Genomic DNA, 57,512 nt, shown 5'->3' on the forward strand with positions numbered 1-57,512 from the left:
TCCAAAATTATTTAAAGAAAAAGTGAAGGAGACAAGATAAGGCGACGCCACGTGTCGGTGGACTTGTGCGACGTGAGCCACAAGATTCCAGCCTTTCTCGAATTTTCCATGACTTCTTAAAAATAATAAAACAAAGCGGTCTGATGTGGCAACATCTCTGCTTTCTTCTTTCTTCTCAAAAGCCCGAGTTTTTCATATAAGTTCTTCTTCGTTCCTCGTCTCTGACTCTACCCTTTTTCTCTCTGTCGCTCTCTCGTTTCTGGTGTCTTCGCCTTTTTATACTCTTCTTCTGGTCTTCTCTCTCTCTCTCTCTCTCTCTACCTCTGTCTCTGTTATCTGCCGAATCGTAGGCTTTGATTCTCGTTTGCTGGCGACATTTGCAGAGATGGAGGTTATACGGTTCGTTGCAGGGCCATTCATTAGCTTCTTCTAGTGCCTCTGTATCGAACTAACTTAATTTCATATCTTCTTTGCTTTTCGATCCCTTTTACGGGGGTGTCCGTCTTGTGAGCTCTGTTCTCGTTGTACTGTTGGTGTATCTTGTAACCGTAATTGGAAATTCGTTTCTTTTGTTTTTTTCAAATATATATTTTCTTCACCGGCTCCTCTTCATTTCTCTGTTGAAGAAAGAAGATTGTTTTTTGGATTTTTTCCCGTTGCAACAAGAAAGTGGTAATCTGGTTGTGGTTGGATTGATTCCTGAAGTGGAACGAAAGGCGCCTGGATTGATCTCGGTTGTTGACGGATCATTCATTTCTAGGGTTTCTACGGACTTTTGCAGTGAAGGAGTTAGATTGGAAGGGAGAAATAGTTGATTCAAGATTCATTCTTTGCATTATGAAGGGAGGGATGATCTTCTGCTCTGTGTTAGATGAATTGGAGAATGCAAAACAGTTTATACTCTCGTAGATCTTCGGTGAATCTGTTTCTGTAGGTGGATAAGTTTGATTCCATTTTCTCAGTCGTACTTCTAAGAAGAAGTTGAAGAGGAATTGGAGTTGTAGGGACGGAAGGGTCCCAATTTAGTTTGAAGGAAAGGGAATTTAATTTGTGTATTTTGGAGGTGGAGCTTTTGATTCGAGTTTTGCTTCCTTAGAAGCCACTGAAGAAGGGTTATAGAAGTGGAATCCTCAGACACTAGATCTGCTTCTGTGGAACGCAAGGGAGATTTCTGAGTATTGAAGTAGCTAAAGAGTTCTTTAACTATGGTCGACCAGGTATGCAATCATATTACACTCTTTCCCTAGCACCATTTTAATGAAAATTTGGGATGTTTACATGAATTTACATACTTATGATGTCAACAAATCCTTAATCGGGTAAGGAATCCGTTTGTCAATTAATTGATTAATTTTGAAGTGCTACTTCTCCTTTGTGAATGATTGCTACTTGCTGAGGTTGCATCAATACATGTATTGAGGTAGTTGTGTGAATGGGCTTAATTTGATATTCATTGAGTATATAATTATCAACATTTTATTGCAATTGATTGTTCTGTATGCTGATTTTGATAAGAATAGTAAGCTGACCTATCAGAGGGAAATAAAAAAAAAATTTAACATTGACTGAAGATATTCATCTCTGAAGACGGATTTACCAGTTTAAGTGACTCTGCCGGAGTTGTGTTTGGTTTTTTCATGGTTGTTTTTGGCTCTCTGCGCTAAGTAGAGTACTTTGTGACTAATGGTGATCAGGCATTTCTAATTTCATTGTTGTTCTTGCTTTGGATTTAGGATAGTAGCGGAGGCACATGTACCCATGCTGGTAACATCCATGGCAATCCTGTTTGTTTGGATGTTGGCTCACGATCTGTAACTGGAGTCCAACTGACGGAGATGTATCCCTCTGGAGATGAATATGCACCCAAGGTTCCATTCTATCTGTAAATTTGAAAGCCAGCTTCCATTGAAAGAATAACCCAACTGAAACTTCTTTTGCTTTACTCTTTTTTGGATGCTTATTGTCCTTTGTTCTGTTAATAGGTGAGAAAACCTTACACAATCACAAAACAACGAGAAAGATGGACAGAGGAGGAGCATAAGAAGTTCCTGGAAGCCTTAAAGTTGTATGGTCGTGCTTGGCGTCGGATTGAAGGTTAGCATGAGTGAAGTTACAGATTCCTGAAACAATTTTCATCTTAACTTCTTTATAGCCAATATCTTGAAAGTACTCTGTTTTTATGCAGAACATGTGGGCACAAAGACTGCTGTTCAGATTCGAAGCCATGCTCAGAAGTTTTTCTCTAAGGTTCTAATCTCAGTACCTGGGATGCTCTTTTTGTTCTAATCTCAGTACCTATTTTCTACCATTATATATACATAAGATAGTTAAAGTAAGTTTGTTAATTTATAACAGAAAGCCGTGTAAACGTTCTTCTGAGGGTTTTTGGCTCAAAAGTTAATGTGTGTTGCTCATCTTTTCTGCCTCTTCTTGGTTCAGGTGGTCCGGGAGTCAAATGGCAGCAATGCAAGCACTGTGAAGCCACTTGAGATCCCTCCTCCCCGGCCAAAACGGAAACCAATGCACCCTTATCCCCGTAAACGAGTTGTTTCAGTCAAGAAGGGGAAGTCAGTTCCAGAGCAACAAGAAAGGTCCCCATCCCCAAATTTATCAGTTTCAGAACAAGCAAACCAATCTCCAACATCAGTCTTGTCTGCATTTGGGTCAGATACAGGAGGGTCGTCAGCTTCAAGTTCACCGGGTGGTAGTCGTTCACCAGTTTCATCCGCTGCTGGTGCTAATACTATCAATTTGTTACTTACTGAACAAGGGAATGGACTCGTATCATCCACTTCATTGGCAGAAGCTGAAAATGGATCTTCTCCATCTATCCTGGTTGCTGCTGCTCCAATTCTACAAGACCAATCTTCCATGGTACCATCTAAACCATTGTTCTTTGTCTATGTAACCTTCCAACAACAATCTATAAAAATCTGGATCCTGATTGGATTACCACTGTGTTTATTTCCCCATCAGAGCCAGAAGAATGTTGACTTGGGACCCAAAGAAAGTACATGTGCCAAAGAAGATTCAACCTCAGAGGCACCCACAATGAGTCTTAAGCTGTTTGGAATAACTGTGTTAGTTACCGATTCCCACAAGCCAGGTTCTTCAAATGTTGAAACTCGCAAGTCATTGCCCTCCGAAAACTGTCAGGAGAACCTTGACAGCAATGAGGAAAAGCCTGTGCAGACGTCACAGTTGAATGCAATGCAGACAGAACTTTCCTTGGAGACAAACAAGAACCTTCGGATTCCTTGGGCCTGTGGAACTCTACCAGTGTTCTACCATATGCAATTGCAGAAAGAAAGCCTGCACCCAGTAGAAGCCGCTTCTGCTGCTGCACTGCCTCGGTGGTCATCATATGGAGATCTACCATTCCCTTTTCTTCTTCTCCAGAATCCAAACTCAATTCATACACCACCACATACCTGTCTGGAAGGAGATTCAGAAGACAAGAATATTCACAAAGAAGGATCTTGGACTGGTTCAAACACAGCATCGGTGAATGATGTTGGTTTAGGGGACAGGAATGGGGATGTTGTCGATTCCCAAAGTAGAGAAAAAGAGCTGGGCATGTTTTTCCGGTTGAAACCGAGTGAAACATCAGCCTTCCCTGAGCCAAAAGGTAGCCCCAGTAAGTGCACAAAGGGGTTTGTACCGTTTAAAAGATGTATAGCAGAAAGAGATGCCCACTCGGCAATATCAATTGGGGAAGAACGGGAGGGACAGAAAATCCGGCTATGCTTGTAGCCATCCAGTCGGATAATCTCCCAGTAACCCACATTTCCCTTTATTTTTTTTTTTTTTGCAGAGATGTTTGTTCTTTTAACAATTCGGGAGCTGATTCAGGCAGGTGTTAACCATGATCTGGGGTGGTGTCAGCAGTTGGATAAAGTGAGAAATGAGATGGATAGGAAGGCCCAAGCATCCATCTCTGCACCCTTATAAAATAGTTGTTCTATTCATTTCCCTTCAACTGTTCAAAGATCTTTCCTTCCATAGAGTCCCTTCCTCTAAATGTGCAAATCTTCTTCCTTAATTCTTAGCAACAGCCTCTGTAATCCACAAATAACTCTTTTTTGTTTTTGGGTAATAGTGCGTTTTGTGTAGTGCAAATGTTTAGATACTTGAAAATTCCTTTATATATATATTGGTCAAGTTCAATTTTCACTCTATAGTTTTGTCAAAAATTGATTCCTCTATGTTCAACATTTTAGGTGTGTTTGGCAAAGCATGTGAAAAATAGTGGTTGGAAGATGGATAGCGTATAGCAATTGTGAAGAGCAATTCAGGATTTCCAGTTGGGACTTTGGGAGCCCCCATGTGAGTTTAGTTAGGTGAAAGACAAAAGAACTGAAGGACCACTATTGCAAATTAATTTCTGGTTGATGATGACAATAACAGGATTCGACCCACATGTTACACCATTAATGGGGGCTGACTGATTTGGAATGTTTGTTGTTGATGGGCATTCCTGGTGGGGAACTCTTGAATTGGAAATTCATGGCAGCAATGAGAGACAGAAGCTGTAAATCTGAAGGATTCGGTAACTCAGTCTTAACATGGAATGAGACAACCTTGGATAAGAATGCATTTAGGCTGCTGGGAAGGAGAACAAGGGTGCCGATCTTAGGTGAAGTTGGTGAGGAAATATTTCGAGCACATGCCGTGCCGAGTTCGGGTATACCAAACAAGTTCTGATCCAGATTAAAACCAACAAAAATAAAAATAAAAATAGTAAACCTGAGATATCCAACATTTAGTATTGAGCAAACAAGTTGGTTCATCTGAGGGATTACCAGATCTGGGCAAGCAACCGAGTGTGCAAGTCTTAGCAAATTTTTTGAGTTAGATTTCAGATATCATGAAGCATTGAAGCCCTTTCTTTTCTCTCTCTAGGGTCTCGATCGATAGAATGGACTTGAGATGAGCTATTTATAACAGCACGAGCCGTGGGGCTTGAATGGTTCACCACCAGATCTTTCTTTGATTGAGGGTTCCATAGATGGTTCAACACGAGGTGTCCCCGCCCATCCTCATGCGGGTAGCTGATCCGGATTTTGGGTTCGGAGTGTTGGATGACGTACTCAGTGAGCCAACAGTCGCTATCGTCGTTACCTCAAAAAAATACGAAATAGTCATTCTCTTCTCACGTGGTGTCGGGCCCTAAATGACTCTAAATGCCACCCTGGTTCAGGGCTTCTAACCACAAATGCCCAATGGTTGACAAAATGTCATATTTTAGTTTTAGGGAAAATGATGTAAACACTACCATGCACACACTCGCTTTCCTCCCTACCTATGTGGGCCCCATATTGGAATTGTGAGGCATTTCTTCCCGTGTGCCCATTGGCTTGGTATGAGAATGCCAATACAAGCAAATGGTGTGTAAATTCCTTCACCCTATGTTTACTTATGAAATAAAAACTTTGCAAACAAAAAAAGGTATACGATCATTCTTGGGAGAGGATACCTTGATAACATTGTTCATATATGCTAGGACTGAGTTTTCCTTCAGTCATTAACTGAGACCTTCGATCAGTGCCCATAGGAGATCCTGCAAGATAGGGGGCATACACATACACTCGACCATTCGTAAATAGAGGGGCAGATTTTTATGGCCATCGATGGGGGCAGTGATCCCTCACCATGTGGTGAAGGAAAACTTCTTCCTCTATCCTATACATATCATTTGGAAATGCAGTTTTGAACCCCACTCTACCGCTTCCCTGATTAGTTTAAGTTTCTGCTGTATGGATGACCCATCAACTATCATCAGTTGCAGAATACTTTGGCCGAACCGTTTATGTTAGGGATCTCAAAAGAGAGAGATTAGGACAAACCCTGCCTAGTTTGTTGCGGTCTATAATTATCAGCAAGTGAATGTTATAGCATTCCTCTTTTTTTTTTTTCTTTTTTTTTGGGGTGGTGGGGGTGGGGGTGGACGGGGGATTTGAGGATTCTATATCATTTGGAGGTTTGGAGCAGGGATCATCTCATCAGGCTGGGTTGTACAGATAAAAAAAAAAACTCTTAAATTTATCTCACCAAATTCGAATGGTCCTCATCAATAAACAGGGTTGTTGTACAGAAAAAAAACTCAATCTCTTAAGCATGTAGACTTCTGGCTTGTCATAGAGTTCACGAGAAATATTGATAAAAAAAAGGTATTGTCAAAAGTCTAGACAGTTTTCTAGTACTCTTGAATAACTTCACATCTCATTGTACTAGCTGTAGAAAATGAAACAACAATCTTTTGTTCGTCCTGTTAATTAGAAATTAATGATAGTATTAGGATGGATGACCTCCTCGGAAGTCCTCATGTTGCACCCTTTTTCATTTTCCCAGCAAAAAGGAAACAATCAATGGTGAAGCATGATAATCTAGAGAACACTAACCAAGGAGGATAATGATAGTACCTGAGCTGATGACATGACAAAGATGGGTGTCATTTCAATGTTCATACTCAAGACATACGCGAGAAAACAGCTACACCAAGCTGCTCAATATTGTCTAGGAGTTTGCTTTTGGCGCAGCTCTGATCTTGGCTTTGCAACTTCCACAAATATGACTCTGCCATCCAGAAACTATACAGAAAAGCCCAGCATTTGGTTAGTGTCCCCAAGTCATGGGAACTTCCATTTATGGGAGAGATCTGAGCTAATACTACTGAAGATTGTTATGAGACAAATCTAAACAGCACACATGATTATCCTGAGGCATTTTGCCTATTGATTGCAAATCTCATGGCTCAACAACTTATTTATAATGATTCAATCAGAGAGCAGCAGGGGAGTGCATAGCCAAATTAGATAAAAGGAACCACTTATGGAAGCTCATTACATTCTATGTGATAATACGCCTATTTTGTATCACAAGTTCCATCAAATGGGAAAGTTAAGCTACCTAAATAAATTCCTTTTCCACATTATGTTCATTGCCCCTAGTGTAAATGACCTTTTAGTCGTAAATGATTGGGCAGTTTCAGATCCCCCGGAAGTTCATCCACCAAATCCCTAAACCTTCAACATAGCTCATTAGATCTGTAACAGCAGAGAAACCAATAACCAGTCCTTACAAGGCTTGAAGAAGAGAAGAAGAGAAGAAGAGAAGGAGAAAAAGAGAGAGCAATTGAAGAAGAAGAAGAACACAATAGATCACGATAGGATTCAGTATCTCCTATCGTGATCAATCCCCAATACTTATATTATTAGAAGATAGACTCTTAGTAAGAAACCTACTAAGAGTATAAGACTAATTACAAGGAAAGTACATAACTTAAACATAAAAGCCAACTAAACAACTTAACAAACACCACAATAGGGACACTCCCCCTATCGTGGTCAATGCCAACTAAACAGAATAAAGTACCGCTGGGTCTGACAGAGCCTACTATGGCCAGCCATGAAGATGGACGTGCACAATGAGAAGCTGTCTAAGAATGATCAAAACTCGAGGACAAGTTTATTTCTCAAGATGGGGAGAGTTGATGTAGATCGAAGCATGAAGAAGACCAAAAGGGGGGGGGAGTTACTGTTCACGTGAACAGTATTTGGGGCTGATATGGACAGCTGACTTAGAGGAGTTGATTTTAGGTGTTATTTTTATTATTAGACACTTATTTAGTTTCCTATTTGAGTTGTAATCCTAATTAGGAATCCTAGTTAGACTCAAGTTTCTATTTTAAGGGAGATTTTATTCGTAGAAGTTGTCTTAGGTTTTATTATAAATAAGTATGTGGCTGAGCAGAAAAGGGACAGAGATTGAAGAAAAAACTAAAAAGAGTTATGGTTGAAGTTGTGAGATGCGGCAATGGTGAGAGACCGTCGGTGAGAAGCCTTGGGTGAGAGGATGATGGGCTGAGATAGCTGATCCTATTCCCCCTTCTATATCCCTTTGTTCTTCTTTTCCTTATCCTTTATGTTCTCATTAGTCCTTCATATGTAAACAAAATAATAGCAATAAAAAAAAGAGTTTCAGTTATTTAATTTTGTTCCTTTTATTGTATTGATCTTGATGCAATCGATCTCCCACTGGTTTCCCTGGTTCGAGGTCAACTTTGCATTAGTTTTGAGTTTTCAAATTCAGTTCAACATTACACAGTTGCTTCCTTTATCTCAGATCTGTTCACAAAATTGATCATTGTACATGCTTGCATCTGAGATCCATAATCTGGATTTTCAAATTGCATTAAGTACTTCATCGACAAACCCTAGCCACAAGGAGGGTTCTTTTTTTTTTTTTTTCTGGGGGGGAGGGGTGGTGGATATAAAAGAAGGATGGTTCTTTACGATCAAATTTTGTGAGCAGAGCAGGAGTATGGGAAAGCACTGGAGTGCCAAATTTCAAAAGGTTCATCATTTTGGCACGTAGTTGGAACGACAGCACACATAAATCCTAAATACTTTTAAGTATCCTCTACCTAAAGGATGGTATCAATTGTAAATAGTTCTACTATTACAAATGTCTGGAAAGAAGGGGGGTAAATGCGTAATGCAATAAACAGTCCCAAATTAGAACTAGATTTGTAGAAACTCAGGATCACCAGAACAGAGTAGAAATAATAATTTAAGGACAGCAGACTGACCTGATTCATAGTAGCACTAGGAAAACAGGGCATGGTTGTAAACTTGTAGTAGCTGAGATTTCAACAATATTAGTCAGGATTGTACAGTAGATGCAAGAGAGTATAACCCAAAACTAGTATATGCAATAACCAGTCCCAAGCTAAAAACTAGAGACTGTTTGCAACATAGAATCTCCGAATTATAGAACAAGTAAAAACTAACAGAGAACTAATTGGGCGGAATATAACTAGAACCAGAGATTTCAGAATAGAAAAATTAACAGAGGGCTAATCAAATATAAGACCGAGTGGATCATTTAGGGAGGTCTACTTGCCAGAAAATTTTGATAATTTTTAGAGAACAGATCAGGACTTAACTAAAGAATCCTTGTGTAACCAAGATTCTAGTCCAGACACTAGAAAACTCAGAATTTGAAGACCAGAATTGAAATTTAACAGCTGAATATTAGAAGGAAAAAAAAAATCTAATATAAAGATCAAATATGGAATTTCAGGCCAAACAGATCAGTAAGGAATCAGATATACCAATATAGTGTTAGTTGAAAACTAGAAGCCAACACAAAATAATGGAAGAAGAAGATATGATTAGGAATCCACCTTAGCCTTAGCGCTGGTGGAAATCTATCCATTACCCCAGGAATCCACAAGGTAGATAAAAGAAAACCTTCTTTGCTAAAATAATTCAAACTCGTATGCTTGAATGGCTGGTTATGTAGATATATAAAGACTCTCAAAATCGGAATCCTAAATGACTAGAAATAGCCTAAACCAAATAGTAGTCAAACCAGCTACTTAATTGACCTATAAAAAGACTTGAGACAACTCCTATTCTAACTAGGACTTCAACTTAAACTACAGAATAAAATAAGTTCCGTATTCTTAACTGCTACCTTTATTTTAGGTCCATTCAAAGGCCCAAAATGTATAAAACCCATCCCAAGGTTTATTTCTACTAAAATAAGCCCACTTTTCTGAAGTATCTGCATCGGCAGGGAGTAACCTATAAACCATTAAAACTTTGACCTGGGGTGGGGAAGAATAAGTGAAGCCAAGAGATTCTAAAAGTGAACCTCAGAGGCAAGTGCTTAATGCAGTTGAAACCCACTCCGACCAATTCTTCATCAGGTTTCCGACTGTCTGCAAGGCAACCTCAGATGAAAGATTCAAATTTTTCTCATGCACAATAATCTTGACTTGGAATAGCAAGAAGAAATCCTACTGCAACTTTACTCTCAATGTCAGCATTTAGCATGAGAGGAAAACTATAATCCCCTACTAGGACTAAGATAGCCAAATACCTCAGATCGTTTTTCCTATCATCCCACTTCCCAATATTAAAATAAAAATAACTTCAGAAAATGGCAATTCAAAATGCCCCTAAGGAGTTCCCTTTGCTAATAAACTTTTTCCAGATAAGAAATTAGACAATTGTACATTTAGTTATATGAATACAGGAGCAGGTATCCAAAACTGACAAGGCCTGAGGTGTTGGGCAATACGAACCACTAAAGAACATTCAGGATTTTAGATGTTTATATAGATTTTTTATAACTTTTAATTATCTCATAAAAACAATTCTATAATGGTTAATCTAGTAAACCATAATTTTAGAGAGGTGGGGGGAGGAGGATGTAACCTCATGTCTTGATGCCAACCATAGTTGTCAAGGCGGCAAAGTGACCCAAGGCGCTGGAGGGGTGGCTAAGTGCTTAGGCGTCACCTAGGTGACCAAGGCGCCCCAAAGTGTTATTTTTTATTTCCCCCTTTTCTAACATTATTTAGTATGCTACAACATTTTAGTATACTACAATATATACCTTATATCATCAAAAATCACCATTAAGCCACATTAAATCACATCAAGTCATAAAAAAATCAATATTAAGCTACATCCAGTCAACATAGAACTAGAAGACAACAGAATTGAAGAAGCAAGCTATTGGAGGTTTGAAACAATCAAACATACATTTGGTTTATATTAGTCTCACATTTGGTTTATACTGTTCTTAGAAAATATGATCTTATCTATAAGTAATTAAATTGTTCTCGACTTAGAGAAATGTTTTTGTTCTATACGAAGTTTGACTAGTCAGATAATTTTACTTCTACATGAGACTTTTAGTATTAGGTAGATCATAAAACCAGCTTTCCAACAAATCCAAAATTGCTTAAATCTGATTTATATTGAAGAAATTATGCTCTGGTCAAACCTTATTTGGTATGCGCGAATGCTATCAAAATCGCTCTGAATGAGAACATTTTTTTAGATATCAAAAAAATTGAATATTTTACCGCACTTTTGGTTTTTAGCAATGTTTTACCATATTAAGATTTATAGAATTTTTAGATTTGATAAAAATCCTAGCATTAGAAAGTTGAAAATTTTACTTTTCGTCGAAAATCCAGATTTTGTTCTTGAACAGGGGGTTGACTTTTTATCCTTTTGGAATTTGATTTTTTTACTATTTTTATTAGATTCAAATAAGGAGGTATTTGCTTATTTATGAATAATATCTTAAGTAAATGAAATACCAAATATAAAACATTTACTTAAATGATATTTGGCATAAATAAGGGCCAATACCGGGTTCGATACCAATAAAAACCAGTGCAAGGCACCTTGCACTAAGGCGGAGATCGCCTAGGCCCCAACAAAACCGCCTGGAAGCCTTGGCAAAGCCTATGTAAAGCCTTGGCAAAGCCTATGTAAAGCCTTGGCAAAGCCTAGACGCCGCCTTGACAACTATGATGCCAACTAATGCAAACATACAAATAGCCAACCATAATGCCCACTAATTCAACCATAGAAGAAATCTTGGTTTCATGATATGTATCATGTATATCAAACTGAATGCTACAGTTAATTTTCAAGTACCTACCTTTCCATGCATCCCCTCAATAGCTTTATTAGATTCCTCCTTGGTTGCATAACGAAGGAAAGCAAAGCCTCTTGGTCTATTTGCTATTCTATCCATCACAAGTTTGACTGTAAACAAACAGATTATATGTTTAATTTACATTAAGAGTTTTAATGAAAGATAAGAAACAAAATTTAAGAATTACTGGGAGGTTTATGCCTAACTAAAGGTTATTCAAGAAAAAAGCAGTTGTATGTCAACATAGATATCATTGTTCTAACCTTCAACAAGATTACCAAAGTTCTGAAAAGCATTTCGCAAGCTCTCCTCAGTGGTTCGGAATGAAAGTCCTGCATTGATGCCATAATTTGTACCATGGGAAAAATACTTGCTGAGTAACCAAGAAAAAGGTGTTTAACAACTTAGGCGAACTACATATGTGAATTTCCTTTCATAAGCATTCTGAAAAAATAAAGATTTAAAAGGGAAAGAAAACCAATGAGATTTGTGGCTGTAGACGAAATGGAATGTGAACAAATCACAAGGTCACGTCAATTTTGGAACCCCACAAGTCTTACCAGTTCCCACTTTCAAAAAACAAAAAAAAGTAGAAGTCATTGGAGAAGGGACACCCTCTCTCCCAAGTACCTTTCCATATTTTGAAGGACTAAGATAAAGTCAGTGATTCACCCAAAAAAATGATAAAGTCGGTGACATGCTGTCTGGATACGCAGTTGATAGGTCTTATTGTATCCGAGGTATTCAACTATGCCAAAGAGGCAAAAGGCAAAAGGCAAAGTAAGAACTTATTAATTTTCAATTATTTATGCTCCCTGTGGAATTATCCACATGATTTTAGAATCACAATTTTATGTGACGTACAGATAAATACCGACAAAATGCATACATACTAACTATATATGCATATCTGCATAGACTTTTCAGAACTAGATAATAGCATAAAATCATTGTTTAACCTCATTTATGTATCTACGCCAGCACTTGTGTATTTTTAGAGCCAATAATGATTCTACACAGTAATTTTCCCAGCTAGGTTGCCCTGGAAGCTCTCTTTTAGAACTGAAACCACTTGAATCAAATAGAGGCCCTAGCTCTCTTACAACTTGACATTTTGTTTCTTTTTTAATGTTCTCTTCCTAACCGTCGAAAAGAAGGAAGATCATCCTGCTCCAACTAAATAGGCTCGTAATAAGACAGAAACTCAAGGAGATTAGTTGATAGTATCTCATTCAGTTACCATCTCTTTAAAAATAACGGGAAAATACAGCTATATACAACCATATGCTAAATCCTTAGTATCTTTGACCTATGGACGAGTTACACTCATATGCACAATTAACAACTAGAGCATACCTCCATGATCCTTCATCTTCTATGGTAAGTATCTTTTGTGAAGGTTATACTCACACTTCTGAAAGTGCCATCGACAAAAGGTATAAATGGGCGTTTTTATGTTAGAGGTATTATGTATTCCTATATTATAGGCAATAAGAATTTGGTGGAAGTCCTAAAAAAAGACTTGCCTGATTCAGCTGATCAAATGAATCTGTGGCACAAGATAGTCACACGCCAACATTCAGGATCATGGCAGGGTCCTCCTTACATGTCAGTGGTTGCTACCAATTACTCATACAATCAAGGTCATTTCCATGAAACATAAATTACCTAGAAGAGACTTTTCAGTATATGAACCTCAAGTTACCCTAGGAGTGGGAATGGAATAATCAAGTCGTTATTGATATTTTCTTAATTGGGAGTGTCAGTAGACCATGCTGCTGATTGCCCTCCCTACCACTGTTGTCCAATGAAACAGAAATTATCTTTGGAGACTCAAAGCCAAGGAAACTAAAATCCAAGGAAGTATGTGCAATGGGGTTATCGGATTGCTCATACAGACACTATTGATACAAGACTCACTGCCCTTAAGATGGCACGTTTTGAGAAATGCATCTGTTTCCTTTCCCCACAATCACCACTCCGAACAAGAACAAATAGAATGGGAGGAGACAGATACCTCAATAGCAGTAGTGAGGAATAAAAAGGAGAGCAAATGGGTTTACATGTTTGTATGACGCTCTGTAATATTAAAGAGAAACCATTCTAAAAAGGGAAAGAGAATACCACATCTTTGCAGATCAAAGGGGGAGAAATTGAAGGGGAGAGGGCGAGGGGGGAGGAGGGGAACCGGAGAAAGCAGATTCCAAAGGACCAAACCAACCACCACCCTCCCCCCCCCCCCCTACCCCAAGAAAAAACATCAATGAACAGCCTAAACCTACATGGCATACTGAATTCATGCAATGGTTATTGACTGTTGAAGTGATAAATGCTGTTGCCATTCGAAATTGAATAAGCTACAAGTTCAAATGACCCACATTAGAAGAATTAGGTAACCCTATCAATCTCCACCGGGAGCAATTCTATTTCCTCAAGAATCCAAGCTACACAAACGCGCCGGCGAGAGATACAGTTTATGTGCAATAAGTAACATACCCAGTTGAATACTGAACCAAACTGCGAGAAATGAAAGAAGAAAACGAGGATAGAAAGAAACAGAAAGAGGTCACAGGGTTTTCATAAACTTCATTCTACAGACAGAAAGAAACCAGAAAATTAAAGTTTAAAAGAGAATTAGAAAGGAAAATAAAAACGCCCTATTGAAGAGAGAAGAATCTAACCACTAACATAGAGCTTGGTGGAGCTTCTTGTACTACTCTCCGAGGAAGAAGGGAGACAACCCACAACAGCACAGCCATGGCGGTGATTCAATTGAGTTGCAGAAAGAGGTGAAGCGAATTGCAAGCAAGACAAAGACAATGTATGAGAAGGAAGGTTGTTGCAGGGATGAATTAAGGAAGAACTCTTCAGTCTCTGCCTCCATAGATCTCTCGGAGTTGGAGATGAAGCACAAAGAGCAACTGTCAGAGAAATCGCTGCCATTTTCTATCCAAATCCAATCATTGTAGTTTGTAGATATTTGGGGTTAGGATATACTGCACCAATCACATCCGTCCAATACGAGCTTTTACCTTTCCTTGGGCCTATGATGGGCCTTGATTTAGGCCCACTTTTGTTTATTATATCCGCATACGTAAAATGAACACGAACCGGTTGCATGGCTAACGTGGTTCCTGCTCTTGGATACAAAGTAATGCCTTTATACATGAAAAAGCCTTTCAGCTAGCTCCTAGTGAAATAAAAAAATCATATCCAATCCAATGTCTCTATGTACACTTTCATTGGCTACCACATTGATGCAAGAGCTACACAACCTATTATTCATGATTTATCTCTATAAGTTGAAATTAATATTGGTTTCTAGGTGGCTTAAATATTTGTCATGGGACAATTCAGATGAGCCCACATTTTATGTATAAGTAGACCCAAAATTTGAACTCATATGTCAATTTTAGCCTAGATGGACCGAGGGGGTGTTATAGAGTGGCGAAAGAGAGTTGAGAATTTTAAAATTAGAAAGTGAGAAGTAATGGTCAGAGTAGGCATTCGTAACATAAATGTGTTCATCAACACGTTCATGAACTTACATGGGATGCCGTAGGAATTTAATTGAATTTAAGTATGAAATTTGACAAGTGATGAATTCAAAACAATTCCTCTTTATCCAACTATGAAAATTGTCACACCATCTATCGACGTGGGAAAAAAATATTTGACCTGGAAGCTTTAAATGGGACACCATGCAAAAACCTTTTGCCTTTATTTTTAATGGACTCAATATTTCATGCATTTTACAATCTTTTGGTTTCTCTCTATCTCTCAAGTGTAGAAAGTGATAGTGATTCTTTGACATACTTGATGAAGCCAGAGACCCTTCTCTTATACCACAATGTGGTAACCCCATTTCTTCCATCAGAGACACAATATTTCTTGCATTTAGAGAGTCTTTTGGCTTCTCTCTATATCTCATGTGTAGAGAGTGACAGTGATTGCACGGAAAATACCTAACTTCATGGTTTCAGAAGCAGTCAAGGGAAACGTTACCGTGCCCATGCCAAGGGAGGGGATGCCTCGGCCTGTAGAACCCAAGTATACCTCTGGAATGCTTCCCATCTCTTCTGCTCCGTGCTGCTCTGTCATAACAACCTTAAGAGATCACCATTACAATTAAAAGAGTAAGAGGTCATGAGGTCAACTCTCCTTGAAGTTTGGATCAAATACCCACATGGGGACTTGTGGGGACAGATCTGGACCTCCATGGGGGTGGCTTCTACAAATCAGAGATGGGTCCCACACCCCATGTGTGGTAACACTCTCCTTATACTTATCCATCAAAAGTATTTAACTATTTATATACATAGCATTATCCCAAAAAAGAAATCATGACATTCATGTAGGCATGGTTTTAGTGCATGGTATTGGGTATCGGTCAAGTCAAAAACTGATATGGTATCGGTAAGATTTGGTCTTCAATCAAATTTGCTTCTGACATCATTATCCTAACCCCTTTTGAACGCCCCCTCCCATTTTATTGTAGTACTCCCTTTTAAATTCCCTCTATTTTAAGGATTTTTTGTAATTATTCCACTTACAACGCCCAAAACTGCACACAGGCATTGGAAGAAACCATCTTCCGTACGAAATATGTTTTTCATATGTAATCATGCATGGTTACAGTGATTACCATTCCCATCCGTGCATATAAAACAAGGGACAATTATGATTGTACTATACAAAATTTTTAGTTTACCATTTATATCTCTATAGAACAAAGAAGAACTTTTTTTTTGGGTGAAAATAGAACAAAGAAGTTCACCCTTGTTATAGGAAGGAGGGGAAATTTTATATGTTGAGTGGCTCAAATAACCAATCGTGGTTACACAAAATACAATTACCCTTTTATTAATGAAATCACAATCTTTAGTTATGGGATCCGGCTCCTCTCCAGGGAGCTCAGCGCCCAGGTGAATCCTCCTCTCTAAGTCCTACCTTTAAAAAAAAAAAAGAAAAAAAGAATCCTCTTCTCTAAGCATCCCCAAACAGTTGAGACCAATTTTTCCTCTCTCAGGTCATCCCCCAAAAAAGAAATTCATTATCTATATAGGGGGATCATGGTCATTGAGATTAAAGGTTAATCAATCCATCTGGTAAGAGTTTCGATTTAGAGTAGCTATTTTCTGGATTAATTTGACTTATAAGTCAAGATCCCACTGTTGGCTCAAAAGCACAATTGACTTCAAGAAAAAGCATCACTGTTGTAAGAGTGGCTCTTTTGTGAGAGAGATAAGCCTAAATTTGGTGTCACTTAACCCCTATTCATGATCAACTGGCAATCTGGCATAACCAATCAAACATATATAAGGTTTCACTCCACAAACTTTGCCATTAATTGTATCCTTTCTGTTCTGGCTTTGTCCATGCTTCATTCCGAATACTACTCATTATCCACTAATAGTAGTGGAAGTGGAAGTAGCTTCAAAGTAAGCTAATTGTTGTAATTCAAATACATGAAGATGTGGGCTTATAGATGAGAGCTTATGATGGGCCACTTATTTCTGGCCTAGTTAGGAAAAAACCTTCATATAAAAATAAGGATAACAGATGGGTCAGTTTGATTGGTTGAGCTAGGGTGTCTTAGGTTATATCTCTTTCTTGTACCTACCCAATTATTAAATGGGCAGGGGTAGACATGCCTAAGCCCAGCCCATTTGCAATTGAGAGCCTTATGACTCAAAACCAGCCCATTAGCCTGGTTTTCATTTATTCGGCTTTTTCACTTGTAATTCTTATGTTCAATCTATTTTGGTTCCCATCTTGGGTTTGAACCATTTTAAGTCTCTAAAATTTAAAGTTTAATATTATTAGAATGAAACTTTGGTATAATGAAAGTTTAGTGGCATATACATAATCTCTAGTTGGGAAGGGGTTTGCTGTCAGGCTGTGTGGCCAGCAAGGGTCAATGGGAGCATGTGCACGGCATCCAAGGGGAGGGGTGGTGATCATTTTGCTACCCATGTGAGAGGGTGTAGGGAGAGCTGTCGAGGCAGCATTTTTCCACCCTTTTTTGTTACTTTGAGTCCTATTTATGTGATGCTTGAACTTAACCTATGAGGGTGGATTTAAAATCCTCACATAACATGGATCACGCATGTATGACAAATGGGGAAGCGCCTCTTGGCATGGTCTTGGCTGCGAGACGCAATAGAGCGCTTGCCTAAGTCCAAGGAAGAGGTCGTTTGTTTCTCTTACCCCCATCAGATGCTTGACATCTCGTTATTCCTCCCCTCCCCCCCCCCCTACACTTCGCTAACCCTCTTGGGCTGCCATCCTAGTGGCCTATGGGCCCTTGACAGGATAGACAAAAAAAAATTATGAAAAATGGCAAGTGGTGACAAAATCATTTGTCACGTATGATTGTGACATTCAAAAAGTTCACATGTGAGTTCCATATGGCCTCTTCTAATATTATAAGCGCCTTCCCGTTCAATCGTAGTAATGTCAATGATAAGCGTTTATTCCGTCCATGAGCCTAAAGCCCACCAAAACTTCGACCCCAGCCCATGTTTTGTTATCTAACGGTTTTGCTAGTTGCCGATTTCGATACCTGCCGATATCTTATTGATGACATGGTAAGACCGTAGGACAAGAGGTAAAATAGTCAAAAATCCTCTGTTGGGAAATAGGGGCAAATTTATCTGATATGAACTATCCATGCCAATATCATATCGATATTGCAAGTGACCGATACCCAATCCGTGTACACGAAAGTCCCAGTTGCCCAACTGCTCCAAAATTTCCGTTTGGGAATATATGTGTACGATTCACAGCCGTTTAAATAAAATATTCTTACAAAATAGATTTCATCTGAACGCCTATGAGTTGTTCACATCACGTACAGTCACGTACGTAAACATTCCCTGCACTCGTAGTAAAGTATTAAATAAAGGAAAAGCAACTAAAGCAACTGAACCTTCTCCGACTTTCACTGATTAAAAAAACTTACCTGCTTCGGTGGCTCCCCCACAATGTGGAAATCAATCGAAGCTTCCTTCTTCGTTGCTTCCCCCTCCCAGTTTCTATCTCTACTGAGTTACAGAATTGAAAGTTCTAACTCTATAAGCAACTAAGAGTGTGTTTGGAAGAGAGAACTAAAGCAAACCAAAAATGCCGTTAAGGGTCATCCAGGCACTAACATTTTTGTTCTTTGCAACATCAACCACCACAGCCCACGACTATTCTTCAGCCTCAGCAACACCAGCGATTTCGGAATGGAGATCAGCACAGGCGACCTACTACGCTTCATTGGATCCTCGAGACACAGTGGGGGGTGCGTGCGGGTACGGCGATTTGATGAAGCGAGGTTACGGCATGGCCACCGTGGGTCTGAGCAGTGTTCTCTTCGAGAAGGGTCAGATCTGTGGTGCTTGTTTCGAGCTCAGATGTGTTGATGATCTCAAGTATTGCATCCCTGGGACCTCCATCATCGTCACGGTCACTAATTTCTGTGCTCCCAACTATGGCCTTGAGGCCGATGGTGGTGGCCATTGCAACCCTCCCAATCGCCATTTCGTTCTACCGATTGAGGCTTTCGAGAAGATCGCCATTTGGAAGGCCTCGAACATGCCCGTTCAGTATCGTAGGTGAGGTTACTTTCATTGCTTAGTCTCTGTTCTTCTTTTGCTAACTTGCGCCTGGGATTGTGTTCTCTCTAGGTGCTATTTGTTGTTTGTGCTGTTTGCTCTGTTCCTGTCTCTGGGTGCTTTAGTTGTGGTAACTTGCGCTGGGAGAAAGGGGTGTCCGTAAACCGTAGGGTCGTTATCCTACGTGTCTTTTTTTTTTTGGTCTTGTTAGAGTTTCCACTTTGGTGTCGTTGTTTGCGGATTCGCCTTCTCTGCAGCAGCTCAGGTCTCCATTGCATGTGCACCATGCTCAGATGTGCTTCATCCATCCTCGTGGCCGAATTAACCATGTCAATTCGAACCATCAAGTGAAAGATGTGCAGCTGGAGGTGCGCTGCAGAGGAGTTGCGGTGGATGTTTCTATTTGGCCTGAAATGGATTGATGGATGGGTTGTCAGTTGTCACTATAGAGTGCTCGCTTGTTTGATCAGATCGGTCCTAAAAAACCCTAGAATCAGCCATCAAATATGAAAACTCAGCGATTCAAAGACTTGTAGACGGGAACCGGGATTGGTTGGGGATTGGTTGATTCGACCAATGTGATTCCGTTTTTTGAAATGGTAGTAGAGATGGATACATCTGATCTTGTATCATCTGGAAACAGTCTTTGCGAAAGTAGGGGTAAGGCTGAATACATTCTGACCCTCCCCACACTCCGCAGTGATGGGAGCCTCCTGCACTGGATACGCCCTTTTTTTGTATCATTTGGTTCATTTCTTTAGCCATTGCCAAAAGCCCTGTTCTGCATCCAATCCAGTTACACAGTTTTTGAAAGGTTGGGAAGAGTGTGGAGTAGGATTAGAGCCCATTTCCTCATGCACTCCTTGCTTTTCTCCTTTTGATTCTTTTTTTGGAAGGTAATGTATTTTTAACTACTGTGTCATTTTCTGATCTATTTGGTAACTAGCTAACAATGTTGGTGTTACCAAACAGTGGCAAAAAGCACTAATCCTCTCCTCGACTGGTGAGACAAAGTGTGGGGGAGTTATGTCTTTCTGTTTTACAAAGTGTAAGAAAGTTGAGAAAAGGTGGTGAATTATATTCCTCTCACATGGTGTAATCTAGCTTTATTACCAAGCATTCCTTCAAAGTTGGTCAAGAAAGTCCTTTCCAGGTTATTGCTCCAGGATGTTTCAATCCTTTCCAGAAAACATGAGGCTTTGGGCCCAAGAAAATGGCCAAAGGTGCCTTAAGTTCTCCTCTTTTTGGGTTAAGCCCACAGTGTTTGATTCCCCGCCTTTCTGTTGCAACTGGATCTCTGTGGTGGTGTGGCCACCTTTTTATGCATCCACAATCATCAATACTTGAAAGGCATCTTAAGGATGTTTTGTAAATTAAGTATTGGATATGCACTTATGGAAACACCCTTAAGATGCTTCTTGGTGCTTTATGTTGCTGCACTAAAGGGTCCTCAGACTATCTTTTTTCCCTAGCATTGAAGGTTAAGTTTGTATAATGGGATTGTGGTCCATCAATTGTGGTAATTTGTTGTTCATACTTAACTCAAGAATCATCTATAGGTACTCAACACTCGCCACCTATAGTATGCTCTGCTACAATGTTGTTCTGTTATTATCTGGCCTTTTGGATATTGCATTTGATCATTTATTTTATGAGTTTTCTCAAGTGTCGCCTACTCTCTTAACATCGCGGGTTTGGTTGGAGCAGGATCAAATGCAGAAAGGAAGGAGGAATGCGATTTACAATTGATGGCTCTGGTTATTTCTACTCGGTCTTGATCAGCAATGTTGCAGGTGCTGGAGATGTAGTGGCTGTGAAGATCAAAGGATCAAAAACAGGGTGGCTGCAGATGGGGAGGAATTGGGGCCAAATTTGGCACATAAATGCTGATCTCAAGAATCAACCCCTCTCATTCGAGGTTTCAGCAAGTGATGGTGCCACAGTTACATCTTACAATGTTGCACCCAAGGACTGGAATATTGGACAGACCTTTGAAGGGAAACAATTCCAGTGATAGGAACACTTACAACAAATGCAAAAGCAGCACAAAGATAGTTAGGAAACCATTCCACTCATTTTGTGTTCTCTTAAAGAGAGGAAGGAGGGAGGGGGGTTTGATTACTGATGCAAATGGTGATTCTGCATCGAGGTTTCAGTCTTTTGACACAGATCATCAGGAAAGATTGGTAGTTTTGAGTCAGTCTTGAGGGAAAAGCAACAAGGGGGTATTTGCCTAGGGTTGAGCGTTGGGTGGAAGGGCTTAGCAATGCCATGGAAGTGAATTTTGGGGTAAAAATCAATTATAAGTTTTGATGGTAGCTCATAATCTAGATGTTGGCAGTGGAAGGAAATTCTTTTTGTATTGTTGATACGGGTGAAAGATCCCCACACCGACAGTGTGGGGATGCTTTTCCATTCCCTCTCCCATCCTGACCATGTGAGCTTTTGTTTACAAAACTGTTTCAACACCGTGATTGGTGTGGCATGAAAAATTCCCACCACTGTCGGTTTGGGAAACCTCTCCCTATTTATACATTTCATAATCTTGGAAATAAGAAATGCTTTGCAGAGTTTAATTTTTTTTTTTTTTTTTTTAATATATATCAGAGCACACACGGTATAGATGAAGGGTAAAATTGTCAAAATACACTATGGTATCAGTATCTTTGAGAGAAAAACCATCCTATATGTTTGATATGTATCGATACCCATATTGATAACCATGACTAGAACCATGCAAAATTTTCTAATGAACTAGTTTACTCCACATTGAAGTCCTAAGTGTGAACTCACATAGCAAAGCATAATTGCCCATGCAAACTGAGCAGTTCCACCACAATATGATTTTCTTCTCAAAAAGCAGATAAGGTCCTTCAAATTGCTTTCCACAATCATGGACTCTGCTGAGGTTGACCACCACCAGAAAATCCAGACAGATTGATGAAGCTTCTTCAGAATACAGTGGTGATCTGGGACATCCTTGAGGCTACCTCCATCAAGAACCAATTCATTATGAGAACACCATATGCACCAACAGAGGATGGATCTCAACCTGGCCACCAGAAGATAAGCCAATCCTAGAAGGAAGCAAAGTGAAGATGCTCAACCCTAAATGATAGTGGTGACAAGTCAATTTGATACAATGCTTAATTAACATGACAAGCAAATGTATTACCAAATCTTTGCAGAACTTTCTCACCAAGCAGACCTGAAGAGAAAGCATCTGATAACCCCAGATGTCCATTTTCTAGATTTCTGCCGGAACATTTGATTGTAGTTCAATGCCTTAAAAACATTCAAGTTGCAAATTGATTAGAGAATAGAGAACAAATCCTTCTTGACTCAAAAGAAAAGGAGGGACACTGAAATAAATAATCACTGTTCCTAAGGTTTTTATTTTTTAGTTGTTAATGCCCATCCATATGGTTTAGTCATTCACAGAAGACTGATCTGCACATTCGAAGTTAGAATATATTCACACAGACTTGTAGGGGAGAGAGGGGGGGGGATCTCACACAAAAAAGCACACACTCACAGTGGAGCAACCATACAATATTCTCTATTCAATCTGTTCTCACGTTGGTTACAATACAAGTATTTAAAGGGAAAAATAACAACACTCCTCTTCTAACTACAAAACTGAAATAATTTGCAACTCAAACTCTATCAAACTCCAACGTATGCAACTCAAAACAAATAAAAGACTTAAATAAATAATTACTAAATAAATAAACTAATTCCAACCCTTGTTAGACCAAAAACCATTGGACCAGTTCTGTCTGGGTTTGGGTCTGCAAAGCCTATCATGCTGGTCCAACCAGTCAAGGGATACTACATCAACCCCCCCGCGGTCAAAGCTTAAACTACACCCCAGTTACCCAAATGTATATTGCAAGCAATTCAAATAAAGGCTGCCAGAATAGACTATATGACATACTTTTCACATTCAACAAGAGAATTGAGAAAGAGAACTACTTGTTTCTAGTGAACAAAGTACCACCATATAAAGCAGAAGAAACAAACAAATCCATGCATCTACAATTCTAGTAATTGCAAAACAAAAATGAGCATGCCCGTTTCCTTTGCACTCAGCTGCCACTTCTCCAAAAAGCCAAGCAAGGAAACTGTGACAGCAGAGATTCCATTATCACTGCAGGAGTTGTTTTATTATCTGTTAGTTGCTCCTTTGTTCCTGCTTGAATTTCAGAATCCCGCCAGAATTTCATAACATGAAGGGTCTCTTCCTCAGTTGATCTCTGAACAACAATTCGGGAAGCATAGCCTTTCTCTCTCATTATATGGCATATTTGAGAGGGGTTATTAGCAGCTAGTGTGACCATGTACAACCAGCCCTTTTTCGACAAAAGTGCGTCCACAATGGGAAGGATTCTGTCAATGACACTCCTCCCATTCTCACCACCTGCCCAAGCAGAAGCAATCCCATTACGACCCACTTCGTCTTCTGGTGTTGGAACATAAGGTGGGTTCACAACCATCACGTCCACCATACTTCCCAATCGTCTCTCCAACCCAGATACAATATCGGTCAATACAACATCTGCATGGACCTCGTGTGCCTCCAATGTTTCACTAGTCACTTTCACTGCATGTGGGTTCATATCAGTTGCAAAGTAACTGACACCAGCACCCTCCTGCCCAAGCATGATAGCTAGTGATGTGATCACATAACCACTACCGCAACCTAATTCCATACACAACATTGGCCTATGCTCTAACAGGTTTGTTCTGTCAGCTAGTAGTGCATCAACCAATGCAAACGAATCATCACAGGGTTCATAAACCTCAGGATGGGAGCTCACAAGTCGGATCTGGGCACTTCTGGCAGACATTTTGTATGGGACCTGCAGAGATGACAAGGTTCAAGTTACCTTGGATGAAACATGTGAAGACAAAGTAAAAGGAGGAGTTAAAAGGGCTTGTGAGACGAATGGTATTCATAATTTGGAACCTCAATGAAGAAATAGGTCGTGGTTGCTACCATGACAAAACAGCAAAGTACCACTGTTCCGAAACAATTTGTACACATGGGAGCCAACTTGGCAGGTCAAAAAATATCCATGTGTTTTTCAGTCATCCTCTTTACTTGTGTCAAGTTAATCTCTAAAGCCTTATGTGATATGGCAAAACAGAATCCCTTCTTCAAGGAAAATCATAATAATCAAGGGAACCTGTTCATACAAAAAAAAACTGCAATACAAGGGGGCGCATGGAGCTGATTGACAAGGAAACTGAAAATGTAGCTAATCCAAGGGGTCACATGATTTTGATGGTCTGGATATACAACACGAGCACTCCTCATAACAAAAGGACCCATTAATAAAGGCTGCAAAGCCCACACCATTATCACAGGAAACCTCGTAAAGAAATGCAAAATTCAAGCTTTAATAACTGAACTAAGCATAAAACTTTGCTATCCTATGCAAAGGAAAATAAATTGACATAAAAACCAAAGCAATCTAAGAAATTCTCAGCCTTATATCTTACTGATTTACTCTTCCATTGGTCCTCTTTTGTTCTAAAGGAGGGCAGGGATGGTTTTAGAGCATCAGCTTCTATCTGGGGTTCCATGTCAGTTCCCCCACGAAAGTAGAACCTGAACCAAATTTTGGGAGGAATAAATCAGCAGAATCAAACAATGGAAAATGGATGCATAAGGAAGAATTCAACACACATCAGTAGGGTGGAATAACGTGAATTCCTTCAATGAAGATGCACAAATGCAGCAATGCTTCAGAAAATAGGGAAAAAAGAAAAGGAGGAACCACATTAACTATACTCAACTCAGCTCAGCCTTTTCCAAACTAAAAGTAACCAGCATTCAACCTATGTAAAAAAGGAAATGGACAACTAAAATCGATATCATGGATAAAAAATGCTCCAAGTCATCCAATTTTCTATTAAGTGTACGGAAGTTCACAGATTATACCAACTAAGCAAGGCTGCAATTCCCTACTATAAACAACTAGTATAATATAACCAAAATTGGTCAAATATGTATGAATTTAGGCCCACAACCGCATGTACTGTGCAGTCAAATAATGGGGGAGGGATTTTTTTTTTTTTTTTTTGGGGGGGGTGGGGGGTGGGGGAAGAAGAAAGCCACAAGCATGGAAGATAGTAACTTCTACTTGGTTCAGCTTGGCAGCTCTACATCCACAGGATAAATATCTGGCTTCACTACCTATGAGAGCAAAGAAGGATAACTATGAACTTTATCTTTCTCCATTTAACCCAGAAGAATAACCAATAGCTTTAACTCAATGCACATTGCTTTCCACAGCAAAATCCCCTCTCTTCCTCTCAACAATTCTTGAAAAGATACACATTATAGTTTAGACATAACTTTGATTCGTACACCAAACTTGACTTGAATTCCTTCAAGGAACCCAGAACCACTCAACAGTGAAAATCCCAGGCTTAATAAAACTTTAGAAATAACACTGCACTCCTGTTGCAACTTATTCTGACAGTTGCTGCCTTCATGCAAAAATTAACTGTGGCACTCTTATTAGGTTCCTTTGGTACGTCTGTTTTATCAGAGTGATGCAGATCAGACAGAGGATCTGCTGGTGGTGGGCAAATCAATGGAAGAAAAGGAGAAGAGAGAAAATAGAGAAAAAAGAGAGGGGAGAGAGACACACAACTCATTTTTTAAATACAAATTAACTCTATTCCATTCCATTATCATATGGAGGGCAGAGGCTGTGCCTCTTACAATGTATTTATAAAACAGAAAAAAGACGTAAAATAGAAGTCTTACTAACCTAAGGTTCCTACTTGAATCAAAAAATTAAATAATAAAGAAATAACAATTAAAGAACCCCTTATATAGGTACTCTTTAGACATAGTAATAAACTAACTCAAAACTAGACTTCTACTCCAAACTAAGTCTCACAAATAGGATAAACTTCATCTAAGAAGATAACTTCCTAACTAATAGCAAATGGGCCGCACTATGAATAATGCCTACCTAATTAAAATACTAATTTTGTGTACCTCCTATGGACCTAAAATTTGGGCCTTATAATTGAGCCCATTACAAATAAATACACTTAAAACAAAATCCCATAACCATATACTTGATAGACAGATCCAAAATAAAAGATCAAACGAAACCACATCCAATGGTGGTGATCATACTCCTGCATTACAGAGTCCTGAGCAACTGAATGCATTCAAGTATTCTGCAGTAGATAGGCACTACACCAAGAATTCAGATATGTTTCCTTGTTTTGCAGATCTGCACAGAATTTTCATATCGCCAGATCAACAAACTAGAAATATTCCCCCCAAAAACAACTAGATCCAAACTCAGAACTTGTGTTGGTGCACAGTCCAAATAGTCCATGGGTACCAAACAGAAAATCATTATCCAAAGGAAACAGAAATATTACTTTCTAAACAAGGTCAAAATAACAGCAGGAAGAGAGATCAACCCAAAACGATCCTTAAATGAACATTCCAGAATTTACAGCTGCTTCCAGTTTTTTTTCCCAGATAACCAGCAAAATAGAAAACCAACTTTGAAGTATTAAAAGTAAGGGATAACCAACCTGACCGTGCAAGCAAATCAAAGCAAAATTACAAGAAATAGACCAGCAAGAACAATCAGCAGAGCAATGACAAAGATTCTCTTTTCATCTTACATTCATGCTGCTAGTTGTACAGCACAAAATGCCATTTTACCTTCAAGACTTCCGAGCAATAGCATGCAAGAATGCTCCAAAATCAAGAAGTTCACCATTAACAATGGACCACCCATCCAACCCCCCCCCCCCCCTCCCAACAACAAAAAAAAAAAAAAAAGGGAGAGACTGAAGTAGGCAGTTCCTACCACAAGATAACCAACAAGAAGGTATTCTGGCAAAGGGAAAATAAATTTAATACCTGTGTTTTTTACCTTTCTGCTAGAATCTTGGATTTGACTGCCATTTTGAAAGCAATGAATGCATTTGAAGCCACTGACAAAATTCAACCTTGACAAATTTTATTTTAAGTTACAAAAGAAGCCAAGGAATGCCCCTTTTCTTTCTCCTTTTTGGCAGTACCCTCCTAAATCAAACGGTTTTGAGAGATGAAGGGATCAATAACCTACATACAGGATCTTTTCCTAATATATGTTGTACTTATTTAAAAAAAACAATAGCTAATACAGAAAGAAAATTATAGAAATGGTTATTTCCAATCATTCAAAATTTTTTAACAGCAGTAGGTCCACTTTTGATGCTAAATTTGAACCTCTGGTGGCCTGCTCTTATTTTTCATCCATTTCTTCATCATTTCAAATAGTTTCCATGCATATAGAGAAGTAATGGATCCAGATATGAGTAGATAAAAAAAATTGATCCAGATCTGAGTACATACCACTAAATTTCTCAGCATCATCAATGAACAATTAATAATACTTGTCAGCATAAGAATCAAAGAGTTAGATGGAAACAAGGAAATTGGAGGGAAAAGACCTTCATAAACAAATGCATTGGGAGAAGCAAACGGATCTAGATATGAGAACATGCAACTACAGATTTTGGAATCATTAATGAACAATATAATACTTTTTAGCATTAAGAACAAATGGTTAGATGCAACATGGAATTTGGAGAAAGAGCAGTTGGAAAAAGGCCTTCATATGGTATACAGCACCATAAATGCACCACGTTGTATCATCATCATCATCATGCAGTCCAGTAAATTTTTTAATTTCCCTTTTTTTTTCATAAAGGGAGAAGAAAGAGCCCCCTCCCACAAAATATAAATAAAGGTTTACCCAAGGGTGTGTACATCAGTGTTAAACAAAAAGAAAAAAGACAATTCACTTTTTGTACAGGAAAGTCCGCTGGGAGGAATTCCTCAGGGTTCATTGCTGAGTGGCCAAAACCCGGAACCCACTCTTTCCCAGTAACTGTTACTTCAACAGAAGCCTTCCCCAAACACAATAGGGTTTACTCAAAAATCTAACCCAATTAGCCCACTTGTCATGGATTCTCAGTTCCTTAAATCTTCATAAACTTTATCCAAAATAAAAACTCTCTAGCTTTAGTAATCACTCTATATGTAAGCACTGCATGGTACAAAAAGCTAGCTGTTTCTTCCCTCCAAATGAACCGCATTGTAGCAGGAAGCATAACATAAGTTTCTAACTGCTTCCACTGGAAAAAGGACAACGGTTTGCAAAACGACTTCCAATATTGAACTGGTCATGACCTAGCTCACGTTCAAAGCCTCAAATAAATCAGTCCAAGATTCATCTGATTTTGGTACCAAAATAGACATGGTTAATACATGTGAATAGGGTACTTGACTTGGTATTTTGCTTGCTAACAGGTGTTTTGCGTACTTTAGTAAAGCTTTTGTGCTGTATATCACATATGGTACTGAATATACCCTGAGTTTCATCATTTATTGGTAAAACATACAAGGGGTTACAGTGGGTGGAATTGACTCCAGACTCTCACAACAGGCTATGTTTAACATTAGTCTATGGAGAGGCAATTCGAGAAAGATAAGCATTCCACAGAATAATCGCCTGAAAATTAAAAAAAAAAAAAGGCATCATTTCTCTAATCAATAACGGTATGGAGAGAAATATCAGAAAGTTCAGAGAGAGAGAGGGCAACCTTCAAAATAAATCAGTACAAATTTGATAAGCAGAGAACCAGAAGATACATCAAATTAGAAACACCTGATCCTTAGACTATTCTACTTAATTATGCTAGGGCTGACTAGCAACTTAACATTTCAGTCAATAGAAAACCCAACATATCAGATACAAGAAATGCGGAAAAAAAAAAAAGGGATCATACTGATAATCATTAACAGTGAGGAAGAAAAAAATTGAACAGATAAAGCATCAGCACAGAGCATAGAAGATGGGTTTTCAATTATCCCACCAAATTCCCGATACCAACATCAAATGCAGAATAAGAGAACACCGAGATAGAATAGAATAGAAAAAAATGGGTTTTACGAGAGGAAGATTAGAACAAGAGATAAACCTCTGGGTTTAAGACGAGAGAATCGTTCCTTAATAAACCAGCAAAAATATTGAAAACTTCGTTGCTGCTCCATATAAAAAATTTAGGGTTTTTTACAATTACCATCCCAAAAACTTTGATGTCTACTATTACCCCTCTAAAACTTTCAAACAACTACTACCCTCCCCTGTTGCATACTAATAACTAACTGGCCCCTACCGTTATATTCCCGTAACAAAGAGGGTTAGTCGTGAGAGTGTGCCGTTGTCACGGATTTTTTAGGACCAAAATGCCCTTTTGGGGTGGTAATTGTAAAAAAACCCCACCCCATCACCGTCCCTTCTCCTCCTCCTTCTTCTCCTTCTTCTTCCTCCTCTGCAACCCCAAACCTTGTTTTCTCCGCTTGAGGTCCTAAACTCCTACACTCTACTGCTTCAGTGCCTTTTGTTGTTGTGTTCAAAGCTTCAGAGAAAAAGAAGATCTAGAGCAAGAGATACGAAATGGAGGGCAACGAAGAAGATGTTAAGCTTGGAGCTAACAAGTTCTCTGAAAAACAACCCATAGGCACTACTGCACCCAAAACGAATTCCCCCACCAAATTGTAAACTCATTCTAACCCCAAATTGGGAAATCTCCACCACAAAAGTGGAAAGACCCAATTCACAAAAACAACCGAAATTCAAAAAATTTACAAACTTGCTCGTTTATCTCTGCACCCAAAACGAATTCCCCCACCAAATTCTCTAAAAATCGAAATCAAGGTAATTCGGTTTCGTCCCAACTCCAACAAGAAACCAAAATCCTGAAGTTCCACCAAAACGAGAGAATAACCGTAATTATCACAAACCTATGACAACAGAGTTCATTAAAACCTAATTTCCTCAAAACCCACCAACCATATAATCAACAAAACCCTAATTCTACTTTCGGTCTTTTCCTTTCCCTATCTTTTTGTCTTTCCCTTATTTGCACCGCATATAGACCAGTTCCCTTTCCCAAACCCACAAGAGAAAGAAATAATCAGAATCTTTTTGGGGGTCGTAAAATCTAGAAACAGAATCACGTAAACAAAGGCGAACACAGCGAAGATATCTCCTCGAACGGTCACTCCAACCAATCTGTAAACCAAAAATTCAATTTTAATAAAAAAAAATTCCAAATAAACAAAACTTTAACTGCCGGCAAAGATAATCAACGAAGTCTACAATAGTTGAATTACTTGAATCGATTACGTGTGAAGTTAGATCAACGAAAATACCCAGAAACCAACATCAAAAACCCTAGTTTTAAGTGAATTTTTTTGCCCTATTTTCTTTGTGAGATTTTTTTTTTTTTTTTTTGAATAATTAATCACAAGAGAACCTTTTGTGGCAAGTAACCAACCTGTAGCAGAAGAGAGAGAGCTTTCCCTTCTTCACAGGAAGTCAGGAAAGAAGGAAACACCGGAGGAACAGCTTTGCAACTTTGCTTCATCCACCGTAAACTCCCTTCCGTCAAGCAACAGAGGGCATGCGACTCCCACAGGAATCTGAATATACCCAACGGGCATCTCACCTTTCAAGCAACTTGAAAGTGAAGAGGAAGTGATGAAGAGGTGTTCGTCGGAGAAGGAAGCCGACGATGTTCTTGTTCCTCCGGTTTGCTGCAAGTGATGAAGTGAAGAGAGGAAGTAAAGAGGAAGGGTTTGGACGAAGGGTATTTTGGTCATATATAATTTATGACAACAGTAAAATATCACTACTAACTCCTTCCGTTACGGGTCTGTAACGGTGGGGGTCATTTTGTCATTAATATGCAATAGGGGAGGGTAACAGTTATTTGAAAGTTTTTGGGGGGATAATAATAGATATGAAAGATTTGGGGGTGGTAATTATAAAAAACCCAAAAATTTAAGAATGAAAATTGACGAGGCCCAACCCAGCCCAACCAGTTGACACCCTTGTACGCCCAGACACAAGAAGGGTGAAATGATCACCTCGACCCCATGAAATGAAAAATTCTACTGTTATTGGATGCCCTAATGCACGCTCTCATTGGGCCCCATGCTGGTACAGGGGCACATAGCCCGGTAGTGATCCTCATCCCATTTTTTTTTCTGGTAAGACCCCTCCTAATTACTATATAAGAAAAAACTTTTGTGTCATGTAACCCCATGATTGGACTCTTGGAGAGTCAGTTTCATCATTAAACTCCCATCCTCTAGCTTATCGGATGTTGTCCACAGTACCCCGCTCCATTCTAACCCAATATTTAGATGTTGTGGCTTAAGTGGTTCTTCTTCACCGTGGGTGAAGAGAATCTCTCTCCATACTAAATGTACAAGACCCTACCCTATGTAGTTCAAGTCAATCTTGAATTTCTTGGTAGTCTGCTTGAGTTGGAGCACTAGAATATCTCATAGGGCTGCAACAGGGTCGAGTTGGGCCGGGCCTTCTAAAACCCCAGTCCAACCCTGAGCCAATTGGGCAACCTGAGTACCAGCCCTTAGATGGTATCAATCTATAAGATATACATGCTTAGGAGTTAGGTCTACTGAGCAGGAGAATAACAATTATGGGTAACGATTTGGGATTGAAATCGGGAGTCATGAATCGTTCTAAAACCGGTCTGTTCCATTACTAAATAGATGGTTCCTTGGGTCGACTACGAAATGGGATGAGAAGCATCTAAGATGGTTTTCAATAGTTATAGAAACGAAAGACCAATAGGGAACTAGTTAGAATTGGAACCACAAGGACCTGTTTAAGATGCTTATTTAATCCTAATTAATACTGAATAGTTATAACTTAGAAATGTTAGATCGTAATTACCAAGAAAAAATAAGGGTTGATGTTTGATTATTTGTATGTTTAGAAATATATACATTGATTGATTTATATGCTTGGAAAGCTAATTGTATACTTAGGAATTTTGAATTTGTTTCAGTATTTGAGTAACCAAGACTGTTAAGGAACCAAAACCGAATAGTGTCAGATTAAACGGACCAGATCCTAGTTTCTATAATAAAAAAAACAATTATGGGATTAACCCCTTGAGGTCCGAACCATCCCTATTGACACATGACACCCTTATTAACAGTGCTTGGTATAGTGTTATACCTAGAGTAGTCAATAAAATTGATGTTTTATCCAATTCCATGCCCATTTTCAGTCATTTAGGCCTTATAAGGAGCCACAATATGCATCCATCTGATATCTTCTAATTTTTTTAGTATATTTTGGTGCCATTTCTTTAAGCATGCAGTACCTCAGGAATTGTTTTATTTATATAAAGTATTACAATTTCATTCATCTGTTGAGATGGCCGAGTTGGTCTAAGGCGCCAGATTAAGGTTCTGGTCCGAAAGGGCGTGGGTTCAAATCCCACTCTCAACAAATCATTTCTTATTTTTGGAAAAAACTCGACCTCTTGCTTTGTTATCGACATTTTTCTTTTTTATCTTTACATGACCTCTCGGTTTGGGATTATCAGTGAATGTCAATACATGGTTATATTTTTTGAAAAAAGAACATTGTCTGGACCTGTGGCTCCTATGCTTGGACACAAAAGTGCATGAAATTACTAGCCAGCCTCTCATGAAATCAAAATCTCCATCTTTGTTGATGCCTCTGCACACGCTCTCATTAGCTTCCATGCTGGTGCAAGGGTTATATGACCAATCAATGATCTCTTGCCCTATAGTTTTTATACAAAAAGAGAAAACTTCGATTATAATAACTAAAACAACTTCACATCCTGTTAAGGGTGTCAAAATAGAGCTGTAACTGATTGTTTACGATCGAACTAAACAGCACCTGAAAAAAAATGATCTGGTTTGATTATATAGGTTCTCTTCCCGATTTAGTTTTGATATGCATCTCAAAACTACGATTCTAAACCAAATAGGAACCAGAAAAATCGAATAAAAACCAGTACCGCTTACTCGAATATTAGCTCATGCATCAATTGGATTAATTAATAACATTATAATTAATTTGATAAACAACAATTATTGCATCATACTTGAAACATAAAATAAGTAAAATGTCTTTGGTTATTAACTCTATATTATATTTGTTCAAGTATGAATTGAAAATGATGGATGATGTTAAAATGAATTTACAAAACCCTACTTACTAATAGAAGAAATAGTTTGTTTATCATGTGAGAGTGGAGAAATTAAAAAATGAAAAAAAACCAAAGAATAGCAAAAAAAAAGGACAAGGACTGGTGAACATGGGAAGTTTTTTTTTTATTTTTTATCACATAGGCATGAGAAATATGATGACTACAGGAGACTAGGAGAGAATCGGATAATGAAAACCGAATTGAAACCGGACCATATGTAAAATGATTCTGATTTTGGTTGATTCCTCTCTGGTTCGATTTTGATATCACCTTGTCAAAATATAAACCGCACCACAACTGAACCGAATAATCAGAACTGCACTGATTGACACCCTTTACATCCTGTACACCACCTTAGCTTACTATACCTAGCTTTCCTTACTAAGTCATTTGTCGCCACTATACTTTAATAATATTTACAGACTTAAAATAACATAGAGTTTTAAAACTATCAAATAACAAGATATAATGAGCATGATATTACTTCTCTCCTTAAGGTTCTAAACTTATTCCATGATTTTTCTGGTCAACAAATTAATTATAATAAGAGGGGGGGGTGTTGTTAAGTAAGTCTATTTCCCTTGCTAATAAGAGTATGGTTTTCCAAAAGTTACGTATGATCTGTTGATGATTCTGTGATTTATTTAGGATCTCCCATGTTTTTGCAATAGAAATATTGATTTTTGTTGGAAGCATGTTGTTGCTCGTGTAAACTGGGTAGGTGGAAAATCTCTCTTTTGTCCTTAGGAGATCATACTATTTTGGTTAAGTCTGTTCTCAACTCTATCCCCACTTACTAGATGTCATGGGTTTTGTTCCCTAATAAAGTCTGTTACACTTGCGATTCCATCAATTCTGCCTTTTTGGAATGGTGCTGAGCTTGGGCGTCGTAAATGGAGTCCTATTGATTGGAGAACTGCATGTAGGCCAAAAACCTTGGGTGGTTTAGGATTTATAGACTCTTTGACTCAACAATAAGGCCCTGTTGGTTAAGTTAGGGTGGAGGTTTCTCAACTCCCCTTCGGCAGTGTGGGTTCAAATTCTTAAAGCTATATATTCGATTTACTTAATCCTATTGCATGGAGAAGGAGAGGTTCTACTGTTTGGAATAGTTTGGTCAAGGTGTTACCTATTGTTAAGAGTTTGGTGTGTTGGGATGAAACTAATATTTCCATTTGAAAGGACCCATGGATTCCTAAGATTGATAATTACAGTTTGCCATCGCATTTAGTTCCTCATTCTTTATTTTCAAAGTGAGCTAATTGTTCATGGTACATGAAATGTATTGTTTTTTAAAGCTTATTTTACAAATACCATTGCCTTAGTTTTGTGTGCAAGATACTTTGGTTTGCCCCCTTGTCGGGTCAAGGTTGGATTTTCCAAGTCCTAAGTCAGGGTTGGGTCGAACCGGGGCCCAGCTAAAGGGACTCAAGGTTGGGCTGGGGTTTTAAAAAGCCCAGTATAACCCAACCCTGTTGCAGCCCTAGTTGGGCCATTAGGAATCCGGACAAGAGTTTCCTTGTAGCTCTTCTTTGCTACATTTCCTTCATGATCTCATCTCTAAATCTAACTGCTCTAAATCTGATATCAAGTCCAGTGTTTCTATGTTTTCTCTAACCAAGTATTTCCTATGGCAAACTGGGAATCAAAGTTGTTTGGTTTCAAGAGTCCTAATCCCTATCACCAAGGTTTTAAGTATTCTTCTCTTTCCGTCGATATGTATTATATTTTTAAGGTACTGATACAATACCTAAATCTTTTTGGTATTAATACATGTAAGAAATCTTATCTTGTATATATAGTATATACTCCATTGAATGCACCCTCTTTGTACTTTATTTTCCTTTTTATACATGAAATATTTTACATATTACCTATATTGTTTTATGCTTCAAAACTATATTTTAAGCATTTTCATATGTTTATTTATCATTTCCATACGTATCTAACATATCTTGTGTCTCTCCAATACGACATAATACATCTCTTAAAATCACCCTTCCGATATGATATCAGATAGTGATACTTTAAACCTTGCATATCACCTTGTTTTCAGTTAATATCTCAATATGTTTTTTATTCCAATATTTTCCCTTCCCTTTCTCACAGTTTTTCTGATGATAATTTGAATGAAAATGTCCAATCTGGGGTTGCTTCACTCGGTCTTCATCATGAGATATTGTTTGTTGGTTGTTTGGTCATAATTTGTGATGGTAGTTATGACCAATATAGTGGGGAAGCCAACTGGGCTTTGGTTTTCCTCCTTTAACTCTTGTTTTCTTCTAGCTTAGGTTGATTATGGATTTGCAAGGAGCACACAAGACGCAGAAGTCAAGGCTCTGTTACAAGGCCTTCAAGCAGAACACTAGCAGGGATGGGAGGAGATGGAGGCGTGGATGGATTGTACGCAAATGGTAGATTGCAAGGAAGATGGCCTTGGGACTTGTTTGTCTTGTTATTTGATAGTTCTAAAACTCTTATCTTATTTCAAGTCTGTAAATATATTAATGTGTGAGAGATCTCTAGTAGTGATGGCAAGTGATTTAGCAAGGAAAGCTAGGTTTTGTAAGTTACGGTGTTGTGTACAGGATGTGAAGTCATTTTGGTTATCATAATCGAAGTTCTTTTATTTTTGCATAAAAAAAATAGTTACCAGGACATCAAGCAGCACATTAGCTAATTAAAGGTGAGAAAATTCAGGGATAGACTGGCAGAATTTAATGTCTCTAAAGAATTAAGATCTCTATGAGCCATTAACAACCTCGAAAGCTCCTCCATAGCAATAATTTAAAAAAAAGGGGGGGCGGCTAAAAGGAAAACCTTGCTGAATTCCTCTAGAGAGTTCAAAATAGCCAAAACAACTCCCCACAATCTTAACAGTACAAGTACACGAGATTATAAGAGAGCATTATAACATCACATCATGCCTCACTAAACCCCAAAAACTGAAAAATAAATCTAATATAACTTCACTCAACTAGGCTTTCAACATATTTAATTTAATTCCTAACCAACCTCTCCTACCATTATTAAGATTCAAGAAATGAAAAATCTCCTGAGCTACAATGGCATTATGAGCAATTTCTCTCTCTTTTACAAATGCAGCGTAAACGGGCGGAATAATACGATCTAAAAAATGTCGTAATCTATTAGCAATTAGCTCGGTGATTATTTTATACGGTACAATACATAAACTAATAAGCCTATAATCTTCAACAAACATAGGTTTATCCTTCTTGGGAATTAAACTAATTAGGGCATGATTAACACTAGAAGGTAATATACTGGTGACAAATAAATTCTTAACAAAGGAAACATCAGTTTTCAGTCTCCCAACATGACTGAAAGAAGATAGGTAACCATCATGTCCAGGGGACTTAAAAGGCCCAAACTATAAAAAAACTGTCAAACTTCTTCAGAAGGCCGAAAAATAAATTTTCATCTGAGAAAAAAACATTGAACGAAGGAAAGATCCAAAGGGTTAGAATCCTTAAAATATTTGAAAAATGATCCCAAATAGGTTAGTGATAGAAGATATATCATAAACCTTATTAAAAGTTATATTAAATTAAAGACAAATAAAAGCCAATAAGATTCTGAGTCATTGGTTTAAGTACAGCCACTTAAGAAAGATGGTGAAAGTACAAAATGTGAGATGAACATTTTAAAGGAAAAACTTAAGGAACCATTTAGAGGATCCACAAGTTAATGTGAGTAATAAAAATACAATAGGATGGAAAATAATAAAAAAAATTAAGAAGCAATATTCACAAACCATGAACCGACCTATAAAGACCCAAAACATCCCACACATTAGTTTTGTTGGGCTGATTCTGGGTTTGGGTTTTGGGATCAATTGTTAATTGGGACAGGTCAGTATTTATCTTAGAGTTCTGTCAATTCCAGAACTGATTAACCAGTAAGAACCAGTTAGGAACTGGAACCGTTGAAACTGATAAGGAATTAATTCAGAACATATTATGGGAAACCAAAATGACATCAAAGTTGCAGAGTTCAATGGCATCAGATCTCATCTCATAATCACATGACACCTTATAGCCAAGAAACTAATTTGTAAATTAGGTCTTTATTATCTAATTTCACCGTTTCAATAGAGGGCAAATCATTATTTCCATTTTATTTTTTTTCATGAAATTATTATTTCCGTTGATGACTTGCAGCAATTCTAGTATTCAAACTATATTTCTCCACATTCAACCATAAACAGGGGAAGAAAAAGGGAATTTTTGTTTTCACCATCCCATTATGATATGCTTATCAATGTGGTTCATTATTTTAAACCACGTAGCTGCTTGATTTGGCAATTTTGACCATTGGCTAGACAGATTAGGGTTTGAATTAGCTACCTGTCAAATTTCAAGTTCAAATTCAATCAAAGACCCTCCCATGTATGAAAATTCATCTTTGTATTTTCAGCTATCCATGTATATCCATGCACTGTATTCCCTAGCTTTATTTATCCACTATGCAAACACCGATTGGGCCGAAACTTTGACATATAGAAGACCTTGAGGTCTATCCATCCACGAAATTTGGTCCCATCCGATCTGCCATATGGCAGATATTTGGCTTTCCTGATAAACATTTGCCCATGAAAATGTAGGTTCTCAATATGATATATCCCTACCTCTTAGAGGTTCTCAATATGATTTTCCCCCTACCTCTTAGAGCCAGTGGAGGGAGAGTAAGTCAACAGAAGACCTTGACGTTTCTTCATGGGACTGCAACGCCAGATTAGTAGTGTATTAAACGTATCTGAAAAGAATAATTACACCAAGTCAAGTCATTAATCATAGGTGATGCATGTAGAGACAAAATCATATCAATCTTGCAATGGTTCCCAGATTTAATAGCCAAACAATAAGGATCATTAACAGTTCAAACATTCTACCCAAAAACCATCAGCACTAAAGTGGTAAACATCGTCCCAATAATATGCAGAAAAAAAAAAAAACTTTTGAGAAAGCTTTATATAAAAAAACAAATAGATCTAGACAGTACCATTGATTGAGTTAATGGCTATGAGGGAACTGTCAGTGTTAAAAATTCCAAAAAGTTTCGAAGGAAAAAACACCAGAAAATATCAACAAGTGCCGCAAGATAAGTAGAACGAGGAAAGACTATTTACATTGCAGCGAGCTCTGCATCACTAAATAGAGCTAAGAAGAATGCATGTGACATCAAAGAGGTGAGGCTAGTATAATTTTAGAAACTTGATGCATTTATCAAGATCTTGGGAAACTGAAATTTGGAGGAGGTATAAGTATTTACCCAAGTGATTCTTAATGGGAAAGACATCGAGTTCTTGACAATCCCACCAAAACAAACCTGTAAAATTGAATGCTACATATAAAGGCTCCTGAGACCATTCTTAATCATTGAAAGTTAATTTGGAAACTTATTCCTAATTTTGGAAATTTTCATTTATTTTCTTTAATTTGTATGAGCTTTCCAAACAACCGAAACCAATTTAGGGTACCTTTTTATTTCCAGGGTTAGGAACCAAGTTAGGGTATTTAAATGGCGGCAGAATTCCATTACTATGTCTTCCATGAAATTACCAACCTACTCTGTCACCTTATATCAGAGCTTCTTCATAGGTGAGAATTTTAAAAATTTACGAAGGATCTTAGAAAATCTTAGATTCTTTTGGTTAGGGTTTTACTACCACTGCATGTTCAATTTACCTTAAACTTCAAAATTCAAAGACTTTGAGATAATTCAATCAGGTGACATACTGCAACAAAACCATCAAGTGTATGTTCAAGTTCAGCTTCTCACCCCCAAACCCCCCCCCCCAAAAAAAAGAGAAGCTCTAAGAGAATAAAATCATCAAAAAGATACAAACATGAAAGGAACATACAATAAAATAAGAGAAGCTCTAATCGCGTATATTTGTTGTTAATATGAGACAAACAAACAAAGGGGAAAAAATGAATGTACCTGCCCTACCATGCATGAAACTAAACTCGTTATATTCACTTCCAAATACATCCTCAATTATTAAGAAAAGAAAACAAAAATAAATCAGAAAACCCACAACAAACATGTGAGACATTAATAGTGCAACAGCAGCACAGCCTTTTGAACAAAGGATGGTTAGAAATCAGTGTGGAACTGAATATACTGCTTCTAGCTGTTCATATACTTGAACAAAACCCCAACTGTAAAGATCAAAGTGGAGAGGGTGTAAAAGTTGTAAAATCCAGCAGGGTGCAGCCAATACCAGCATATTGCAAGGAAAGTGGCTGCTGCACAAGGTCTTCAAAGATTGGGCTTCTCCTGTTGGGATGATGGGAGATGATTAGCTAAATGTTGCATAAATTACTGATGGGTGTGAACAAATACATGATCATACCCTGTTTCCATTCAGAAGAGATATAAGACAAGAATTAGGAGTTTATGAGAGAAAGATGGAATATACATTGGTTAGTAGAGAATAGAAAACATGACAATGCAGTTACATGGTTTACAGACAATTTGCTTTATTGCAGCTACTGTCCATGCCTTTAGCTGACCCCACTGTGGGCTTATAAGAAACAAGAGGAGTGTATGCATCGCTTGCGACTGTATTTGCAGATTTCGTCATGTTTGTATCTCATACCACTAATGGTTGTAGTAATAAAAGGCATTGGGGAATATTTACATGCTTAAATGCAAGATGAGTGGAAAAACATGTAACATGGTATAACATGATGGGATGTATAGTCAGGTTTATTTAATTTCAACCAATAGGAGGATTGGACTTGGACTGTCCATCTAAATTTCTATGCTGTTAATACAGATGATCTACAACTAGGTTTTTGTTGAATCTCAGTGAAAGATTGAATTAGCCATATTTCTCCATCACTTCCTCACACAGAATTCAACCATCTTCGTCCTATTCTACATTAATGCAACCAGGGTCACAAAATCATGCTTTCAGGTTTCAAGGGCTCACTAAAAGAAGGAATTTCCAATAGAAGAATGAGTGTCAATTTCGTCATTTTCTGGAACAGTTCAAGTCCTTAAGAGTAAATGAACCAGTGAAGGACCAAACTGCAAACAGAATTTTAGAAGAGGCTTTTCTGGCATTTAAAATGAAGTGGGGATGAAATATTAATTAAAGTTCAGAACTGAAGGGTTTTGGTAATTACAGGGAATTTGGCCTTTAGTTGTAAATAAGACAAGCTTGTCTTCAACCTCATGACCAGAATATGAGGGAGGAGAACAGAACTTGCTTTGATAGAGACTACCTTGAACTCCCATTGTTATCACACTAGTTCCATTGTTCTGGATCAGATCATTCCTCTGAACTGGGGCATCCAAAGGCCTCCTTTGAACATGGCCATGCCACAAACGATTTTCCCGTTGCTTATCAAGTATCGGGCCAACTCCCAACTCAGCACTAATATGGTCATTCCTTACTTTATCTTTACTTGTTTGGCCACACACCCATGTAAACATCCCAATTTCTGCTACACTTAGTTTATCTATATCCCGTTTCTTAACTACCCAATATTCCGCCCCGTACATCATAACCGGTCGTACGACTGTCATATATGATTTTCCTTTTATGTTTTAAAGGAATATGATGAACACACAACACTCCGGATACACCTCTACACATCATCCATCCTACTTTAATTCTGTGCGAAATATCATTTTCTATACCACCTTTTTTATTTAAGATTGACCCCAGAAAATCCAAAATAATCACTTTGAGGTATCTCTCTCTCCTCAATATTCACCATTTCATTATCCGTCTTAGTGGAGCTAAAGTTGCACAACATATACTCCATCTTCGATATACTTATCTTAAAATCTCTTGATTCCAAGGCTGATCTCCATAAATCCAACTTAGCGTTAATCCCTACTTTTTGTCTCATCCAACAAAATAATATCATCGGAAAAAAGCATACACCATGGAACCTCCTCCTGAATGTTTCTGGTTAAGTCATCCATGATAAGTTCAAACAAATAAGGGTTTAGAGTTGATCCTTGATGTAACCCAACAGAGATTGAAAAATCACCACCTTGACCTTCCATTGCACTCACACTAGTAACCACGCCCTCATAGATTTCTGTAATTATATCAATATCCATACTAGACACTATTTTCATCTCTAATACATGCTATATTAACTCTCTAGGGACTTTGTCATATGCTTTTGCTAAGTCAATAAATATCATATGGAGATCCTTCTGACAAACTCTAAATCTTTCCATGAGCATACTGAGTAAGTAAATTACTTCCATCGTGGATCTACCTGGCATAAATTAAAATGGGTTCTTCGAGATAATAGTTTTTCTTCTCAGATGGGCTTCAACAACTCTCTCCCATAATTTCATCCTACGTCTCATTAAATTTACGCCTCTATAATTGTTACAGATCTGTTTATCACCTCTAATTTTGTAGATTGGGCCACAATACTTCTCCTCCATTCATCTGGCATTTTCCTTGAGCTCAAAATTTTGTTAAACAGTTTGGTTAACCAAGATATACCACAAAGTCCTAAGTTCTCGCATACTTCTATTGGGACCCTATCTGAGCCTCGTGTCTTGCCTACTTTCATCATTGTTAAGGCTTCTTTAACCTTAGACCTAACTTTTCGAATCTATCTATGACATATGGTGTCCTGATAGGTAGCACAATCTTCTGGATACTCCTACTTGGCATGTCTCTATTTAGTAGGCCGGCAAAATACTCTTCCCATCTCTTCATGATGTCCTCACCCCATACAAGCACTCTACCATAGAATTTTCATTTTATGTTTTAGAGGAATACGGCAATCACACAACACTCGGGACGCACCTCTCCACTTCATCCATTCTAATTTAATACTGCGCCAAATATCATCCTTTGTACCACCTCTCCTTTATTTAAGATTGACCACAGATATCTAAAATAATCACTTTGAGAAATCTGTCTTTCCTCAATATTATCATTTCATTACCTGTCGTAGTAGAGCTAAAGTTACAATCCATATACTCCATCTTCGATTTATTTATCATAAAACCTCTTGATTCCAAGATTGATCTCCATAACTCCAACTTTGCTTTAATCCTTTCTTTTTGTCTCATCCAAAAAATTTTATCATCGGCAAAAATCATACACCACGGAAGCCTCCTCCTGCATGGTCCTGGTTAAGTCATCCAAGAAAAGTGCAAACAAATATGGGCTTAGAGTTGATCCTTGATATAACCCAACTGATAATGAAAAATCACTACCTTGAACTCCCATTGTTATCACACTAGTTCCATTGTTCTGGATCAGATCAATCCTCCGAACTGGAGCATCCCAAGGCCTCCTTTGAACATGGTCATGTCACCTCAAACGAATTTCAAGTTGCTTATCAAGTTTCGGGGAACCTCCCAACTCAACCTAATATGGTCATTCCTTACTTTATCCTTCCTTGTTTTGCCACACATCCATCTCTACATCCTAAAATTTGATACACCTAGTTTATCTATATCCCGTATCTTAACTACCCAATATTCCACCCTGCAAATCATAAAATGTCGTACAACTGTCATACATAATTTTCCTATTTAAGTTTTAAAGGAATATGATGATCACACAACACTCTGGACGTATCTCTCCACTTCATCTATCCTACTTTAATTCTGTGCGAAATATCATCTTCCATACCACCTTCTTTATTTAAGATTGACCTCAGATATCTAAAATAATCGCTTTGAGGTATCTCTCTGCCATCAATAGTCACCATTTCATAATCCATCTAAGTGGAGCTAAAGTTAAACACCATATACTCCGTCTTCGATATACTTATCTTAAAACCACTTGATTCCAATGTTGATCTCCATAACTCCAACTTAGCGTTAATCCTTACTTTTTGTCCCATCCAACAAAATAATATCATCGGCAAAAAGCATAAACCAAGGATCCTTTTCCTGAATGTTCCTGGTTAAGTCTTCCATGATAAGTTCAAACAAATAAGGGTTTAAAGTTGATCCTTGATGTAACCAAACTAAGACTGAAAAATCACTACCTTGACCTCCCATTGCTCTCACACTAGTAACCAAACCCTCATAGATATCTTTAATTATATCAACATACTTACCAGACACTCATTTCTTTTCTAATACATGATGTATTTGTTAGAGTTATTAGATGTTTTGGTCCAAGGGTATTTTAGGAACTGGTTAAGTTCTAGCAGTCCTATTATGTATTTTTCTCTTTTTCTCCTTTTTTACCTTTTACCTCCCTAGGGAGGTGGATGTAATATGTTTACAATTATCAATGAAGTAATATAGTTGTGTGGAGAATACTCTCCAACACAAAACATTACAATCAATCTAGTCTCTTCTCTCTTCCCTCTTGTCTCCTTCCTCTTCTCTTCCATTTCTTCTTCCTTCCTTCTTACTTACATAACCTAAAAATTTAACTTGGTATCAAAGCACCAGGTTTGAGAGTCGAATTAGTTCACTTGTTTCTATTTTTTCCCTCTCTTTGGAATCCTAAAACACAAGGGATTCCAAGGAAGAGGCTCCCATGTAAACAGCTTGCTGAAATGGTCTGAGATAGGTTATATACAACCTATTCAAGTGTCCGAAGGTGTTATTTGAGCTGCACTGAAGCCTCTATGAAGTATTGAAGCTCATCAAGCTCCATCTAGGGTTTCCGCCACCTTCAGGTTGCAGCCCCTATGTCTCTTCATCTCGGTTTGTGTTTGGGCCTTGGAGCAGCTTACTAGGATCGTACAAGGGTCCTTTTTATGCCACATGTGTTCTCTCTTGATGGCTGAGTGCCCTATTTGAGCATTGTTCATTTTCGTGGAGCTCCTTTTTCTACCCAGGTAAAACCGAGATTGCTACCAGTTGCTTGTTCTTGCTGTTTGTGTAATATGGGCTTCCTACTTGATTGAGGAATGATTGTGGACACCTCTAGTTGAGGTCTTGGAGCTTGTTTAAGTGGATTCTTCTTCTTGGAAAGTGTTGGGGTGAAGTTCTGCCCATTTTTTTCCTATTTCCTCCTTGCTGGAATTTCTCTTTTGGTGTTGGAATCCTTGTTTGGGTTGAGTGTGTACTCTCCACTTGTGTTGGTCCTCTTGTTTATGGTCAAGTGCCACTTCCCCTACTATGGTTGATTCAGAAACCTCTAGGCTTGGTTCGGCTGAATCACAGCCTACTCCAATGGCTCCCCAGTTGGTCTATGAGAACACACATCCACAGATTTCGATTGTGAAGCTTGATAACACTAATTACTTGGATGGTTACACTCAGTAAAGCTTTCCCTTAGGAGCAAAGGGAAGCTTGGGTATATTACAGGTGTTGTTAAAGCCCCAGAGCATGGTTCTCCTACCTATGAGAAATGGGAGACAGAAAACTCTACAGTCATGACATGGCTCATCTTCTCCATGAAGCCCGAGATTGGGAGAAGGTTTATGAGAAAAGAAACTGCCAAGGCTATTTGGGACAGTGTCTCCCAAACTTTTGACATGGTAGGTGACTCTGCCAAGGTCTATCAACTTCACCAAAAAATCAATTCGATGAGGCAGGGTGACAAAACTATTTTTGATTACTACAATGCTTATATCAGTCTTCTGGAGGAGTATGACCACTACAGAGATCTTCACTTGACCAACCCTGAGGATGAAGCAAAGGTGCATCACACCCTTGAAAAGGAGCGCGTCTTCACTTTACTTGGTGGCCTGAATCCTGATTATGAACCAATCAAGCTCCAGTTCTTAGGTCAGTCCCCTCTTCCATCTCTTGATGAGGTGTGTAGCTTATTACAAAGTGAGGAGACTCGGGGTGTTACTATGGAACCAGCTCCAGCATCATCTCTTGAGAGGTCAGCTCTCAATTCTAGTTCTTTTCGGGACCCCGGTGGAGGTGGTAGAGGCCAAGGGGAAGACAGAACAGTTGAGACAGGTGGTACTAGTAGAGGTGGCAGAGATAGGTTTAAGTGTGATCATTGTGAGATCTGGACATACCAATGATAGGTGTTGGACTCTTCATGGCCGTCCTCCAGGTACACGAGATGGTGCTCGTGGTGGCCGTAGTGGGCGAGCTCGAGGAGCACACTCTGTTATGACTGAGGCAGATGCTACACAGGATAACTCCACTTTGGCAGATGCAGTGTTTTGACCGGTCATGTCACAGCTGAGCACATCTCCTACACCCACAATGGCTAGCTCCTCTTCATCCTCCGCTTTGCAGGTCTCCACCTCAACTTCTACTGCAGCCCAGTCTTGGGTCATTGACTCTGGTGCCACTGACCACATGACTAGTACGTCACATTATTATGATTCCTATACCATTTGTTCTGGTAAAGATAAGGTTAGGGTAATTGATGGCTCCCTTTCCTCCATCTCTGGTAAGGGCAATTTCCCTGTTACATCATCCATTTCTCTTACTTTTGTCCTTCATGTCCGTAACCCAACTCTCAATCTTCTATCTGTGAGTCACTTGACTAAATCTTTAAACTATTGTGTCACCTTTTTTCCTTCTTATTATCTGTTTCAGGATTTGGTGACAAAGAGGATTATTGGCAATGGTCGTGAGGAGCAAGGCCTTTATCTTTTTTAACCTTTTTTGCCCATAGCTCAGTCCTATGTGTGTGGACGTAATGATAGTAGTTCTGTGGATTCTGTTATGTTATGGCATCGTCGTCTTGGTCATCCATCTTTTGTTGTAATGAGGAAACAATTACCTTACTTATTTTCTTCTATTATCTCTTCTCATGTTTTTCAATGTGAACCATGTATGTTTGCCAAACATTGTCGTTCACCTTACCCCTATTATGGTAATAGATATGCTTCCCTTTTTCATATTGTGCATACAGATGTTTGGGGACCTTCCCTTACTACTTTATTTGGCTATCGTTACTTTTTTTCCTTTGTTGATGACGTTTCTCGTGCTACTTGGTCTATTCTATGAAACATAAAAGTGATTTCTGTGATGCCTTTAAAAAATTTTATCAGATGATTCTTACTCAGTTTGATACTCGTATCAAAATTGTTCATTCTGATAAAGGGGGGGAGTACATGTTTGGGGCCTCCAAACCTTTTTTATTGATAATGGCATTATCCATCAACTAGCGTGTGTTGACACACTCTAACAAAATGAGGTAGCTGAGAGGAAAAATCGTCATTTATTGGAGGTCACTCGGAGTCTTCTCTTTGGCATGCATGTTCCTAAGACCCTCTGGTCTGAAGCTCTTCTCACTGCTTCTTTTCTCATCAATTGCATGCCTACCAAATTTCTTGGTTTCAAATCTCCCTTAGAAACCTCATCTCCACAGGTTTCTGCTTTCTCTCTTCCTCCCAAAGTCTTTGGTTGTGTTTGTAATGCGCATCTTGACAAATCCCATCGCACTAAACTTGATCCCAAAAGCTCTCAAGTGTCTCTTTCTTGGGTATTCTTCTACCTCCAAAGGCTACAAGTGCTATCATCCTTCTTCTCGTCGGTGTCTTCTCTCCAAAGATGTCACCTTTCTTGAATCTGTCCCTTTCTTTGCCCCTTCTCAGCATCCTCTTCAGGGGGGAGAATTGTGGAAGTAAGCAGGCTACTGATTTCCTTCATTCTCCCCTCCCTATCTCTCCTTTTATGCTTGACATTGGAAAACACAGGACTGTGGATGTGATTGATACTGATGATCAATCAGGTGTGAATACAGAATTGGTTGTTGAGAAGGAGAAAGATTACCACATTCAGTATAAAAAAGGTGAAAGCTTGCAGAGTAAAGGAAAGAAGACCTACCAAAAGTCCCTTTTGGATCCAGATCCACATCCTGAAATACATTCTCCTTAATCAGGTGACATCCCTTCTCCTCCATCTGATTTAGACCTTCCTATTGTCGTTAGAAAAGGGAAGAGAGCTTGTGCTAATCCTATAGCTCAGTTTGTTTCCTATGATGTTCTTTCTCCTACACATCTTGTCGTTATTGCTGCTCTCTCCACTGCTTCTATTCCCAAGAATGTTACTGATGCTATGTCTAATCCAAAGTGGAGACAAGCTATGTCTAAGGAGATAATGGCTCTTGAGAAGAATGGTACTTGGCAATTGGTGGATCTTCCCAGGGGACGTGTCCCAGTTGGATGTAGATGGGTCTACACAATCAAGTACAAATCTGATGGTACTGTTGAGAAATACAAAGCAAGGTTGGTGGCCAAGGGGTACAGTCAAGTCTATGGAATTGACTATCAAGAGACATTTGCTCCTGTGGCTAAGCACAACTCTATAAGAGTTCTTCTATCATTGACTGCCAATAAAGATTGGCCATTATATCAGTTAGTTGTCAAGAATGCCTTCATGATGACTTGGAAGAAGAAGTGTATATGCAAACTCCACCAGGTTTCAAACTACCTTCAGCTGAAGGGAAAGTGTGTCTTCTCAAGAAGGTACTATATGGTCTCAATCAATCACCAAAGCCATGGTTTGAGCGCTTCCAGCAGGCTATTTTGAAGAATGGGTATTCACAGAGTCAAGCTGATCACATTCTCTTTACCAAGCGGGGCAATGGTACCATTACAGCTCTTATTGTTTATGTTGATGACATTATGGCCACTGGAGATGATACAGCTGAGACAGACTGAAGATCTACTTGGCTCAGTAGTTTGAAATCAAAGATCTAGGTCCCTTGAAGTACTTCTTAGGAATTGAAGTATTAAGGTCCAAGAGAGAAATCAACATATGTCAACGGAAGTTTGTTCTTGATTTGTTGACAGAGACAGGGATGTTAGGCTGCAAACCAGCAAGCTCTCCTATTGAGCAGAACCACAAATTAAGAGAAGCTTGTGGTCCCTTTCTTGTTGATGCAGAAAATTACCAGAGGCTAGTGGAAAGCTTATCTACCTTTCTATGACACGCCAAGATCTTTCCTATGCAATGGGAGTAGTGAGTCAGTTTATGCATGCCCCCTAGAGTGGCCACAAAGATGTTGTGTATCGTATTCTCAGATATTTGAAGTCTTCCCCAGAGAAAGGATTGTTGTATGCCAAGCATGATCACTTGAGAGTGGAAGGTTTCACTAATGCTGATTGGGCTGGATCCATCACAGACAGGAGATCTACCACCGGTTATTGTACCTTTGTGGGAGGCAATTTGGTTACATGGAGAAGCAAAAAACAGCATGTTGTAGCCAGATCCAGTGCAGAAGCAGAATTTAGAGCTATGGCTCAAGGAGTGTGTGAACTCATTTGGTTAAAGAGACTGGTTCAAAAATTGGGGTTTGACATTGAAGGGCCTTTGAGACTCTACTGTGACAAGAAGGCAGCCATTAGTATTGCTCACAATCCAATGCAACATGACAGAACCAAACATATTGAAGTGAATTGACACTTCATCAAGGAGAAGATAGACTATGGCTGCATTTGTACTCCCTTTGTGAAGACTGGTGATCAACTGGCAGACATCTTTACCAAAGGGCTTACCTCCCTTCAATTTGGAACCCTTTTATGCAAGGTGGGAATGCATGATATCTATTTTCCAGCTTGAAGGGGAGTGTTAGAGTTATTAGATGTATTGGTCTAAGGGTATTTTAGGCACTTGTTAAGTTCTAGCAGTCCTATTATGTATTTTCCTCTTTTTTCTCTTTTTTTACCTTTTACCTCCCTAGAGAGGTAGATGTAATATGTTTATAATTATCAATGACGTAATATAGCTGTGTGGAGAATACTCTCCAACACAACACATTACAATCAATCTAGTCTCTTCTCTCTTCCCTCTTGTCTCCTTCTTCCTCTTCTCTCTTCCATTTCTTCTTGCTTCCTTCTTACTTACATAACCTAAAAATCTAACTATATTAACTATCTAGGGACTTTGTCATATGCTTTTTCTAAGTCAATAAAGACCATATGGAGATCCTTCTGGCAAACTCTAAATCTTTCCATGAGTCTACTGAGTAAGTAAATTGCTTCCATCGTGGATCTACCTGGAATAAATGAAATGGGTTCTCCGAGATAGTTGTTTTTCTTCTCAGATGGGCTTCAACAGCTCTCTCCCATAATTTTATAGTATGTCACATTAAATATACGCCTCTATAATTGTTACAGATCTGTTTATTACCTCTATTTTTGTAGATGGGGCCACAATACTTCTCCTCCATTCATCTGGCATTTTCCTTGAACTCAAAATTTTGTTAAAACAATTCGGTTAACCAAGATATATACACAAAGTCCTAAGCTGAGCACAAAGTACATATCATCAAGACTCAGCTTAGAACAAATACTACGGAAAGCAGGACCAAGACTCTAAGTCATTCAGGTGGCTAGGGCTGGAGTTAATCTCGATTAGGATATAAGAATATCCTAGTCAAGATTCCTCTCGAAGTCATTCGTATTTCTATTGTGATTACATCTAGATTTAGTTCTAGATTTAGTGGATCCTAATATAATTAGGAGTCCTCACTTGTAATCTAGTTCTCTAATTATAAATAAGACAATGAAGGGGGGGACCAGTCAGTTCGATACAGTCCCCTTTTCTCCTCTCCATCTTCTCTTCTCTTCTCACTCTCGGTCTTGGTGCTTATTGTTCTGATCTGCTACAATTGTAATTCCTATAAAAAATCAGGGGAATAGAATGCTACCCAGTCGTGCGCCATGTGTGGCGACCACGCCCAGACACAGAACCGCCTTGGGGCGCACAGGAAAATCCACCTTTACATGGGGGCAAGGCGGTTCTGTGTCTGGGCATGGTCGCCACGCTAAGCGCAGGACCGGGTAGCATTCTTTCGCCCCAAAAATAATAACAAAACATACCACAAATCGCAGAAGGAACTGAAAATACAATTGGCACCTGAAATGGGAGAAATGAATTTGCACAAAAATGACAGCAAAATCAAATCTGCAATGCAATAGTAAATTGAGGTTACCTGCTCAATGAAGAAGGAAAATTGAAAAATCTGTAGCAGGAATCAGCACAGAAAGAACTGCAAATGGAACTCATAAAATATGGTCAGATTAGCAAGAGGGAGGAAAAAGGAGAGAAAGAAACCTGGAATCACCATAAGGTAGCATCCTCTGGATAAAAAAACTTGATGGATCTTACGAAAGGTCTTGTTGCTGCAAGGGCTCCAACTGCCATGGAAGAAAACATGATCAAATTATCTCAGAAAAACAGCAAGGGGAGAGGGAAGTCATCAAGGTTGTCAAAAATTTTACCTCTGGCTTCGACCATTTTACCACTCTGCATCATCTCTGCTTGCAGCCGAGTGTGACTGTTGGAGGTCCCTAAGGTCATCCAATGTTTCGAGTCTAAAACTAAAGGATTTTGAGGAAGAAATGACTTAGGGTGCCAAATAAATTGCCGTAATCTTGAGTGGAAATCATTTATTCCCTTGGGATCTAAGATATTGGATCAGTGAAATTGATCCCCTGCCCCTCTTTCCCAAAAGGCTCCTTCTCTTTTCTTTCATGTCACCCAAAATCATGCTTGGAAATAAAAAATTTCCCTGATTCATTTTACTTCTGAGCATTTTACATCCAAAGAAACAGAGCCTCAAGATAAGATTACTTGATTGAAAATAATACATATTGGGTGGCACATTACTAATACAAGGGAACACCACCAACTAGTTGAATAATATCACATCATTATACATACTGATTGGATGGTTTAGTGGGTTCTCCTGAAGGGTCTGTCCCACTTTGCCCTCATGAACTAGGAAGTGGTAAAGCCTCAAAAGTCTTTGGACTTTTTTTCATCCCACCAAGCACCAGTTGGGGGGGGGGGGTACAAGTGTCAGGATTGACCAATATAACATATTTGGATTTCATTCTTTAGTTGCCAAAATGGAGTAGAAAAAATTCCATCCAAAAACTAATAGAGAAAAGGGAAAGTTGTAATGTAATGTCCATAGTTCTAGGTCAGGCACAATGGCCAGCCTATAACTTCCATATAGCAGCTACAGCTTACGTGATACTCAAATTTGGGGCACAGGTAGGCCCTATAGTCCACTAACCACCTGTAAAATTTCACCCTAATCAGACTCTGACACATGGCTAGAAGATACTTAAACAGCAGTTAAAAATCCAAGGTAGCCACCAAAGATACAAACGTTGACAGTACAGGGGAAGTCTAATAAAGACAGGGCATATGGTTGAGTTGGAGTATTGGGCACTAAATTTCACATCCAGTTAATTGACAGTACTCCTAATCTAATCAACAGTTCAGATTGGCCATGTAACCCAGATTGTGGCTTGAAAAGAGGCACAAAGTGTGCCGCACTTGGCAAGATGTGCATTCCATGGACAAATAGAGAATATGAAGTTATTGGCATTCCCTATTCCAACTTTTTCCCCCTCTCCAACAACTGCATAAAATTAGGGGGCGTTTTCCTCTTTTGATTGATTACTACTTGCAATGGCGTACACCTTCAACCAACACCCTAAAAAAAAAGACATGGTATCCATTATTGTTTTTTAATAGAAAAATAATTAAGTAGATAGGCCCCTCAAAAGAGATTAATAAGACAAGAAAATCAACTAAAACAAACAATCATAACCATGCAACCTTTTCTTTATTTTCTTGGTGGATCAACAAAAGATTAGAAGCAGTTTTATAATGCTCTAAAAAATTAAAGTGGGGAGGAAAAAAGATCATCTGATCGAGCTGCTATTTAGTGCAAAAACATTTCAGGTGGTATCCCTTCATATATCGGTCCTGATTTCTGTCTATATAGCATGTGGCAAAACTATTGGGGACCCAGACCTACGTGCAGATCTGATAGCCCACCTGAACTGTCTTTTCAGGAACTCACTCGCCCAAGACTTTCTCCTTCCAGTTGAAAGGGCTAAACCAGCAATACCCTTTCTCCTACCAGTTGCACACTAAGGATGCTCCCGTGTCCAAAATGCACCTTCCATCTACAACACAACTAAACTCTTATAAAAATAAATTTGGGTTGACCACACAATGTGAAATCCTTCCCCCCCCCCCCCACCCAATCTGTTCAGAATCATAGCATCTACTTTCTTATCTCTTCACCCCCGTCTCCATCCTTTTCTGCCTTCTCATGGCTTCAACTGAGGTCAACTTAATGGGATCCTAGACCTTCTAAAGGCTTAGGTTAGGATTTCAAAAGAAATTTAGAACCGTAGGGCAAATAAATGATCGAACCAGAGAGGAATCCAGCAATAAGACTAAAGGTGAATTTGATTTGGTTCAAATTCCAATCAAATGGCCAAGAGGAAATAAAAAGAATATCAATTTAGCAAGTTGCTAAAACGAAGTTTCAGATTTAGTAACTACAGAAAATCAGCAACTAGATCAAAAAGTAGAAAATATGAATCAAAAAGAAACTGAGAAAGGATTTGGCAAATAAGGAAGACAAATTAGTGAGTTTAGAAAATAGAAACTAGCAGAAAATAGAAATCAAAGCAATGTCATGATGCTGCCACCGGACATCAATGGGGAGCAGTATGCTGCCAACAAAGGAATTGATGGGCAAATTTGGTGACTATACCAGCACTAAAACATGGTCCGAGACTGAGAAGAGATTCAACAGAAGTTAGTGGACAGAATAGTGTTTTGAAGATCAAAACAAAACTGAAAAGAAACCTGGTATGCACAAGATATAGAGAAGATGAAGATCTGACCTTGAATATAAAAAAATAAATAAAAAAGGAAGATAGAAGAAAAGGGATATGGACTAGACCTCCCACCTATAACTTGACCAGCGTCTCACTAGTCCTCTTGGCTTCCCACTAAGGTTACAGTTGCTTCTCACAATAGCACTATGCATCTCACAGAAAATCAGCAAGCATAGAGCTAATTGTTCAAATCGCGTGGGATAGTGTGATCTCCTACTCTTTATTTGTAACCTAGATGTTATAAGCAAACTAGGAAATCCCCCTGCGTGGAAAGGAGGACCCTTACAACCAGAATATAGAAAAAGTCTCTAGAACCACTACAAAATAGAAACTAAGGGCTGGTATTTGTGACACACCTACCCAGCCTTCTAGAAGCAATGAAAAGAGAAAACAAGGGATTTTCTTATTGACACCACTTAAGGTGTCAAATAATTTGTAACCATACTTTTTTTGCCCTTTTAATATAACATGCTTTTTATTCCAATGAGGGTAAATCTTGTCATTTCCATGTGTATTTGAAAAATGTGCAAGATAGTGACAGCTTTTGAGAATGACATAATGATAAGTCACTTTCAAATTATTTTGAAAATCCCTTTTTACCCCTGACTTTAAAACTTTTGGAAATAAGATGAGAGGCAATCAAAAGAAGGTGTCAAGTTCTAAGTACACCTATAAAGGTGTTATTTAGATAGACCCAAAAAGAAAAACAAATTAAATAACCTCATGCATGCAGTAAAAGGACTAAACCCAAGAATTGAACCCACTATGACGAAAACTGGCCCAAAACTTGGACCAGGAATGCTGAACCATGTGGCCCTTCAGATCTGGATACTGGGATGGTTCTTCCTCCTGCACATGTACTTGTTAGAGAACCTTGGATCTGCATCACTACTTGAGCCTTCCATTTATCCTACTACTAATCCCTCCAGCCCTCTCCATCATGAAAGATACAGTGCTATTACCACCTTCAATTTGCACAATATCACTCCTTACTGCTGTTTTAGCTGGTTCGGTGCCATCTCAATCAAAATTCCCTCAACACCTGTCGTTGAAAGTACCATAGTTATCAAGGCGTCCAGTTTCCTTGGTCGCCTTGCCGACTTGATAACTATGGTTGAAACTCCTAAGTTTTAGTAATATACTCAGTTCTGATTGCATCTGTCCTAGTATTGCCTAAAATTTATCTTTCTTCAATTCCACCATTTTTCACCTTCTTAAATAAGCAGTCTTAGAGCTGTCTTATACAATCCACAATTCAGTTTTATTGGGATGAACATAAGAAAACATCCCAGAAGCTCCTCTCTACCTCATCCATCCCACAATGTACACATTCAATTCTCACTCTTTACTTATGATTGAACCAAGATAATTAAAAAGATCCTATTGGTATACTAATGATCGAATCAAGATAATTAAAAAGATCCTCTATTATAACTATGGATTAAAAAAATCTTAATTACCCATTCTTTATCATTCCTATTTTACTAAATTTTCATTCAATATATTCTGCTTTCATCTGACTTTCCTATAACCTTTTTAATTTTAAAATCTAAAGCTTCTCCCGTAATTCTATCCTTGCATTTATTCTTCCTCTGGTCTCATCAACCAAAGCAGTGTCACCAGGAAACAGCATACACCAAGAGACTTCAGGATGTGTAAATTTAGTCATCCCATCTATACTTGCGCAAAGAGGTTTGGGATCAGCTTTGCTGTGGACCAACTGTGATTGGAAAACTACAGGTTACTCACCCTATAATTGACATTACTAAGAGCTTCATCAAATTTTATAATCATGTCTACTCAAAACACCAGCGTACACAACCCAAGGGCAACATTCGAGATTTTGGTTTCGATCCTGATCAAAACCAAAATATTTCGGGTTTTGACCAGAACTCTGCATGTTTTGGCTGGCCATTTCGGTGATCAAATGGCCATATGTGGCACAAAACTTCAGGGAAACCCTAATTAAGCATTTCTAAACATATTGGAACCTTTAGATTGTAAAAAACACATCCAAAATAATAGTTTGATTTCGTACCCTATATTGGTAATGTATGTCGTACCATGCTGCATACTTTCTCAGATATAGCCTATTCTACACATAATTTAGCTTTAGAACATACAAAATTAACGAAAACAACTAAAATATGCATTAAAATTGAAGAAAAACCATTTAATATTACACATGTCAAAGTGTTACAAGTAGTCAAGTACAAGTGTACAACCAAGGTTAAATCCATAGTTTAAAATCTCATTTCGGTAGGCCATTCCAGTCAAACTGAAATGAGTGAAACACCAAAATTTCACCGAAAATGTTTTTTTTTTTTTTCTACCAGTATCGTTTGGCCTTTTCGCCGGGGGGGGGGGGGGGGAGAACAGGTGAAATGACCAAAATTTTGACAAAACAATGCATTTTTGTTACCGAAATCAGCAAGATTTCGAGCGAAATTTTGGCAACACATTGCTGATTCTAGGTTTCGTCTTGGACATGTTGAAATTAACGAAATTTGGTGAATTTTTTGAACTACAATTAAAACATCCCTACAAAACCGTTCCTCCAACTCTATGTCAGTACCACATAGTTATAGGAAGGCTCGAAACCTTCGAGGAATAAGGGTATGTTGCAATCCTGGGTTCAAAAACCTCTTTTGGGATCACTATGGGCTCACCTACAGAAATATAGCTCAATTATAAGGAGGTAATGACAACCTGGTAATTAACCAGAGTCTTCACGGGTCCACTTGATAGAATAAAAGAAAAAAGGATATAAGAGCGATTTATAATTATTCAACAGGGACACACTTGGAAGGGATGATAAAATAAGGACAAAAGATAATAAAGATAGAAGCGGAGGGCAATTTTTGAAAATGTGAAAAAAAAAGGGGGGGTTTAAAGAAAACCCACGATAGACATTGTCTTCAACCTCTCATCCATGAACTAGGGCAGAAAAACCAACAAGAATTCGAAGATGAGAACTCCATCCCACAACTACAAATGAATCTGAAATTTTAGGAGGCTAATCACAACACAAAACCCTGTTGACAGCAAGTAATAACCATCCCAGCAGGTGAGGAAATAAAGATTACATGACCTACACACAAATAGGCCAGAAGGTGTATAAACCAGGTTGAATCTCAAACTTTGATTGCACAGCAAAAGGCACTTTCAAGGTCTGCTCTTCTAGGGTTCTGAACGCCCAAGGAAGCGTAGTTTATGCCTCAAGTTTGAAGGTGAAAGGATTAGGGATGAGGGAGGACAATTCAGTTCTCTTGGGCTGTCTTAATGGAGTTCCAACGAACTCAACCAAGTCTGGAAACTACCGACACAGAACCAGTTATGACCACGGTAAGCTTAGCATGTGAGGGTAAAGGAGAACTTCGAACAAACAACAACAACAAACTTCGCCTTATCCAAACTTAATGGGGCCGGCTACATGGATCCAAACAAAACAAAGGAAAACTGAGTTCTAGCCAATTAAACGGAAAAAGAGTTATGGGGAAAGAGCAGAGAAACGGAAAATGGAAAATGACAGATGAAAGATGAAAGATGGTAAGAGGAAAGAAGCCCAACCCAGCATGACAGTAGTATCTCAGCTAAATAGGGTCTGCTATATGGATCCTTGCCCTCCAATAGGCTCTATCCGAAGTCATACTTGGTACAAGACCTAGGCTATGCATGTCCTTCCTCACCACTTCTCCTATGGTCATTTTAGGCCTGCCCCTAGCTCTTTGAGCTTTTTCAATCGGGATCATATCACTCCTTCTTACTGGGACATCCCTAGGCCTCCGTTGAATATGACCATACCACCTTAAACGACTCTCTCGGAGCTTGTCATTGATCGGGGTGACTCCCACGTCCGCTCTAATACAATCATTCCATACTTTATCCTCCCTTGTTTTTCCACACATCCATCTTAACATCCTCATCTCTGCTACACATAACTTATCAAGATGACACTTCTTAACTGCCCAGCATTCTACCCCATACATCATAGCCGGACGTACAACAATTCTATATAACTTTCCGTTAAGCTTTAAAGGTATACGTTGATCACACAACACTCCAAACGCACCTCTCCTCTTCATCTATCCCACTTTCTGCGAAACAGCATTCTCTATGCCACCTTTACTTATGATTGACCGCAGATATCTAAAATAGTCACTTTGTGGTATCTCTCTATCCTCAATTCACACAATATCAGTATCCATCACAATGTGACTAAAATTACACATCATATACTCCGTCTTTGTTCTACTAATTTTAAATCCTCTTGTTTCCAAGGTTAACCTCCAAAGCTCTAACTAAGAGTTAATCCCTTCTTTTGTCTCAAGCACCTTTGCTTTTGACATAGTTCCAAGAGAGAATTGATAGATAACATTCACGGACTGCGAAGCTATTCCTCACTTCTTCCACTAATAAATATTGGTGAAAAATAACATTCAACTGTGAAGCTACTCCCAATCTTTTCCATTAATAAACATGGGTAGCCATAGTAAATACATGAGATAATCTAGGACTAGGACGAGTAAGAATCAAATAGGCTGAGGGAAAAACAAAACCTATCAAACTAAGCTACCAACTTGAAGCCCGCTGATAGACAATAGAAAAAAGGCATCACACAGTACCAGAAAAAGGTGAAATCATGGGAGGCCTGTAGAAATCAATGGATACCAATAAATGAAGGCTTTCATCCACTGAACCATTTCAAAAAGGGTCTGAAAGTCATGTTAGAGACATCCTTGGTCATGGTAAATAGAACATAGAAGTAAAATGCATGCATCCT

The 57,512-nt window shown here is 38.6% G+C and overlaps 4 protein-coding genes, 1 long non-coding RNA gene and 1 other non-coding gene across 8 annotated transcripts; 3 read left to right on the forward strand and 3 right to left on the reverse strand.

Moving 5' to 3' along the window:
- Positions 1 to 822: 822 nt before the first annotated feature.
- LOC122664084 (protein REVEILLE 1) lies at positions 823 to 4,048 on the forward strand. The gene is made up of 7 exons (XM_043859770.1): positions 823 to 1,044; positions 1,131 to 1,217; positions 1,734 to 1,868; positions 1,983 to 2,094; positions 2,186 to 2,247; positions 2,440 to 2,874; positions 2,977 to 4,048. Exons 2-7 carry the CDS (start codon positions 1,206 to 1,208, stop codon positions 3,751 to 3,753), a joined length of 1,533 nt encoding a protein of 510 aa, XP_043715705.1. The 5' UTR covers positions 823 to 1,044; positions 1,131 to 1,205; the 3' UTR covers positions 3,754 to 4,048.
- LOC122664088 lies at positions 1,641 to 2,440 on the reverse strand. Its single transcript, XR_006333281.1, has 2 exons — positions 2,296 to 2,440; positions 1,641 to 2,263 (listed from the first exon to the last, which is right to left on the reverse strand). It is a non-coding gene; the product is annotated as an uncharacterized LOC122664088 (long non-coding RNA).
- A 2,010-nt stretch (positions 4,049 to 6,058) lies between the features above and the next one.
- Positions 6,059 to 14,436, reverse strand: LOC122664087 (organelle RRM domain-containing protein 6, chloroplastic). Of its 3 annotated transcripts, none has more exons than XR_006333280.1 (5): positions 14,148 to 14,436; positions 11,730 to 11,798; positions 11,470 to 11,576; positions 6,423 to 6,590; positions 6,059 to 6,268 (listed from the first exon to the last, which is right to left on the reverse strand). XR_006333280.1 is itself a non-coding variant. In XM_043859774.1 (4 exons), the coding sequence occupies exons 1-4, from the start codon at positions 14,407 to 14,409 to the stop codon at positions 6,507 to 6,509; spliced, it is 522 nt and encodes a 173-aa protein (XP_043715709.1). In that variant the 5' UTR covers positions 14,410 to 14,436; the 3' UTR covers positions 6,356 to 6,506. The 3 variants fall into 3 exon arrangements, 1 of the variants encoding a protein (XP_043715709.1); XR_006333279.1 differs by having other exon boundaries at positions 6,059 to 6,334; XM_043859774.1 differs by lacking the exon at positions 6,059 to 6,268 and having other exon boundaries at positions 6,356 to 6,590.
- A 4,130-nt stretch (positions 14,437 to 18,566) lies between these two features.
- LOC122664086 (expansin-A13-like) lies at positions 18,567 to 21,431 on the forward strand. Its single transcript, XM_043859773.1, has 2 exons — positions 18,567 to 19,067; positions 20,775 to 21,431. The coding sequence occupies exons 1-2, from the start codon at positions 18,592 to 18,594 to the stop codon at positions 21,079 to 21,081; spliced, it is 783 nt and encodes a 260-aa protein (XP_043715708.1). The 5' UTR covers positions 18,567 to 18,591; the 3' UTR covers positions 21,082 to 21,431.
- A 414-nt stretch (positions 21,432 to 21,845) lies between these two features.
- Positions 21,846 to 24,818, reverse strand: LOC122664085 (methyltransferase N6AMT1-like). The gene is made up of 3 exons (XM_043859771.1): positions 24,573 to 24,818; positions 23,141 to 23,929; positions 21,846 to 22,175 (listed from the first exon to the last, which is right to left on the reverse strand). The coding sequence occupies exons 1-2, from the start codon at positions 24,654 to 24,656 to the stop codon at positions 23,156 to 23,158; spliced, it is 858 nt and encodes a 285-aa protein (XP_043715706.1). The 5' UTR covers positions 24,657 to 24,818; the 3' UTR covers positions 21,846 to 22,175; positions 23,141 to 23,155.
- A 7,538-nt stretch (positions 24,819 to 32,356) lies between these two features.
- On the forward strand, positions 32,357 to 32,437 carry TRNAL-AAG. The gene has a single exon. It is a non-coding gene; the product is annotated as a tRNA-Leu (tRNA).
- Positions 32,438 to 57,512: the final 25,075 nt, after the last annotated feature.

The sequence above is a fragment of the Telopea speciosissima genome, chromosome 6, assembly GCF_018873765.1.
Source record: "Telopea speciosissima isolate NSW1024214 ecotype Mountain lineage chromosome 6, Tspe_v1, whole genome shotgun sequence".
Classification (NCBI taxonomy): domain Eukaryota; kingdom Viridiplantae; phylum Streptophyta; class Magnoliopsida; order Proteales; family Proteaceae; genus Telopea; species Telopea speciosissima.

Bases quoted from the DNA above. Each gene is read 5' to 3' on its own strand.
- LOC122664084 (XM_043859770.1), top strand. The intron at 2,248-2,439 runs GTTCTAATCTCA...TTCTTGGTTCAG, and splicing joins CTCAGAAGTTTTTCTCTAAG to GTGGTCCGGGAGTCAAATGG. The intron at 2,875-2,976 runs GTACCATCTAAA...TTTCCCCATCAG, and splicing joins TACAAGACCAATCTTCCATG to AGCCAGAAGAATGTTGACTT.
- LOC122664087 (XM_043859774.1), bottom strand. From the start codon at position 14,409: ATGGCAGCGATTTCTCTGACAGTTGCTCTTTGTGCTTCATCTCCAACT. The intron at 11,799-14,147 runs GTTAGATTCTTC...GCATCAATGCAG, and splicing joins CACCAAGCTCTATGTTAGTG to GACTTTCATTCCGAACCACT. The intron at 6,591-11,469 runs GTAGGTACTTGA...TTTTCTGTATAG, and splicing joins TTGAGGGGATGCATGGAAAG to TTTCTGGATGGCAGAGTCAT.
- LOC122664086 (XM_043859773.1), top strand. From the start codon at position 18,592: ATGCCGTTAAGGGTCATCCAGGCACTAACATTTTTGTTCTTTGCAACA. The intron at 19,068-20,774 runs GTGAGGTTACTT...TGGTTGGAGCAG, and splicing joins ATGCCCGTTCAGTATCGTAG to GATCAAATGCAGAAAGGAAG.
- LOC122664085 (XM_043859771.1), bottom strand. From the start codon at position 24,656: ATGGAACCCCAGATAGAAGCTGATGCTCTAAAACCATCCCTGCCCTCC. The intron at 23,930-24,572 runs GTAAGATATAAG...TCATCTCTGCAG, and splicing joins ACCAATGGAAGAGTAAATCA to GTCCCATACAAAATGTCTGC.